At 38.9% G+C, this 72089-nt stretch overlaps 1 protein-coding gene across 2 annotated transcripts; it reads left to right on the forward strand.

Moving 5' to 3' along the window:
- The first annotated feature begins 15209 nt into the window (after positions 1–15209).
- On the forward strand, positions 15210–56782 carry PCSK1 (proprotein convertase subtilisin/kexin type 1). 2 transcript variants are annotated; one of them, XM_081826531.1, is made up of 14 exons: positions 15210–15636; positions 18456–18560; positions 21825–21935; positions 24331–24477; positions 25795–25871; positions 31129–31217; positions 34126–34298; positions 35375–35587; positions 38067–38167; positions 45401–45634; positions 48084–48241; positions 49933–50066; positions 51836–51997; positions 53664–56782. In XM_081826531.1, the coding sequence occupies exons 1-14, from the start codon at positions 15457–15459 to the stop codon at positions 54039–54041; spliced, it is 2262 nt and encodes a 753-aa protein (XP_081682657.1). In that variant the 5' UTR covers positions 15210–15456; the 3' UTR covers positions 54042–56782. The 2 variants fall into 2 exon arrangements, with proteins under 2 accessions (XP_081682657.1, XP_081682658.1); XM_081826532.1 differs by lacking the exon at positions 45401–45634.
- Positions 56783–72089: the final 15307 nt, after the last annotated feature.

Below are 72089 nucleotides of genomic sequence, written 5' to 3' on the forward strand. Positions count from 1 at the left end.
GTGATCTACCCTGAAAACTGTTCCATGTGCACTTGAGAAGAATGTGTTTTCTGTTGCTTTTGGATGTAATGTTCTGTATATATCTATTACGTCCATCTGGTCTAATGTGTCATTTAAGGATGATGTTTCCTTGTTGATTTTCTGTCTGGATAATCTATCTATTAATGTAAGTGGGATATTAAAATCCTCTACTATTATTGTATTTCTGTTGATTTCTCCTTCTGAATCTGTTAATATTGTTTTATATATTTAGGTGTTCCTATGGTAAATGCATAAATATTTACAAATTTTACAGCCTCTTGTTGGACTGACCACTTTATCATTATGTAACACCTGTCTTGGTCTCTTATTCCTGTCTTTGTTTTAAAGTCTATCTTGTCTAAGTACAGCTACTCCAGCTTTCTTTTGGTTTCCATTTGCATGGAATATCTTTTTCCATCCCTTTGCTGTCAGTCTGTGTGTGTCCTTATACCTGAAGCAAGTCTCTTAGAGACCACATATAGATGGATCTTTTTTAAATCCATTGAACCACTCTATGCGTTTTGATTGGATAATTTAGTCCTATTTACATTTAAAGTAATTAATGTAGATATGTACTTACTGCCATTTTGTTAATTGTTTGCTGGTTGTTTTTTGTAGTTCCTCAATGTTCCTTTCCTTTTCTCTAGCTCTCTTCTTTTGTGCTTGATGACTTTTTTTAGTGGTATATTTATATTCCTTTCTCCTTATCTTTTGTGTATTTACTATAGGTTTTTGCTTTGTGATTGCATAGATTATACATAACAACTTATATTTATAACAGTCTAATTTACATTGGAAGCTGGAACAAAAAGAGATGCTAAAATAAAAAGGATTAGGGGCGCCTGGGTGGCTCAGTTGGTTAAGCTACTGCCTTCGGCTCAGGTCATGATCCTGGAGTCCCGGGATCGAGTCCCGCATCGGGCTCCCTGCTCGGCAGGGAGTCTGCTTCTCCCTCTGATCCTCCCCCTCTCATGCTCTCTGTCTCCCATTCTCTCTCTCAGATAAATAAATAAAAAAAAAATCTTTAAAAAAAATAAAAATAAAAAATAAAATAAAATAAAAAGGATTACTTGAAAGTCTGTTTTAGAAGCACCCAGACCCCTGACTCCCCTCATCACTCTCCATGCCAGGAAACCAATCACTTGCGACCCTAGCCACAGAGAGAAGGTTTCTTCCCGAGAGAGTAAAACAGGGATTCACAGACACAGTTAAAGGTGGAGGTTTCATATGGAACTAAGTGAGGTCTAACGAATCCTGAGTTCTCCAGGCTTCTTTTCCCTCTGGCAGCCAACCCCTCTGCCTCCATACTGAAGGTTAGCAAGTCTTCTCTGTAGGACCTGACTGACCCAAGAGGAACAATTTAAAGACCCTGAGTTCCAAATTTTCTCAACTCAATTATTTGGCTAGCCCATTCAATAGCAAAGCTTGCCATTGTCAGTCCTCATTGAAATGATCACGACTTCTAATTGGCCTTTCCTTACCTAATTCTTTGTTTTTTTAAGATTTTATTTATTTATTTGTCAGAGAAAGAGAGACACAGAGAGAGAGCACAAGCAGGGGGAGAGGCAGGCAGAGGGAGAAGCAGGGTCCCCGCTGAGCAGGGAGCCAGACGCAGGACTCAATCTCAGGGTCTTGGGATCATGACCTGAGCCAAAGAAAGGCGCCCAATCAACCGAGCCACCTAAGGATCCCCCTTACCTAATACTTAAACAAGGCCCAGCAACCGAGGATCACCAGAGATCAGAGGAATGACTTTGTTAAGACAGAGGGAGCTGAAATCAAACAGGAAAAAATAACTTGGTGGGCTGCACAGGGGAAGGAAAACTTCAAACAAACAAACAAACAAAAAACCCAAAAAAACCTGGTATGAATATTCTCAAAGACATTGAAAAAAATATTGCAACCATGAGAAAAACAGGGACAAATAAAAAGGAATATTCCTAAGACAAACAAACAAAAAAGATTCCTTGGAAATAAACAATATGGTGTCAAAAATGAAAATGAAAAAGTCATTTTATTTCTGGAAAGAATGGAATATAAATTAAGAAAAATTTCCCAGAAATAACATCAAAAGAAAAAGGATTGTAAATGAGAGAGAAAAGAAAATTTTTATGTATTAGAGACAATGATTTGATGAAAATATTAGAAGGAGAAAGATTTTTAAATATATAAACCAGCAGATTTTGTAGCATGAGATAAAATCAGAAAATAATTTAATTTCTAAAAGGTATTTAAAAATACAGAAAAGCAGGTACTAGAACTCTATTAGCAATCTTTCTAAATTAAACAAATTTTATGCCTGGCAACAACAAAATTAAAAAAAAATCTGTTACATAAGGCTTATTGGCTAATCATGACCTCAATGCACCTATTTTTGATGAGAACTGAAAAGGCCTAAACCAGAAATGCAGACAAGTAAAAGAATACCCTCTTTATGTAAATCTCCCCAGCTAGTCTTTACAAGCTCCAAAAAGGGGGTGTTTGTGTGTGTGTGTGTGTGTGTGTGTGTGTGTGTGAGAATAAACTCTCAACTCCCCTGGCTTCTCCTATGACTACTGCGATTCAGCCAAGAGAAATTATTAACCAACAGACTTAACTTTTTTACCTTCATTCTATATATTGTCAAGATTCATTTGGAATTCTGTGAGGTTCTATATGTTATTAGTTGCTGAGAGTATTTTGACAAGATCAAGTATATTCTAGCAAAATAAAATGAAGAACTGAGACAATTAGGAAGAAATCCTAGACCTAATATTTCACTTTACCTAAAATATGCAGGAATGGAGACTAAAATGTTCTTAAAATTCTCTGCTTTATTTTCCTTTAGTCTTAATCAATGTCTATACCTTGCAGAGGGGTGGAGAGCAGGTAATTGCCAAGTAAATCTGATTCATGTATATTCACAGTTTTGCACTGATGCTCAGTGGAATCACCTAGAATGCTCTATGCCATACCAATTCAATCTTAATCTCTGGGTGTGCCGGCGGTGCTGCTTAAAAGCTCTTCAAATTATTCTAATGTGCAGTAAGAATTGACAACCACTGATAATCAGATCTATAATTGAGGCTAAAAAAACACTTGGAAGCCTGTGCTTGGCACTGGCTATTTTTATTTCTTCAAAAGCCAGTTATTGCCAAATACCTACTTTTTTTGGAAGTTGTAGATATAATGCCCAAATAGGTGACCACATTTTGTTAGTTTAAGTGGTTTCATATTTGGCACTGGGCCCTCTAGTTTCCCAGCACTTAGGTACAAGCAGGTGGGGGTTGGGGTGGGAAGTAGGGACTGATAACATCTTTCTTGGAGTGCCTGGCTGACTTGAAGCAAAAGATACGTAAGATTTCTGTTGGACTGCCAATAAAGTGACAATGAATAATGATTCTCTGTCTAGTTATGCACCATTATAGGAAAGAGTTTAAAACTTAATGCCAGGGCATTACATTTGGGTCTCACATTAGTAAGCTCTGGACACAAACATGGGCTACTTTCCTCCTTTTGAGAGGGCTGGAGCCCTACAGTGAAGTGTGAGCAAATGATCACTTCAACCTAATGATTGTCTTTCTAATTGGTTCAGGGAAGTTATATATATACTTTTCCTTTGAGTAATTACTCTGTATTTTCCCCCCAGGTTCAGTGGCATTTTCCCTAAAGAGATAATAATAGAGCTAGCCTAATAGTGGAAAATAACCTCAGGCAGTCTATTTCAAATGCTTAAAAAAAAAAAGAGAGAGAGAGAGAGAAGAAAAAAGAAAGGAAGAAAAAAAGAAAGAAAGAAAGAAGAGGAGGATGAAGAGGTTTTGATGACGTGACCACAACAGAGGAGAAGGGGTAGGGGAGGAGGGAGCTGGGCCAACTCCCCTTAAGGGCCTTTCACATGTTTCTCATGATCTCTCAGGGTATTTGCTGAAGTCTGCAGATTCCTAGGCCCCACACTATCCCCAAATCATGATGGAAAGAGGGATGCTTAGGACTGTTCATTTTAAACAAGCTCCCCAGGTGAGTTTTATGCATTATAAGCTGAAAATTATTGGCTGACTATAGGCTGCGTACTAATGCCAGGGCTGCTATCCAATATAACCCATTTATTTTTTTAAGCTTCCAGCCTTCCAAAGCAACAAAGGGCAATCATATTTTGTGATAATATAAATCCAGGGACATAGTGCTTCTGGGATTAGTCTCAGACCACGGGCAGTTCTCTTTGATGTGAAGCCAGTAAAGTGACAAGAGAAGACAGACCAGTAATCACAACGGTCAGCCTTTACTGAGCGCGTGCCCCGTGCCGAACCCTGTCCTAAGTGACTGACAGGAGGTAGTCGCCCTCAGGTCTCAGAAGTGGTTCTCGGGAATATCTTCCCAGCCGCACAGAGGAGGAGGCTGAAGCTTCAGGGTAAGTAAATTATGCTAATTACCAACGTGAGTAAGGGGCAGAAGACTCACGCCCTCCATGGCTCAAACTGCCGCACTGCAAACTATTCCATGCCAATGGGCAGAGAAGCACTGCAGACCTGAGTTGTTAGCTTTAGCTCTGTCAGATGAATTAGGCAAACTCGTGGCCTCCCTGTCTGCGACTTGGGGTATTTGTCTGTGAAATGAGAATGGGAATAATGATGGAGTGAGAAGGGGGTAGCTGTGAAATCTTTGTGAAAAGTGTAAAGAACCATATAAATGCCAACTGTCATTATATTCCTGTAACCATGGCTCGTGTGAGCCAGATCTAACCCTTCCCACACAAAGTCAGGAAGTAAAAATGAGGGAACTGTGTGACTATTCAATCACACAGATAGAATCACAGGCCGGTTCTAATACCAGAAGGACAAGGTGAAGGGGTAAGTTTTTTTAAAAGGTGCCCCCTTTGTCTATTTTCTTTGTGTGCCTCGAGGTCTGACGGCCGCTCTTAATGTTGACTGTTGGACACACTGACTCATGCTTTCACACAATTCCTTTCCAGCGTACTTGACAACACTGAGTCAACATAGTGTCCTATTTTGTTTAAGGTGCCATTTTTACAGAATGTGTTTAGAAGGAGCAACTCTCTAGGTCTTCCCATTACCTTGAACTCCGTCACTGTTTCTCTTCCCCCCCGAAATCAAATGCCAAATGTTCAAAGAGGAAGGGTCTGCTACCCAAAGTTGGCTGTGTGAGCTGTGGGGAAATTACTTCCCTCTTCTGCATTTCAGTGAGCTGGAGCTCATCAAAGCTGTCCTGCTTCTCTCAGCAGGCTTATGAGAAAAACCAACCGAGAATATGCAAGACTATGACAGAAAGAAATAAAAGAGGAAGAGGAGCATGCTGGAAACTAGTGAGTAGGAAAAGAGGAGGGGGATATGAGAAGTGAGCTAGGGAGGCTTAAGCTCTGAAATCATCTCCCTCTCCACTGTGCCACCACAACCCCACAAACTCCTCTCCATTTGAAAACTGCTTTTATAACAAACAGGTGTTTTCAGGCTGCTATTTTCTCAGTAAAAATAACTGTTATTTATTTGCCCTGGAAAACGTTGTAGGTATGTTATATATAATAACTGCATCAAGAAAGTTACTATTGTAGCCCCAGTTTACAAATGAGGGAACTAAAGCAAAGAAGGGTCAAAAACACATCTAAACATCCCCAGCTGCCAAGTGGCAGAACTGGGATTCAAACCCAGGCAATCTGGCTCTGGGGTCTGCTCTCATTTCTGTGCTTACTGCTTTTTGAAATTGTGTCCATCTGGAGTTTGGGCCCCGTTTGTCAAATGATGCCAATTTTCCAGTGAACTCTCAACTAACCTTGCGAATAAAATTAAGGCCACTGCTTCTGCCGTGTCCAGCAACAGAGCATAAGGAGAAGAGAAAGTGAATAGCCAGCCACGATACCCCACAAAACATTTTCTCACGCCCATTTTGCCCCCAGCTTTCCCACCACCAAACCACCACATTCTCCCACGTGTAGGTGTGGCCCCACCCTTGATCCCTGATTAATCTGGACTGCAGATCAGAAGAATGTAAATAGCCTTAAATTGGCCTCTTTGCCTTGCTAAAATCCTTCACACACCCCCCACCCATAAGCTCATTTCTTTCCTAAATTCAGGGCCTGGGAATGAACTCTTGCCACCTGTTAGTTTCTCCCTGGGATGTAACAAGCCAGACCTGGCTAATTCATGTTTGCTTAAGATATCGGACCCGCTGATCTTTGCCTCTTTCCTGCTATGATAAGGATACAGCATGGCCAAGTCTGAACAGTATAGGAAAGAGTCTGCAGGTAGCTCTGGGGAAAGGGATGCAGGCACAAATATTCAGAGGAGATAGGCAGATACCATAACTGAATGGAGTAAGTCAGGCTTAAGAGAATCTTGTCTTCAAACACTTAGTTCCCTCTGCTGTGTTTTGTTTTCCCACTTTGATAGAGTTAAGGGTACCTGAACTCAGCCATAAGAAAAAAAAGTGGAGGGTAAACAGAACTGCAGAAATTGATACTTTGTCTCCTTGTGTGAGAGAAAGATGGGGATTCCTGTTGTTGTAAGGGAATTCAAACTTATATTTTCCAGGTTTTTACGAAACATCTCTTGAGTTTGTCAGAAACCAATTTAGAATTTTTTTTAAGATTTTTATTTATTTGCGAGAGAGAGAATGAGAGACAGAGAGCACGAGAGGGAGGAGGGTCAGAGGGAGAAGCAGACTCCCTGCCGAGCAGGGAGCCCGATGTGGGACTCGATCCCGGGACTCCAGGATCACGACCTGAGCCGAAGGCAGTCGCTTAACCAACTGAGCCACCCAGGCGCCCCCCAATTTAGAATTTTTAAAGTAATGTGCTGTGGACTGACTCTGCTTTCATGGGTTTGTTTTCTCTTTCCAGTAGGTGGCGGTCAAAGAGGCCCAGGAGAGGAGAGCAGAGATAAGCAGCTGAGAACTGAGTTGCCTGTACCAGAGTAGGAAGCAGCTGAGTTCCCTCCCCTCCCCTCGCATCAGACTGGTCTTCTTTAGGCTTTCTTTCTAGCAAGGCTGCTGAGGGACATGCAACAGTGGACTGAACTTAAATTTACCTTTGCCTCTCATCTCCCTTCCGTGAATGTGAATGTTGGAATTAATCTGCTTATCGTTTGAATAAATGGCAATCCTTGAAGGATTGCACTGAAGCTATTGTAAACCGGCAAGGAAAAGCAGGCCTCAAACAATTGTCTCTAACTGTAGTTAAAAGGGTGGGCCAATCTTGATCCCAGATACGACAAGCAAGAAATAACAATCAGCAAGACCGAGAAGCAATCTCCTGACATGCAGAATAATAACTAGTTAGGGTCATAAACACAAATATCTATGGAAGTGAAATTATTTTCATTTTATCTAAAAAATATAAATTTAGATATTATTAATATACTGTGGCTCTTCTCATCATCCCTTCAACAATTATTTTTGCACCGAAATATTCTTTCTCAAATAGTAATTTCATAGTGGAGAATAGCCTGGCCAATGCCACCTTGACCAAGCAATCAGAACTAGCCTCACGAGTAATTAGACATATGGAGAGCTATGCCTCCTGACGCAAGGCAGTGAGAATGGCATAACACTACTTCTTGCTAAAAAATGTGTTTAACTCCAATCTAGTCATGAGAAAACTTGAAGAAAGATATAGATTAATTAATAGTATTGCATCAATATTAATGTCCTGGTTTAGGGGACTGTACCACAGGTAAAATGTAAACCTTTGAGAAAACTGAATGAAGGATATGTAAGTGCTCTGTGTACTATTTTTGCAACTTTTTGTGAATCTAAAATTATTTCAAATTAAAAGTAAGAAAAAGAAACTTTTTTTCATAACCCTACCCTTAAGTCCCCTTTAAATAATTTTAAATTAGATATTATCTAAATTAATTCAACATTGATATTAATTTTAAATTTTGAATGATGCTTACATGCATGAACTATAGGAAGAATAATATTCAGGATGGAAAAATAAGGATTGTCAATGCCTATTCTTTACATACTTTCTGCCTGCTGAAGGGCATGGTGATTGTTGTTTGTATTTCTAAACACTCTTCCTTCCATTATTATAGGGACCTCCTTCCTTGGGGGAATTGCTCTTTTCTTACTGAAAACACACTATGTGCCTGTAAATCCTAGTGAAAGTAATACAGTCCTCCCACTTTCAAAAACAAGCTTGGCCACATGGCCTACATCTGGCCAATCACAATAGTAACGCTTCCTGGCTACAGTGATTGGTCCAGGGTGAACATATTGGTCAAGCCTAGCACCTTGAGTTTTTCTCTGGGACTTTTATATTGAGCATGGAAAAGAGATCCTCTTTTTCTCCTTGTATTACCAGCTGGAAAGCTCCTGATCCCAGAAGTGCCAATAGTCACGTATTTACCCTGTGGAAGAGCCTGAGAAATGAGAGCTACAAAGATGGAGAACCTGAGAAGTGAAGAAGAGAGAGAGAATGGAAGAAGGAAAGAGAGAGAGACACTCGCTAATGCTATTTAAGTCTCTGGGTACACTGTCCTTGGCCAACTCTTTTTTCATGCTTCAATTACACAAACCAATAAATTTCTTTTTTCCTGCTTAAGCTAGTTTCAGTTAAGATACACCTCTTTGTCTTTTAAAACCAAAATAATTTTGATTCCTACAAGATGACTTTTGTTTTGATAGATGAAAATGTTATATGTACCAGATGATATTGTTATACTACTACTACTTGGGGCTGATTCAAGAGGAGGAGGCAGGTAATATGGGTAAATTTCAATTCAAGAATAAATTCATTCTAACAGGGAGGCACCTGAACTCGTTGTCAGAGATCACTGACGAATATTAGAAAGCAGAACAAGGATCAGTACTGAAAGACTGGAGGTGGTCAAAAATTCTCAGTTTCAAGAATAAAAAGAAGGAAAATTCCATGAACTAGATCAGTGGACTACCATTAATTTCAGAACAAATTATTAAAATTTTGGTTTCTATTACTCACAAAATAAATATTGATTACTGGCACCTAGCATGACATAGAGCAAGTCCTACTAATGCCAGTGAGAATTAGTGCTATAGTCACTATGTACCTGGACTTCAGCATGTCATGTGACAAGGTCTTTCTGCTATCCTTTTAATAATTAGATAAATTAGTAACTGTTTCTAATGCATAATAATTATTAAGTCAGTTAACTTGTAGGGAAGCTTCTGGTGGCTCTATCTTCTGTCCTATCTTTGCAAATCTTCTTATTAATAGCCTGAATGAAGACACCAATGGAAAACTGACTATATCTGTATATAGCATAAAGCTAGGAGAGAATAACTGGATGATGAAATCAAGATTCAAAATATTGTGAGAGGCTGAAATGAGTCTTACACTTAGACCCCTGCCTCCATACACACAGATAACAAAAACACAAAAAATGTACAAGTTTGGGTGAAAAAGTGGCTTAGCAGTACATGTGACTATGAATAAAGATCCTAGTCAAGTTCAGTAAGAAAAAAATAAAGCTAACTCAATTTTAGGCTATAGTGGCAGAAGGATAGTTTCCAAAAAGAGGTGAGATTCTTGCCCTAATCGGCATGGATTTAGCCAATAGTACTACATTACATTTCACATGCCATATTTCAAAAAGTATATACAAAGAAATCCTGTCCAGAAAAGACCAACCAGGATGCAAAAATCATTAAAAAGACTGAGGATGTTTAACCTAGAGTAGGAAAATGTTAGGCAAGACATAATAATCTGTCTTCAAAGTCTGAAGAGCTGTCATACATAAAAGAGATTGAGACTTATCCATGTGGTGCTATAGAGCAAAATTAGCATGCTTGACTGGAAGTAGGTAATGAGGGAAGATTTATGCCATTATAAGGAAGGACTCTGTAACCACTTGAGCCAATTCAAACTAAAGAAAGGACTGTTTTGGGAGACCATGAATTACCTCACTCTTGACAGGAATATTCCCAAGGAATGTCATATATTGGGGTGGGTGGGGAGGCTTAACTAGATCAATGCTTCTCAGACTTTAATTGCATATGAATCACCAGGGACTTATTAAAAATGCAAATTCTGATTCAGTAGTTCTGGGATGGGGGCTGAGAGACTGAATTTCTAACAAGCTCCAAAGTAATGCCTATCATGCTGGTATGTGGACCACACTCTGAGAACCAAGGAACTAGATACTTTTAAGATCACTTCTCACTACCGAGAGTCTACAATTCTCATTGAAAAATGCACTTCAGGAACCTAGAAAGCAGTTATATCTTGGACTTTCCATATGAAAATGTCAGTGTTTGAGAGCATAAAGGAAGCAGGAGCATGCTTGGAAATGGAAACAGGAATACTCCAAAACTCAGTCAGTAAATGCATGTTTTAAAAGAACTGTTCTAGGGATGCCTGGGTGGCTCAGTTGGTTGAGTGTCTGCCTTCGGCTCAGGTCATGATCCTGGGATCAGCCCCGCATTGGGCTCCTTGCTCAGCAGGGAGCTTGCTTCTCCCTCTGCCCTCCCTCTGCTTGTGTTCCCTCTCTCGCTGTGTCTCTCTCTGTCAAATAAATAAAATCTTTAAAAAAAATAAAAAATAAAATAAAGAACTGTTCTAAAGAAAGAAAGATTGTTGATAAATACTTGTATATGACTACATTTAATTATCTACTTTCACTAGAAACAACCAATAATTTTTAATATTTGGAATTAATAGCACATATTTCTTCAATTTTAATAATTCAATTCTATATTGAAGTCAAAACTCTGTCTAGTTTATTCAACAAAAGTCCTTCTTAATTATTCATCCACCTCAAAGTCTTTCAGTGTACACACTTTGATTTTTCTCTTACCTCCTTTTCTGTAGATCAGAGCTTTCCAAATGGAATTATAGATGTCCCTCAAGATATTTGTCTTCTCAACCACTGGGAAGGCCATGCAAATAGCTTTATCCTGGGGTCCTGAGAGAAAGACCCAACTAGATTGGCATTTAGGCAATCATGATTATCACTCATTGGTCTGGCCTCAGGGCAGTGAGCTCAACCTAGCTGAGTGTCTAGCACCTTGATACCTACTTCAGCAGCTTGCTGCAAGCATGTCCCTTTTCATCATGAGAAAGGGATCTATGGATGTGCTGAAGGAATTCATGTTCTATGTGCTTAATTAGCATAGCATGCCTACCAAAATTTGGCCATAGAAGAACAGATAATGAGAAAGAAAGCCAGGAGCTCCTGGTAGGTGTATCTTCCCCTACATTAAATACTTTTACCCATTTGTGGCAATGTAGATGCATGATAACATCTCTAAAGGACATGTATTTTCTAATTTAGAATTTCAGTATTATTTTATAATACTTGACATATAAAATTTAGGTAAATTTTAAATATATAGCATCCCCATGAAATTCCAATGGTAAATTTGGAAAGGAAATAAACAAAAGAATTGCTATATTTAAAATCAAATGTTGAAAAATTTTTAATGGTTGTAAAAGTTGTTTCAAAATTTTTATTCTCTACTTGTGCAAATATAATTTTTTGTTGACAGCAGCTATAAATAAATTTGAAAAGATCATTGTTAAAATGTTTTGATTAGAATGATATATAAGCTTTCAAACACAAAAACTGAGACAAAAAGTTATATTGATGGAAGTATATTCATATTTCTAAATTTAAGGTTATCTACATTTAATTTTATATCTTTCTTTAAACAATCTATTTTATTTTCTTATCAAAATTGTATCATAGGGAAGATAATGTAATGAATCTCTCTACAGAATCCCGTACATATGGCCCCAAATTTCCTCTAGTTTACTCCAGTTTGCCATACAAATATTGCTATTTTCTATGTCAGGAAACACTGCAATAGGTAGATTTGCTTCTATAATATGTTCTTTTACCAAGTATCTTCTACTTAAATCACAGACTAATTAATTACAGACTAGTGTTAATATATAGTTACTGTTACTCAAAGGAAACAAGTACATATACATAACAACTAAAATTGTTAAGCCTAAATTATTTCCTTACTCCTCTTATGCGGCTTAAAAACATTGGGATATTGTTCTGAAGGGTTAGCAATGTTCTTTTTCTTGACCTGAATGGTTACACAGTGTTCACTTTGTGATAAATCATGGCACACATTGTTTTGTGCCCTTTAGTGTACATATTTTATTTCATAGTAACAAAAGTTTTTAAAATTTTTGTTTTCTAATACTAAAAAGATATGGTGATTATAGATCTCTGAGTATATTCTTACTTCCTGCTTTTACTAGCCTTGGTTTTATTTCTCTCCAAGAAAACATAATAAATGATTAACTTTATCACTCGGCAGTTGGGAGAGGTCATGAAAGGCATAATACTCACTGGATAATTCATAATAGAAACACAGTTTTCTTCAGTTTCTGAATTATCCTGTTTTTATGTAAATTAATCAGACGAATCTAATGCTATTCAAACCAACTTAAAGGTGATAAATGGCTCTTTTAATTCATGGTATAAAATACAACACTGATGGGCCTGGAGGTTATAACTATGATGCACATAGCAGAATAGGGCTAGCCCTTGATATGGCAAAGATGAATTCTATACCTATTTGCATCTTTAGCTTTGGCAAACATTCACTTCTTCTGCATCCCAGAAATTGTGGCAAATAAGGTCCATAAGATAAATTGAAACAATTTAAAAATAAATTACTGAGAGTATTTATATAGTTTGGATGGGAATATTCTGCTTTTGCTGTGAGAATTTAGTTTGCCCTATTAGGCATATCAATCAAATGTTTACTCCAGGTTTGTACAGTGCTCCGTTTAACACAAATGCCCCATTAATGAGACACTCATTGCCAACGCTCTGCCAAAGTGATTTACTTGAACAATAATAAGAAAGGGGCAAATATATTCCTGCTCTAGCCATACCTACCTTTTTAAATATGTACCATGAGTTTCTTTTGCCTTGCAGCACACAGTTAGCATCTGTCTGCTGTAAGAATGAAATACCCTAGAGAGCTTAAGGCCACAACTCCGGTTGAGATATGAAAGGGAAAAAAAGAAAGCTCACCCAGCCATCAACACTCACACATGTGAATTTACAGAGCAGACAGAAGAGCTATTAATCTCAGCCCATTCCACAACATCTCATGTGAGAGTTACACAGTATTATTATACACTCAACTGGATCACATGGCTTATTAACATTGACATTTGTTTTTGTTAAGAAGCTCTATTTTTATTTATTTATTTATTTATTTATTAAGATTTTATTTATTTATTTGACAGAGAGAGACATAGCGAGAGCAGGAACACAAGCAAGGGGAGTGGGAGAGGGAGAAGCAGGCTTCCCGCAGAGCAGGGAGCCCGATGTGGGACTCGATCCCAGTACCCTGGGATCATGACCTGACCCGAAGGCAGATGCTTAACGACTGAGCCACCCAGGCGCCCAAGAAGCTCTATTTTTAAAGAAATTATCAATCTTGTCTACATTTCTGCAAACATGAAAGCAAAGGAAGAATTAGCACTACTCAGTCTCATCCTCCACCGAGTCTTATTTGCTTCCTGTAGAGAATATCTCTCGCTTCCTTTCTCTTCAATCTCATATGCCTTCTTTCCAATCTTACCCTTTTTCTTCTTTCTCTATAATAGGCTGCGCCCCCCCGTGGTTGGAAGCTTTAAAAAAAAAGAAGGAAGGAAGGAAGGAAGGAAGGAAGGAAGGAAGGAAAAGGGAAAAAGAAGAAAGAGAAGAGAAGAAAAACCTTTCACAGACAAGACTTTTAAGCCTCCACAATTTCACTTTTGGTATGAGTCCAACATGCTCGATGCAAGTAGTCACGATCAGGAACCTAACCACAGTTCCCCCTGCAGTCAATTTCCTATTTTTTCTATTTAAAAGAGGGGAAAGACACAGATCAAATGAGAAACAGCTTGGTTCTGGCTAGTTGCAAAACGACAGCCGTTTCTGAGGCTCAAACCGAAAGGCCACTCTGGCCACAACCGCGTGTGGCGCTGTCCATTCATTAGTGCTGAATACTACACACTGGGGCTTTTCCAGCCTGGTTCAACCCCTGAGGATTGAGATAGGCTCAGTCAGCCAAGGTAGACTGAATCCATTTTCGGGGTCTGTGTGGGGGTGGGTGGAAGGTGCGGGGGGCCATTTAGACTTTTGCTAATTCTCTTTCCACGAAAAAAACATTCTTCCACAGAGTGACACTGTGCATTTTATGGAAAAGTAATGGCACAGCTTCAGCTCAAAACCAAAGTGAGGAGCTCTACTGAAGAAAAAATGGAAAGTTCAGAGTTAATAAAACCCGCTTTTTCTCTCCATGAGTTAACACAACAGAGTTTGTGTCCCTAGACCCCCTTGTTGATGGTTAAAGAAAATAATTTTCTTTTAAAAATCATGTGATTAATCATTTTCAGATAAGCACAGTAAAGGGGGGTGATACTAGGCTTTGCAATATCTAGAATAGAATTTTAGATATCATTTTACTAAGTTGAGAAAGTGAGGAGAAGAGGAACTAAACTGAGTTTTTTTTAGGTGGTTTCAATGTTAGTTAAAAATACATTTTTAAAAGTATTGCTTTAACAATGTCTTCCAGATGTGCTTATTTTCTTAGGCAATTTAGATCAGAATCTGGGCAATAGAAGCTTCCCTCCTCTCTGCTCTACCAGTCTCTGTCCAATTTCAGACTTAAGACCCCTGTTCTTGGGACGCCTGGGTGGCTCAGTCGGTTAAGCGTCTGCCTTCAGCTCAGGTCATGATCCCAGGGTCCTGGGATCGAGTCCCGCATCGGGCTCCCTGCTCCGCGGGGAGCCTGCTTCTCCCTCTGCCTCTCTCTCTCTCTCTCTCTCTATCTCTCATGAATAAATAAATAAAATCTTAAAAAAAAAAAAAGACCCCTGTTCTTCACAGCAGGTGCTGATATCCACAGGGCTATTATAAGAATTCACCCCCCTCCCCGCCCCCCAACCCATGAGATAATTAAGTAAATGTAAAGAAAACCGACAGGAGGAAGGCAAAGTGTACTTTAACTCCCAGGCTTTGGTTCTTGGTAGTAATATTCAAATAGGGGCACTTCTCTTTGAAAAGTGAAGGTGTTTCTCATGGCTACAGAATTTACAGTCAGTCAGGGAGCCGACTTAACTGATCCCAGCAAACGATTCCTTCCTTTCCTTAATCTTTCCCTGCTTATTTTAGCCGCTTCTCCACCCCGCCGGGAATACCATCCAGATCTTAGTCCAGGTAGATCTGACGTCAAGAGATGGCTTTCGTCGATTTGACGTGTAAACACTCATTTCCATTCCGGCTTGGAAGGGCTGGGGCTCCACTCAGCCGGGAGACCAAAGAGCGCTCGCCACCGCCCAGCCTCTCCTCGCGCGCCTCCTATCTCTTAACAGAGCCACCGGGAGCGAGAAGTGGTCCAGAGTCTGAGGGTGAAAAGGGCTAGTGTTTCTGGCTTTTCTCCTTTCTTGCTTCTTTTCTTGCTTCTTTCCCCCATCTCCTTCCGACTTGTGTGCAAGCGAGTGTGTGAGCCATGGAGCGAAGAGCCTGGACTCTGCAGTGTACTGCTTTCGCTCTCTTTTGCGCTTGGTGTGCACTGAACAGTGTAAAAGCGAAGAGGCAGTTTGTAAATGAATGGGCGGCGGAGATCCCCGGGGGACCGGAGGCAGCTTCGGCCATAGCAAAGGAGCTGGGCTATGACCTTTTGGGTCAGGTAAGAGTTTGCACTTTCCTGAAACTTTCTGGGGCCCACGGGGACTGGCGGGACTGACGCGCGGTCTCCCAAGTGAAGCCCCAGGTCGCACTCTCCTGAGCCCAGTGGCAAAGAGCAGAAGCTTCTGCAGCTCTCGCCCCTGGCGCGCTTGGAGAAAGAAGGCTTGCATTATTTATTGTTTGGGCTGGAAGCAGCCAGGCAGAACGAAGCCGCTGCAGCTGGGTAAAGCTTATTCTTGCTGTCGTCCGCTTTGGCATTTAAATCCATTCCCGCGTGGTTTGGGAGAAAAATCCCTCCACGCTTGTTCACCGAACTTGAGATGCACGCAGGCTCTTTCCAACCAAGCGCCCCCGGGAGAGGCATTGCGCTCTCTCCCCTGGGACTCAGCTGGTCTCTGCGTCAGGAGCCGGCTGTTTCCTTTTTTTTTTTTTTTCAATATGGCAGCATCAGATCTAAATCCTGATGCAAGGGGTCAAATAGGCTTGGCGATGTCCGCCCGCGGCCTTTCGGGCACGCCCAGGACATTGGAAGAGCGCCAGAGGCCGGGACTCACGACCCAGAGGCTGGGGGTCCGCGGAGTGGCCTGGGGAGGGGGCTAGAGAAGAGGTGGGTGAAAGACACGGGACCAACTCCCCTCGCCTCTACTGGGAGGTTCGGGTCTTCACCGGGAACTTGCAAAGTCTGAGCTTCACAACTTTGCTGGGTCAGTCCCCCTGAAGGGTCAAGCTGCCGAAATGACTGTGGGGAAAGGTTTTCTTTCCTTCTTGTTATTCAGCCAAATGCCTAATAGCTTCCCCGAGGGTTTCAGCTTGTGATAAAAACTTGCCTGTCCAAGGGAGAGCTGGTTTAATAGATAGCTGGGGGGAGGGTAAGGGCGTTAAGGCAATACTAGAGTGACAGCTTAGGTGTGCGATTCCCGGGGGGAACCCCAGGGGGTGTGATTTCTAATCTAAGCTTTCCTTTTCCTTGGCTCAGAATCAAGCCCTCGCCCCTTGCCTTGGAACTGTGCCTCAAAGCGGGGGAGGAGGGAGTTGTAAAACATTTTGGCGCGTTTTTTCTGGAGGTGGTTGTAGAGATGCAGCTGAAGTCACGGATGAGTAATCGGCGTGGGCGTTGGCGATTCCATAGATCGAATCCGCTGGGGAATACTCCTCTCCTTGCCAGAGGCTTCATTCCCCAACTTTACGAGCCAAATTGTCTTTAAAATGCCCAGCAGAAAAGTCAATACGCAGGTTGACTTCTCCGTGTCCCAGGAGCCAAACAAGACTTTTTGCTTTTGCCCAGATTTTGTTCTGTGCCAGGCTCCATGTTAGGGTCTGAGGAATAATAGGAAGAAAAGCAACTTTCAAGGAATGAAGAATCTAGAGGAGATTGGTTTAGTAACAAACAATTGGAATTGCATGTAATTGCTGTAATAGAAGTTGCTCCTGGATTCTCAATATTTGTTGATTGAGGGATTGAAGAGGGACATGAATTGAGGAGTGAAAAAAAGCCCAGTGGAGGAAACATTTGCCGAAGGTTTAGGAAGAAGAGTCAAGATTGCCAGGAGAACATGGTGAGATTGTAGAAGGCACTCAAGGCATAGAAAACAGATTGTAGGAAACAAGGAAGATACAAAGAAAGCAGCTTAGAAAAAACTGCAAGGAATTGTTGGGATCTGAGGAGAGTGTGAGCAGTAGGTGGAATTGCAATGGTAGCTACTGTGGGCAACATAGAAATCCTGTGTGTCCTAAGGAGGGAATAACTGGGTACTTAATCCTATATCCTTTGGGCAGCGAAATAGCACTGGTAACTGTGTGGAAAGAGATTGGATAAGAGAGCAAAAATATCCCTTTTTTCTTTTCTCACCTGTTAGCCCCAGACATATTTCCAAACCTGGACCATTCATTATGGGAATTGCTTTCAAAATCATAAATCCCAAACCAAAAAATAATAAATCAGTATTCTTGGTAGGATCTTCAAAGAAAGGAAGGAATGGTCACAAGAAACTTTAAGAAATAGTGGGGGGAAAATCTGTATTTACATATGATTTGCATGTGCTATATTTTCTCTAGCCATTTCCAGCTAAAATGGCATTACTAACAAACATTTTTAAAATAATAATTCTTTGTAAAAGATTGATAGTGCTTTCTTGATTCTCTTTATTTTTCCCTTTGTTTGCAGTAATTTAGCATCACTACCCTGAGCTCCTGAAGGCCTCAGGATAAAGATAGAATTAGACAGGTGACCAGAAGCAAAACCAGTTGATAGCAGAGGAAGAGCTAAACATTGATGATCTTTTCTTAGGGCTACTTTTCCCCTATCCCCAGCTCCATGTATGGAGCGCCTTGAATTAGTGGAAAGTCAAATGTTCTCTACTAGTAGCTTATAACAATTATCACTATAGCTTCAATGGCTATATTTTATAACAATGACAAATCATTTTAGCTGAATGTAACCCTGATCATACAGAGTACCCAAAGGGTTTGCTAGCTTTCCACAAATTATTCTTCTCTGACAGGATAGAGTGGGTATTTTTTTTTTTAAAGAAATGTCTACCTACACAATATTGTCACACAGAAACAAATTTAGTTCCCCTGAAATCTGTGAAAAAGAGATATCACTAGCCCCCAAGTATACAGTGAGCCCAAATGATAATATTGTAAGCTCAACTTACTTAACACAGTGACAAGAGAGCAAAGGCTTCTATCAGTGTCTTCCTCATAAAGAATGGGCTTAATAAAAATTGCCTGTCTGTAAGTTGCATGGGTTTCAATCTAACCCATATGTACTTATTTTGGATAAAGTGGATTTTTATTTTAATATTTTTTCCTTTATAGATTGGATCACTTGAAAATCACTACTTATTCAAATATAAAAACCATCCCCGAAGGTCTCGAAGGAGTGCCCTTTATATTACTAAGAGATTATCTGATGATGACCGTGTAAGTGTTGTACATTTGTCTTCAAACAAATAACCTGACTCATCTGCTTTATGATTTCCAACAAGAGCAAAAAACACTTTGCAAATGTGATTATCTTTTATTGTGGTCACAATTATCTGTCTGTAGTGTTTCTTGTTATTTCTATAGGGTTTTAATTCTATAGGAATATAACCACAAGGCACATAATAATAACTGGATTGGACTGGATAGACTAAGTTAAATAAATTTTATATATTATATAAAAATATATGTTTAAAATATTAGCTCACAAATCCAGCCAAAGAACATGAAAATGAATATTAAAAATTAAATTGCAGCTCTAATAAAAATATTTGCCAGTACAATCAATTAACGACCTTTTATTATATGCCTATTATTTATGAGCACTTTAATGTGAGGATGCCAAAGAAATTTAACATATGAACATTGATTTTAATAAATTTCAGCATAACTAAAAACACATTTTACCATTTCTGTTTGGTTTGGTTATATGGGGAACTAGTGCTAATGAGTGAGTTTTAATTCCATGTCTTTATGAGCCAAATGTTTCCGTAAGTATTGTATTGTTTTACTGAAAGCATTAGATCTCTTTTTATCCTGGTTTGTATACATATTCAATGATAAGGCAAGAGCAGGAAATGTCTAGAATGAATATAGGTAAATAGTGTGAGGACAATTTGAATGTATATCTAGTGTACCTATTGATTTTTTAAGTCTGTTTTCAAGATCAGCAAATGTATCAATAGAAATGGTGACTATATTGGGAGTATTGAAATTTGCATACACAATGTTGCCTTTTCTCAAGAATGTGCCATACTGGTAGAAATTTATCCTGGCTGGCCTGTTTTCTGTTATCATGATTTCTGTTACCTAGGACACTCCAGAGAATTATGGAAGCTTTGTGAGAGATAGGATACACCCTTTCAACTCGCTAGAAAGAAAATATAAGTGACAGAAAGGTGATAAAACTATTGAAAGTACATGGAGTTTATAAACCCTGTGAAATAATTTCCTATTTATTTTGTTCTTAAACTGATAGAATTTTAAAATGAAGAATAAAAAGGCAAATTATCAGGGTAGGGAATGCCTGGGCCTGGGTTATCAGCCACCACACCTAGGCAAAGAACACTATATCAGGACCATGGCCAGCGAACCGCAGCTCCTAGGCACCCATAGCTAGCTTTTACTCAGGTTAATGGCTAGATGTGTGAGACCAAATCAGAGGCTCAAGATTACTTGAAAAGTTTCTTGTCCGGTGAAATCTTCCTTTTGCCATCCCAAAGCAGATGACTCATTGTATGGGCTGTGAAAAGTAGGACAACTTCCAAGACTCTGGCTAAGCTTAGTCCTTGAGCAAAGCAAGGAAGAGATTTCCTTGTCTGCCTAAATGCATGCCTGACACTAATGCACAAGGAAGTCAAACTGACCTCCCTTCTCATCTTCACAGAAGAAAATTGGACAGAGTGGAGAAATACCTGTTATTATTACTACAAGTATCTCACTAAAGTGAACTAATGACCCAGTTCTTTTCTTTAGATATTTCTTTAATAGTTGATTTTGGAGCAAAAATCTCAAGTGATAATGAAGAAAGGCTAAGAATTTAATCTCCATCATAACTTCATTAAAAAAAAGAATCCATATAATCTTATGAAAAGTTATCCCCAGATAACTATTTTAGAAAAAATCCTAGAACCCATAGAAGCTAGCAGTGGAAAGTTGGACTAGATGATCTTTAATGCTCTTCCCAAATCAAAAGGATTATTTACATTTAAGTACATGATACCTATTACATACATAAAAGAAAGATACCACTAATTTCCTCTATTCCATTTGGTCTGGTCTTGTAGAGCTTAATATGGGATTTGGAGTTAATGACATTAATCATAACACTGTTTCCAACAATGGAATGTTTATCTGATCAGATGGCGAGTGCCTCTTCTTATATTCCCTTTTTAAAAAATTGCTTTTGATTTTCATTTTATTGCTTTTTTTTTGATGGGGGATAATATTCTTTCAAAATAGCATTCTGAAATGCAGCAATAGGCTATCTTTACAAGTCTGTTAATGAAATCTCCAACTGTAAGTGACTCTCTCTATCAAAGATTAGTACTTGTTCCCTAGCAGCCAGCTTCCAAAGACCAACTCAGATGACAGGCTGTATATTACAAGCATTGAGGTATTTTAAGCCAAAACAATTAAGCTTGAACATACAGGCTCTTTAAAAATAAATTATAGCAACTAATGTCTAGCTTTCAAGTCCCTCCCAATATTTATAATAGGTTTGCCATAGATTTTCTAATTGAAAATTCAGGACAGTCTTAGTGGATGGTTTTATCCTTTAGCAACAAATTATTTTTTAGTTTTTATTTTTGGATCTGACTCATGAGTATTCTCACATTAACAACATCCCACCAGACACTGGACTGTCATCATGTGTACAACAGAGAGAATATGTTTTGGGTAAGAAACAGTCATGTTGCTCAGTGAAATAAGAGCATGGTATTATTTCATAATGAATATAACCACAAGGCAGTCCCTCACCCTCTCAGGGTCTCAAGTATAATAGGATTATGCCATAAATGTGGGAAAGGTAATTTTTGTATTGTCAGATCTCTTTGCATAATACATGAGACTAAATTAATGGTAAGTGTGCATGGTCAGTAATACTCATTCATCACCCTGGATCTGTTTCTCATATTAAATACTCTTAAGCAGGAGCTTGAAGCACAGGGGAGCCAGAGTTTCAGATTTGCAAAGACACAGCACCTTTCTTGTCTGGCATAACATTTGCAATTTCTACCTTTTGCACGTAAAGAAAGAGAAATTAAGCTGTAAGAGCACCATAACAGCAGTCTCTGGAATCTCTTAGCTTGTTGACTCATTACATGAAAATGGACAAATTTTCAGCTACAAAACCCTAAGACCGCAATAAAAAATCAGTATTATGGTCCATTTGCTGATGGAAGCAGGCTGAACTTTTACCTCCACTGGAATCATAGTGTAAATAATTTGAGGGAATCATCACTTCACTGATTCCTTCCCTTCCCCCTAAAGGTACAGTTTACTGTAATAGAGGAAATGTTCATCTCCCCAGTGGCAATGCCTTCTTCTCACTGAGCTGCCAGTTTGATCTGCAGTCAAACGAAAATATTTTTGAACTGCCTCAACTCTGATGGGGAGGGTACTGGAGCTAGTTTGTGGGAAGATGGTTACACAGAGGTGACTATCTGACTGCTGATTTTCTTGCTATAAAACTCCTTGTAGGTAATATGGGCTGAACAACAGTATGAAAAAGAGAGAAGTAAACGTTCAGTTTTAAGAGACTCAGCACTAAATCTCTTCAATGATCCAATGTGGAATCAGCAGTGGTACTTGGTAAGTATTTACAGAAGGACTGTATAGGACCTGGGCTATTTACTTTGTTACATCTGCAAAATAGATTTTTTTTTTTTTAATGATAGACAATTCAGTAGAGGACTATGTTACCTGGAGATTAGGGCTGATGGGATCTTCCATGATCTGGATCTCCTGTTTTACTAGGTGAAAGTGTCTGAAACACAGATGTTTAGCCTCTATGAGAAGAAGGATTGTTACTTTCTTCTCTTAAGCTTATCTGGAGCAAATGCAGAAGAATCATGTCTTGCAAGTTAAGAGTTCCAAAACAGTAATCATGGCAAAAATCACATTTGGTCAGTTACTCTTGAGAACCTTTAAATCATCCAAAGGGTACAGTGAACATGATTCAGTATATACAGCCCTGAGTGGCAATTCTTACATGCTAAAAGTGAGAATTTCTGAGCCAAGCTAAAGGAAGGAACACAAGGAGAGACAAAAGACATCTACAAGCAGATGTCTAGACTTGCAAACTGTTCTACTTTTAAGATACCAAATCCTCATTGGTATGTGTGTGTTGAGTAGAGAAATCTTTTTAAAAGATTATTTATTTATTTATTTGAGAGAGAGAGAGCACAAGAGGGGAGGAGGGTCAGAGGGAGAGGAAGAAGCAGACTTCCTGCTGAGCAGGGAGCCTGAGACGGCGCTCGATCCCAGGACCCTGAGATCATGACTTGAACTTGAGCTGAAGGCAGATGCTTAACCGACTGAGCCATCCAGGGCCCCCTGAGTAGAGAAATTTTAAGTGTCCCTTCTTGCCTGCAGAGTGTTCTCCCTTCCATTTTAATATTAAGCCTCTATGGCAGTATACATGTTGATAGAAGTGTTTTTTGTTGTTGTTGAGAATACTATGGAAGATAAGTTTTCATGACAAGCATAAGTTAAGGCTTAGACATCTTTGTTGCATAAAGGACGGGAAAAGGGATCGATTCCTCTTGACATTCTCTTAACCTAGGCAATACTTGTTCATTGCAGTAGAAGAGACTCATTAACATTTGTGTATTGACTGTATGTCAAATACTATTCTAACTGTTTGACATGAATAAACTCATTTAGTTTTCACATCATATTGTAGATACAATGATTATACCCATTTAGCAGATGAAGAGACAGAGACGTGGGCAAGTTTAGTAACTTGCCAAAGTCATCTGGTTACCAGTGGTAGGGCCATAATTCATGGTTCCAGAGGTCATACTCTTAACCACCACACTGTGTGATTGTTCTTGCAACTGACACAGAGATCTTCTCTGGCTTTGGCCAAAAATCTATGTGTAGTTAGAGCCTCCTGTGATTTAGCTTCATGTTGGCCTTGTAAGTTCTTTTAAGAGTTTTCCCCTACTGGGGCGCCTTGGTGGTTCAGTTGGTTGAGTGTCCAACTTTTGGTTTCAGCTCAGGTCAAGATCTTACAGGTTGTGGGATCAACTCTATGTAGGGCTCTGTGCCCAGCAGAGAGTCTGCTTGGAGATTCTCTCCCTCTGCACCTCCCCTCACTTGCATGGGCTCACTCTAAAGTGAATGAAGACATCCTTAAAAAAAAAAAGTTTTCCCCTACTTCTTTCCAAGGAGAATCAGCCAGGGGAAATTCATTCATTGACACTTTTGGCTGTTATTATTTATAAATTTCTTACTGTCCCTTTCACCAGAAACCTGGTACTTTTCTAAAGCATCTCCCTCAAATGCTTGGGAATGTGCTCATCTCTCTATTCCCTTGCTGTCCAGCTCTTCTCACTTGTAGTCCCACACACTGTAACTATCAGAAAATCTATCTGAAAAGCAAAACTCCAAATCTCCTCTCATAGATACTTCCTCTCTAAATCACTGATACTTGAAAAAAAAAATACATCACTCATACCTGGAAATAGGCAATTAAATTGCAAGTCTTGGTGAGATGGCAGCCTCCGAGACATTCCAGGTCCTGCTTTTTGAAAAGTTATTAAAACATCCATGAATGACTATGAACCAGACAATATAAAGTAGGTTCAGTGTGGCAAGGACAGCTTAGGATTTGGGAGAGATGGGAACATGGGACACCAAATAAAACTCTGGTAGATAAAAAGCTTGAGTGTGTCATTATAAATGAATGAAACTTGGGGATAAACTTCTTAGAAGCTATGAAGCTCAGTGAGAAGGGGCATAGAGCGATTCATCGTTTCAGGGGATTTTGCATTGGAACAACTGGGAAAAGAACAGTACTCTGATGATTCACTTGGCTCTACCATCAACTTTGTTTTTTATTTCACCTTCTTCTAAAAAGTAGAGTGACCCTGGGTGGGGGCGGGGGGGGGCGGGGGAAGATGGGTCTCCAGACTTGAGATTCACTTCTCATTTTGCAGCAAGTAAATCATGATTTTACCAATTCTTTGTTTTTCTTTACCAGCAAGATACTAGGATGACTGCAGCCCTGCCCAAGCTGGATCTCCATGTGATACCTGTTTGGCAAAAAGGCATCACAGGCAAAGGAGTTGTTATCACAGTACTGGACGATGGCTTGGAGTGGAATCACACAGACATCTATGAAAATTATGTGAGTCTGGGCCCTCCCATGACTACAACTTAGGGAGATGTCTAAAAAGACACATTGTTAAGGCTTTCCTTTTCTCAAGTGGAGGACTGCTCTGATGTTGGCCCCGGGAACCATGGGCCACGGTTTTGCTCTTTCTCTTACCCTCCTGCCAGCACATAAGAACTTTTTTTGTATCAGTGGGCACTGAAAGAATTCAGTGGAGCCAAGGATTTTACAAAAGCGTGTGTGTTGAGGAAGGGGGGAGGCATCTATACCAGCTAAATTATTAAAAGCCATTCAGACTCTACATCACTCAGTATTTGGGGGCATTAAAGCAATCAAATCAAGAATAATGCCTGAGCTCATTTTCATAGTCTTCTTCCTCACATCCTTTATAGGTGAATATCTCTGACATTGTGAAATTATGTGAATGAGAATCCTTCCATGCAAATTCAAAATGTATACACATAGTGTAAAAATGGCAAGCTGAGAAAAGAAATGTTTATTATGAATGGAAAATAAGTAAATGAAAACTACTTAATTGTCTGTTAAGTACTACATGATATCTTAGGCCTTAAGATCAGTGTTTCATCTTTAAGATCATCCCTTGTTTTGTCATCCTTTCCATTCCTTCAAAATTCTCCAGCTAGAGAGCAAAAGATAGGGGAAGAAAAAGGAGAGATAGAAAGATTAGTAGAAAGTAGGAGTTATTGAAAGATACGGAAAATGTAGAGAAGAGACCATACTGGTAACAAAACTCCTACGTGGGAGATGTGTAAGTATAACAATCTGTTTGGAAAAGGAGGTGGGACCTAGGAGCTTGTGTTCAATTTCAAGCACACTGTCTTTAATTAAATTACATGTTTATTTCATGTAACTGGGAAGGCTGAAGGAGATCACTGTGGACCTGAGCCCCACCCCACAGTCACCTATTTGCACCCATAATCGTAAGAGAGATGAGTGTCCAAGTGTAGCTAACTAGCTCTAGAGCTTAGGTAAGTCATTCAACCTCTCTGGGTCTCAGTTTTCTCATTTAAAAAATGAGGTGGTCGAACTAAGTAAACTCTGATTCCTTCTGGTTCCAGTATCCTATGAGCTTCAGAGAGTTATACAGGTTTGGTAACATTTACTGAGAATTGGATGCTTGCTCACTTTCCTACGTACATCATTTATGCCTGGTTTATGGGTATAATAAATGATCAGCCACTGGGCCAGAAACTCTGAAATGCAGACTTCTGAGCTATCAGCCAGGATGGAGGGGGTAGGGGCAGAAGGCTTGGGAAGTGCTACTTTTTTTTTTTTAATGATGCTACAGGGTTATTTCTATTGTCTCTTTAGGATCCAGAGGCTAGTTATGATTTTAACGATAATGACCATGATCCATTTCCCCGTTATGATCCCACAAATGAGAACAAGTGAGTAAATGTGGATGGGGGGGGGGGAATATGTACTTTAAAATGCTTTTATCTTATTTGAGAAAATTACACTATAAATATGATCCACATTTCAGCTCTCAGAAAAGTTTTCATGCACACCATCCACACCACAATATTTTGTTGCTTTTAAAGCAGAAACCAATGCTTCTATTTTTGTATTTCTTTTGGCTTATGGGGTCATATTTTAATTAAGCTTTCTTTCTATGTTATGAAATGCTCCCTTCAAATGGTACTGAATAGTTATAGCTTTAGAAAGAATGTTTGGGTCATAAAGAGTAAAATCCTCCAGACCATCTTCTCCAACCCTAATTCGTCTATGAATCCTTTCCTATTAGCAACATATTTGATGTTAGTTGTGGAAATAAAAAGAGAGGACAAAGATAACAAATCCCCATGACTTCTTTTGGTGGCCACAACCTTGCTCACCAGTTCCCTCAGCAAAGTATGGCCAGATACCAGGCAACAGAGATGTACTCTGAGGCCTGGCCCTCAAATCCATCACATTTTTCTGGGGGCATTGGATGAGTCTGTAGTCTCTCCCAGAGTTTCTGCTGGGTATTGTAAAGCTAAAGGGAAGAGAAAAAGAGTATCTTCTGACTCCTAAAATAATTCTCCCTAGCAACCACAATGTGATGAGGGAGGCCAAGAGCCAGAACTGACAAAGCAAGAGGCCAAATAAAGAGCCAGAGCCAAGAGACTTCTTAACCTTTTTTCCTAGCTGCAAAGAAACTTCACCCTCTAGCCACATGGCCTCAAGTGTCCATACCCATGTCAGAAGTCTTCTTTTGCAACATCTCTCATAACTTCAAGAAGACTTCCATACTTTCTTCTTCATTTGCTCCACCCAGAAGAGATTTGTGCCAAAATAGAGCAAAGCCAAGGCAAAATTAGGGTTTGTTGCTACGATTGGAATGGCAGGATTCTACATAAAGGGGTTAATTTTCTCTCTGTGTGGCTTTTTCTCTCTTGGACTATTACCCAACTTGGGTCATTTGAATTCTCCCTCTCTTGCTCTCTTTCTCCCTCTTTCCCTCTTCCTTTCTCTCTTATTCTCACTCAGAATTCCCATGTGGCTGGTGCAGTAATGTTGACCTAAAGTTGTTTCTTTGGACAGGTCCCCTCTCCAGAAGGCCAACAAACACCAGGAAGAGAGCTGAGGCTCATGCACTTAGCCTCAACCTCTGGGTGTATATTTCCTCCTTGGGGAGAAGGGGAGGCTTGGGGATGGTTCCAAGATACTGCTTCTTTCAGTACCATTTACTTCTAGGGTTTATTTCTTAAAGGGGTTAACTACAAACAATGCCTAGAAGTTAGAATTTTCCAGTAACAGTACAACAAGAACCACCAGGGGGTGCCCTTGGAGGAGAGTTAGATATCTCAGGAACTTAGGATAGGAGCCCCAGACAAATTTTCAGCCATATTTCTAAGTCAAGGCAGTGCAGGGCCAGGAGGAATATGTGCTCTTTTGGACCATGACCTTGTAATGTTAGCCTGGCTGGTAGTCATGGTTTTGCCAATTATCAGTAGAGAAGGTGACCTTGAGGAAATCACTTACCTCTCTCTGCCTCTATTTTTCATTTTGTCTCTTAAAATGGGTGATAATGCACTTGCTTTCTACCCTCCTAAACGGAACTTCCTAAGGAAATGGGCAATAAGTTCTTGGACAAAAGGGGCACTTTATTCTAAGAAGTTAGAATAAAGTAAAAATGACAACTGTCATTCCACCTCCTTGGTCAAGACCAAAAGAGAAATCTGCTCTCAGCCATATGGGTGCAGCTGAGGAGACTGTTAGCTGGAGGTGCTAGCCTTCTTCCTAGGCAGTGTCCTCTAGGTCTGGCCTCAGGATCCAATGTGGATGATAAATTGTGTGGTGGCTGCTTGATAGCCAAATACTTGGTAAAATGATATTCTCTAGAGTTTCTCTACTCAAGAGAAGGGGGAACTCAGATTTCCCTTTTTGTTCCCCCCAAAAGGAGGAGTCTTATATCCAGTATTCAAAAGACTGGATAGCCAATTCAACATTTTCCCCAATTCACAGAGCTCCAAAGCCTTCAAAGAAGTACCCTATATAATGGTACTTATTTTGTGCCTGAAAACTCTGAGTTTCCAGAGCATAGCCTGCCATGGATCTCCCACATAGTGTAGAGTTAACGTGACACAGCCAAACAGCTAAGAGTATAGGCTTTGCAGCTAGATTTAGATTAAATATTAGCTCTGCCACTTAATAGCTGGGTGACCTTGATCAAATTATTTAACTGCTTTTGTGCCTCAGTTTTATCATCTATTAAAAAGGAATAATAATAGTAGCTACTTCGTTGGGTTATTACGGGGATTAAATGAGTTTATATGTAATATATGTAATTGGCTTGTATAGTGTCTGCAATGTATTTGCTATGATGATGACCATCATCATCATCAAGCCTTCACATTTAGCAACTAAGATAGATCTACTTTCAGTAAAAAATCAACATGACAAGAACAATACTATCTGAGAGGAGCAGAGACAGAGACAAGTCAATTTTCTGAGCCAATTCAGAATCTGCTGTTTGAAAATTACACAATAAGTAACTACCTCTCAGGGTCCTCTTGACTATCAACCAAAAAGGTAGCATCCCTACCATTTATCAAAAGGTATAATAAAAAATAGAGTTGCCCTTCTAGCATGTTGTCAGAAATAAATCCCTTAGGTTTAGAAAATGAATGGCTCCATTTCGTCTTGGACTTTATAGCAGTTAGAGACCTATTATCTCCCAATTCCAAGGGCATTATCTCCCCAAACTATCTGTGTTGCTTCTGTTCATTATTACTATGTAAATGAGATTAATAGAAGCTTCATTTGAATTCTCCTCTGCAAATCAAAAGAGGAATCACTAAATAATAAAATCTCAAAAGAGCAGGTAACTCTTACTATTAAGCTGGCATGAATCTATATTCAGAATTTCAATACCGATTACAGATTATTTTTCTAGTTAAATAACATGTGTGACAAGGGTATTTTAACTAGGATAATAGTAGTCTTTAAACTATCTTGTGGAATAATTTTTTAAAAATCAATTTGTTTAAACGCCAGTTACTACCATTGTTCTAAGATAATAAAGGGTTCTTTTATCTCAGAGACTAATTTAAAGAAAGAAAAAAAGCTGCAGGTCTACAAAGAATGACATAGTACCACTTTGATAAAGCCTTCCGTTTTTCTCAAGGTGTGGAGGTGGGAAGTGAGGGTAAGAGAAGGGAAAAATATCAATCTTTTTTGTACCGTGATTCTACTGCACCCTTAAAGAAAATAATTTTCAGTATGTAAAGAGAGAGAAATCATAGGCAGTGTCACATTGCATCATTCTTAGGACAGAGGTGCTGTGCTGGGAATGTCTGCCAACAGTTTGATTCTATTGGCTCAAGCTGGAGATTCTGCTATCCTGGCCCTATCTCCTGTCCTGTGTACATGGAAATACAGGTGGTGGTGACTTCTAGGAACACACTTTCCAGAGCGGGACAACTCAGTTTCTCCTTCTACAAAAGCAAAGAGAGTTAATCCATCAAGGAAGCATAAGTTTCTTTTTATGTGTTCGATGTGCACACAATTCTCAGAGAATGGATGTGTTGGTCAGGGCAGCTTCGGTTGCCAGTGAGAGAATCCTAATTCAAAGATGAAGTAAAATGGGGATAAAAAAAAAAAAATCACCCAAGGGATGGTCTAGCTTCAGGCATTCCAAGATCCAGGAGCTCAAATAATATGCTCTTAGGACCCCAATCACTGTCTCCATCTCTTAGCTACTTGCCTCCAGTTAGCTTCATTCTCAAAGAAAAAAAAATCTTGCCTGGCAGCAAGATCCACATGGCTCATGGAACTTAAAGCTGTAGATTCTAGAGAGAGAATAGGATTCTCTTCCCCAGAATATGCCACAATCCTTGAAAGCTGTCTGGGAAGAAGAGGCTCATGATAGACTCACAAGGAGTGAGAGAAAGCTACCTCCCTTATGGAGAAAATGCTAGGAGAAAAAAAAAGAAGCAGCAGATGTCTGCTGCATTAGGAAAGACTTTGAATTAAAGATAATTATATTGTTCTGACTTAGGATTCCTCTCCAGTATTAACATGAAAAAACAGAAACATCCTTTAGTAAAAAGAGACCAAGAAATCATCTTTGGTACTTTAGGGAAAAAAAAGAGAGAGAGAGAAGTGAAAAAGAATTATTTTGGATAGTCAATTTAGCATTTGTATATTCCCTGCTGGGCTAAATTAATAGATGTCCAGTGTAGTGATGTCTAAAACTAGGTGGCTGACAGTGTTGCTCAGAACTAACTCTTCCCCTCTTTCCTATGTCAGCTCCTCCAAAACACCAACAAGCCTCTCCACGGCTCTCAGGGGCTTCCACAGTAGAATGAAGTCATGAAATAAATTCACATTAAAGTTCTCTTGGCTTATTGACCCTCCTAAGGTCGGGGGTGGGGGTGGGGATAGGAAAAGATTATTATCCTCAGATTTTCAGAATTGATGCTTGAATGGTGGACTCTGCTCTGTTTTAGAGATGGACTTTTCCCTCCAGATACTCTGAAATCATCAATTACCCTCTTTGCCTGATGGCAAAACCAGTCTTGTTCAGGCTTCTGGCCCCAGTCAGAGTTGCAGGACGACCCTGGTTTCCCAGTTAACCAGCTAAAATCTCAAACTCTCCTTGGTACCAGAAAACCCTCAGTTGCTTTAGTTTGGTGGAGGATGGTTAGAGGAGGGGAAGACAGCTTGAGAGGAGAATTCTGCTCTACTTATCCTACTAGGATTGGTCCAGGATAACCTAATCCAAGGAAGTCACTAGACAGGGAGTGAGGAGCAACTTCACCAAAACGTATGGAGCAGATGTCATTTCTTTGAGACGGCTTCGGAAAGTGTCAGAGCTGCTCATGACAGTATCCATAGCTAACACTTCCCGAGTTCTATCATTATACCAGCCGCCATTCTAAGTGCCCTACATGCAATATCTCATATGTTGCCACAAAACCCTCGAGGACAGATAACTTACCCAGCGTCACACCACTAGTCAGTGGCAGAAGCTGGAAAGTGAATCACATACTTTGGCTCGAATACCTGTATCATCTGACATCTACACTTCATCTAATACTGATGGGCAGGGAACCGGCAGCAAGGCTGACAAAAAGCTGGTGTGGCCACGTACCAAGGATTCATGTGCAAACGACAGCTTGCCCTCATTTATGTTTTATAATTCCTATTTTTAATCTTCAGACATGGGACCAGATGTGCAGGAGAAATTGCCATGCAAGCAAATAATCACAAGTGTGGGGTCGGAGTTGCATACAATTCCAAAGTTGGAGGTAAAGCAGAGGGTTGCTCCTAGAGTTGTGAACTTTAATTTGAGTCTTGCATCACCTGGTGTAAATAAGGGGGGAAGGGGGCTTTCAACAACCAGAGGAAGAAATGAATTCCATGTAAAATATGCTTCAGGATTTAAGTGTGATTTGCAAACAAATCAATAGGTCTGGATTCCTAAAAAATGATAGCTGAATATAGCCTACACATCTTTGTGGGGAGAAAAATGGAAATGTTGAAAAGCTTTTGAACCAAAGCTAATTTTCTCTGTGTGCTAATTTACAAGGGTTTGTTATTGAGTGCTTGCTAAGGGAACAGAAGGAGGAGGTAAATTTAGGCAAAGACTTTCCCTGCCTCTCAATTCTGTCATTCTTCATTTCATAGCAAATAACTGTCTTAAGAAAATAAAAGAATACATACTGGTTACATGAAGAAGCCAAAGGTTATCTTTGACAGCACAGATTTAGAATCTGTGTCCTTGTGGGGAAACATACTAAGTTCCATTGGGGCAATGTAAAAGAGGAATTATTTACAAGACTTAAGGGACATTATCACTATATTGTACACCTGAAACTAATATAACACTGTATGTTAACTAACTGGAATTAAAATAAAAACTTTAAAAAAAAAAAAGAGTAAAGGGAAACCAATAAGGGGTAACAAATGAAGACAGATGTTATCACCTTTAGGCCTAAAGGAGCAAGGGGAAGGAGAGGTCAGTGGCAACTGGAGAAAGTTGGGGCCATAGGAGAGAACCACTGGACAGGAGCTGTGGCCCTGAGTGCAACAACAGGGCTTCTTCTAGGCAAGGAGGATCCCAGGGAATGAGTACCTCACTCTCCCCTCATCCCCCAGCCTCCTGCTGCTGTCTTCCCGCTGACTGATGCCAGTGGGAAGGCAAGAGAACCCAATGATGCAGTCCACGTTCCTGTGAGGATGGGTGGACGGTGGACTGGCAGGGGCTCACAGAGAATATAATCATTGTCTCTCCTCTTTTCACTATCCCTACCTTGGGCTTTCACAGTTAGGCTAGCAACTTTGAGTTTAGTTTGTTTTCCAAGCTACAATAGAAAAGATCATCTGTAGAATATGCCAATGACAGTAAAGCTCCTTTAAACTCTGCATAAGTATACCTTGAATTTGATTATGACTTCCTTTTAAGAAATCAAATGAACACGCATTGTGGCACATATAATGAATCTCTCCCTAATTCAGCACACTATTACATTTTGTGTCATTCCTGATCCCTCTGATACCAGCATTGTCAAAATGCTGTGTGATCCCCCCTTTTTTTAAGTGCTGTGTTAATTTTTAAAAAATGAAGCCAGAGCACAAATCAGGTAATCACCTAGAGAAATACTTCCCTTTTTAAGGCATGATGAACTATCTAGCTATAGTTTGTGAGAGAATCTTCTGATCCCTTCATTTTATAGAGGAGTAATCAGAAGGAAGATTCTCAAGGTAATAGCTAGTTTGTGGCAGTGCAAAACTAAAACACAAGACTTCTGATTCCAAGTCTACTGAGATTTTTTTCATTATTCCACCCTTTGATGATCTAGCCCCAGATGCATTTTTAAATAATACTTTTCACTTAGTAGGCACCACTGACTCTACAACACATTATAGGTGGTGTACTCTGTAAGTTAACAGGTTGGATTTGGGTGCTACATTTCTGGGATTCAAGTCCCACCTCCCCAGTTTCAAGTTGTGTGACCCTGAGCAAGTCTTTGTCCCTCTCTGGACTTATAGTCCACCTGTAAAATGGGGAAAATTATGGCACGCATCTCAAATGGTTGTCCTAAAGATAGAGGAATGCATATGTTTAAGGCCTCAGCATGGTAGCTGCATATAGTATATCCTCAAGGCACATCAGCTGCTATTATCCCCATTTTAAAAATTGAAGAAACTGAGGCACAAGAGGTTAAGTGGCTTGCCCAAGATCACACAGCTAGTAAGTGGAGCTGGGATTTTTTCTTTTTTCCAAAATAAATTTTTAACCAGTTTTGTTTTAATCAATATGACTTCTGCTAATTATGTTAATTGCATGTTCTTTTACCTATGCTCCATAGTAAATAATAGCATGCAAATATAAGGCTGTGCACTCTACTACATGATCAGCCTGAAGCCAGGAATAACCCAGTAGTTGCCTGTATCAGTCTAAATTGCTTTTGCCTTCCTGGCTCTTGAATACATGAGTCTGATGACAGGTGACAGCCTGTTAGAAAGTACAAAGAGCTACCACGTCTGCCTTCTCCTAATGAAAAATGATTCCCCCTCAGGAGCAAAATCCATGGCAATGATTTCATCCTTGAGATTATTTAGAAGAAAAGGAAGCATGTTCCTTGAAAATGTTTCTCAGCAAACACATAAAAGAATGGCCTCTGGGTTATTTTTAATCAGTGCTCAGAAACAAGAGTTCTTTCCCTATTTGTTAGTTTCCTTTTGTGGGTAGATCTTTTCAAGCTACACAGTGTCCCATACAGAATCCTTCGTAGGGCACAGGCTGGGCAACAGTCGTTCGTGGTATAGTCATGAACAGACAGGTCAAGGGAGGGCTGTTTGATGCCTCTTTCCAAAAGCTGTCCTGTCATTTTCAGGTTATTGGGGTGGCGAAGGGAGGGGAGACATTTTGTAATTAGTGAAGATCATGGTCCCTGCTTAGTGCATATAGTTATCTCTAGAGGGCAGATACCAAAGCTTATGGAGGCAGTGACTTGTATCTTCCTTCTGTGCTCATAGCAGCCTGATCACAGGCACTTGAGACCTCCAGTGGTTATCCTGTTTTTAACTCTTTTGAGAGTCTTCTATGAGTATTAAAAAAATGAAAATAAAATGAATATTAAGAGCATTATACCATTCGACATGTACACACTGACATCCACTGACTTGTTTCTTGTGTGATTTACTGCTCAGGCATAAGAATGCTGGATGGCATTGTGACTGACGCTATTGAAGCCAGTTCAATTGGATTCAATCCCGGACATGTGGATATTTACAGTGCCAGCTGGGGCCCTAATGATGACGGGAAAACTGTGGAGGGGCCTGGCCGACTGGCCCAGAAGGCTTTTGAATATGGTGTCAAGCAGGTAAGATGCTTAACACAGACCCGCCTGAAATGAAACCTGACCATTTGGATATGAAGGAAAGGGAAGAACACTCAGCTTATATGGAAAGAAATGGCTTTGAATTTCTTGTCGTTGCCTACAATTTGAAATGCACTTAGCCAAATCATTCTTCGGAGGGACAGAAGTTAAGGGTTAAGAGAGTTTTCCCCATTTGGGTCTAACATTCAACAGAGATTCTTTATACTCTTAGAATATTTACTTTAAAAAAATACTCTGGAAATAAAATTTTTAAAAATTAAAAAATAAACACAAGTAAGTAAATCAGAAAATAAACAAATAAAATTAAGAAATACTCTGGATATGTCCTTTCTCATTTTCCTGCTGCTTTTGGATGTTTACACTAGGGACACTACTACCCAGACTTCTTTCAACTCTCTGAAAATGCATCCTAAAATATAGCTATGTGCTACTTCCCATTTTGTACGTGCCTGGTGCGGACTTGTGCCTTGCTGGTGTTGCTCTGTTTACTGCATTCTTAGCAGGATTCTAAGGCCTCGTTCTGCACAGGATCAAACAAAAGTAGAAACTCTGGAGAGCACATATTGAGAAGTCATAGAAAGAGTAGCCTTGACGAGTTGCATTCAATTGAAGAGTCCCTTTTAATGCAGCTGCAAAACAGATCTGAATAATGCCTGATTTTGTCAATCAGTCAGCCAGAAGATGCAAGCAGGAAGAAAGAGAGGAAGTTCAAAGATTCAAACACGGTGACATAAGCCAAGGGAAGAGTGCAAAAATATGAGTGAGTGCTAAAGGCCAGAGTATGAACCTGCACAGTAAGGAAAAGAAAGAAAAGCACTCACTCAGACCCATGCCAGGGAGGGCCCAGGGGAGGGAAGACCGGCAGAGTCGCAGCCCAGGGATTTCTCCTACGCAGTCTCTTGAGGCTTCCCACAGGGAGGCTGGAGGACCTAGAGTGGAAACGGACTCCAAATAACTCTCTCTGAGAACCTCATGCATGTATTTGTGGGGGATTTCACTGGGGTGTTCCAGTGATCCCAACAGATGACAGATGTGATGTAGTCTGGCTTTTCCTTTAGGGGAGACAAGGAAAGGGCTCCATCTTCGTGTGGGCTTCTGGGAACGGGGGGCGTCAGGGCGATAACTGTGACTGCGACGGCTACACGGACAGCATCTACACCATCTCCATCAGCAGCGCCTCGCAGCAAGGCCTGTCCCCCTGGTACGCCGAGAAGTGCTCCTCCACCCTGGCCACCTCGTACAGCAGCGGCGATTACACCGACCAGCGAATCGTACGTTGTCTTGTCTGGCTCCTCTGCTTAGGTAGGAGAGCGCAGCTTGCGTTCAGCAAGATCCTTTGGTCGGTACCTCTGGTCAAATTGATTTGCTTAAGCTTTAAGCTTGAGGACTCAATTGGAGAGACTCCCGCTGTATTCACCCGAAAGGCTGGCATCTAGTGGGAAGTCTTCTCTCTCAAGGATAATGACGCCTCCGCCAAGACGATGTTGCCTCTCTGTCATTTTTAAACTCAGCCCTGAGAAGCCACTAAGTTGTCATTACATACAGCCAAGAATCCAAATGTCTATTCTGCTAGTGTGATGCCTCCCTGAAAATAGCCTTAAAGGAGATTTCAGGGTTGCAGGGGCTTTCCCACCCTTGTACTTGGTGATCCTTTAATAGCAGGGATATTGTCTGACTTGCCCTTTAGCAGATGATAAAAATACAGAGCATACACTAGCTACATCTCCTAAGAATGGATGACCTGCAGGAAAATAACAGTCTAAATTTCCCCCAAGATGAACTTCTCAGCGTCTGAATAAACAGCTCGGGAAGGTTATATACTCAGAGAGCATCTCTAGCCCACACTTGGCTGTGCCTTCACTTCTATGAGTCAGACTGCCAAGGGCAATTATTGGATTTCCCTTCAAGGGCACAGTGATGAAGGGCCATCCGGGGGCTCTGAGAGCAAAGAGAGGGACTTCTAATTCTAAAATGTATGGCCCCAAACTTAACTCCTGATGTAGAAAGAACCAGCTGGCTAAAGCCTGTACATTGTAATCTCAGTGGAATAATAGGTCATGATTCAATGAGAGTGTGGGTGAACCCCATAATAATTAGACATTGGAATGTGTGTAAAATTCCTAGGAATGGCATCTCAAAGAAAATTGTCAGTACTCTTTTTTCATACAAGATCACTATTCTGGAACTCTGCCCATTTCTGCAACTCACTCTAGTTTAGATGGTAAAACCCTAGGCTCAACTTAAAAGCACTGGCCCCCTTCTCATGCCCAATTCAATTACTCAAATAATAGATGGTGATGTTCTCTCCAGGAATTGTTTACGACAGGAGTAGTTGTTAGCCTTTGAAAGAGGCGTATCAGACATGTGTCCCCCTTGTGTTCAGAGCCCCTGGGGGTGTCTAAAGTTGCTTTGCAGAAAATGGCCTGGTAGGCATTTCAGTCAGCATTGCACAGACTGGCCCTCAGCTGAGCTACTGCACTCTGAAGCCCGAGGAAGTTTCCATCTTCGTAAAGATCTCTCCTTAGGTAAGTCAGCCAGAGGAGCGACAGCTGGTGGATTCTATTTGAGACACTGGCAATAACATAGCCTTTGTCTTACGCAAACCCCATCCTCAGCTCAGTCAGCTCTGGGGGCTTACGTGCGTCAGTAGGGAAAAAGAGCAGCCTTGCTTCCTCAGCCCTCTAAGGAGCAGTGCCACCATAACTTGCGAAATTCAGCGACTCCAAGTGGGAAGCCAAAGGAGGTGATAATAGAACAAATTATTTTTTTACACCTCCCTCCCACACATTGAAATCTCTAGCTAAAAATGATAATGTGGGAGCCCGGGTGGGTGTCTTGTTAGTAATCCTTTGGCCCGGTGACTTGCTCAACCAGCACCACTGTGGTCCTTAAGGCAGCCTGATTGGAAGTCTTTTTGGTTTCTTCCCTTCAGTCTTGGCAACCTCTTCATTAAGCTAACATTAGCCCGGGTAATTCCTTACATGCAGTAATATTGTGTAAGAATGCTTTCACAGACAGGATCTCATTTCGACCTCAGAATATGAGTCAGGAAATGTCAACCTCATTCTATAGATGGGGAAACCGAGTGACATGCCCATGGGACACATCTACTGAGTAGCAGTTTTACAATTTGAAACCAGATCAGAGTCTAGCACACTCTTTGGTTGAAAAACACCATTTTCACCGAAGTGCAAATATGCTAACTCAGGGCCATCAAATTATGTCAACAGTGAGCGCAAACTACACACTGAACACATTTTGTGCAAGTAGCTCAAGTGGCCCAAATCAGACGGTTTTCCATCCTTGTGCCGAAGACAGTCAAATGTCAATTCTGAAGGCAAAAGGGAATTTTGCATGAGGCAGAATTTCTAAATATGCCAGACCACACACAATGGACCTGATGATTAATGGGCCAGCATGATTCACAGTGATTTTGAAACTGTCCCTTCTTCACAGACAGCGTTTCGTTTGGGAAACTCAGAAGAGAAAATATTCATAGTGGGAGTACTTCAGACCCAGAAAAGGCAGTCTGATGCCAGAATTATAGACAAGTTGCATATAGAGGAGCATGAACTAAAATATCAGCAGATGGCAAACATCCGCCTGTGGTTTAGAGGAGGAAGTAGGGAAGCGAATCAGCTGAATTTCCTGATCATAGCAGATGCGGCCATAGGTAGGGTTAACCCCCAGGGAGAGGGGCACCCTCCTCACATGTTCTCCCGCATTTCTTTCCCTCCGGATGCTACCCAGACAAGTGCTGACCTGCACAACGACTGCACAGAGACCCACACGGGCACCTCGGCCTCGGCACCCCTGGCTGCTGGCATCTTCGCTCTAGCGCTGGAAGCAAAGTAAGGTCCAGGAAACTTGTAATCACCTTTGCTGCCTCTCCTTCTTCTTATTAACAACATATCTTGTTTTCTGAATTATGGTTACAATAGAAAACTTAGGAAACTATAAAAAATAATCATAAAAATAAGCTCTCTTCCTGTTAACATCCCAATGTAGATTTAACACATACATATCTTACAAAATTGGGACCTCCGCATACACATAATTGCAATTTTTTAAAATCTACCCTATAATCTTTTAAGAGCACATTCTCATGGCTAAATCAATGTTCCTTGACCTTTACAAATTCATGCTTTCCTCCCAATTTCCCTCCCACTCAGCTGCAAGGTCTTTTCACTTCTGTTTCTTCCCACCAGGAGAGACTTGGTGCAGATAACTTCCTGTGGGTAGTATTGGGAACAACAAGCTTATAGAACTTCCTTTTTTTTTTTTCCAGATTATATAAGCCCAGTCCTAGAGCTGATCTAACATCTCAGAGGACATGAGAATTAAAAACAGAATTTTTATCTTTTTGTAGTATCTCATTATATAAATGCAAATTATATTAAAGTCATTGAGTTATGTTTAGATACCCTCTTTCATCCATAAATATTGGTAATATCCTCAGGACAAACACCCCTGATTAGAATTTCTGGGTCAAAGGGTGTGCATGTTTTAATGATTTTGGTACACATTGACAAGTTACTGTTCAGGAAGATTTTATCATTTTATTTTCCCACCAACTCTGTATGTGTAAAAGCGCCAGTTTCCTTACCAAAGTTACTTTTATCATCTTTTAAATGTTTGCTATTTTGATAGGAGAAAATGGTATCTCAACTTTATATGCTTTCATTTCACTAGCAATGAAGCTCAGTATCTTATATTCTTTGGCCATTTGTCATCTGTGATTGCTCGTTTATGACCTTGATTTTGTTTTATGGCCTTAGTTTCAAGAAGTTATTAATGCTTGGTTAGTTTGACATTTACCTTTTAATTTTATTTATAAGTAATTTTTATTGCAATGAAGTTAGTATGTGTACAGTTATATTTGTCTGTCCTTTTAAGGCATTTTCCTTTGCTTTCATGCTCAGAAAAACATTTACAACCCCAAATTCGATAAACATTTATTGATATGCCTTTTATTATGGTTCCTTTACCATATATAAGTTTAAATTCCCCTCGAATTTTAGTGTGTGATGTTAAAAAGGGATTTAACAGTATATTTAACAGTATTTTGTTCCTCATATTGGTTACCCAATAGTCCACCTCTTAATACAGAGGGAAAACAAATCTAACTGATGCACACTGTGTACCCACAGCTTTTTATTTGTCCTTGTTTCTGCTTTCTGGTGGTGAGAACACTTTAAACATATAGTCAGATGCTATGGTTGCATGATAGAGGAAGTGGTGAAATTTCTAAGTTACTATTATCCTTCCTAATAAGAAGGTTATCCTAGAAGAATATCTATATTCTCTAGAGAGAGAACAAAGCATTCTCATGTCATATTCAGTAGACAAGGGTCATAATAGCAGAAAAATAGAATACCTTAGCCTCTGCCATAGCTGGAAAACCCCCGAAGTTGCTAAGTCTTTGTTCTGGAGAGTCCAACATAGATCCAAGAGCCCTGGGGCCACCTGTGGAGTTATAGTTTTGTCCTGGTATCTCAGCTATGAGATGGCCACAGTGGCTAAGAAAGACAGGCCTAGCAAGGTTTGTACCAAGAATTCACCCACTTGGAGGGGCTGGGAAGATGTCTGGTAAGGGAAGAGCAAATCCAGGGGCTCAGTCAGAAACAGGGACACTGGAAGCTCTGGCGCCCAGCAGAAGAGCTAAGTTCAGAATGTGAGTTTATTTGTAACAGGAAGGGAATGGAGAGGGGGCAGAGTCTATGAACACAAGGGAAAATGGCATCAGCAGATCCTTGAATTTGGATTCAGCGAAAAATAATCTAAGCACTCAAAAGTGCAGGGAACACATGGCTTCAAGTTCTAGGCATATCACTAGCTATGTGACCTTAGGCAAGTTAATCTCCAATTGAGGGCTTAATTTACCATCTAGAAAATGGAGGGGTCGAATCATACCATTTTTTTCAAACCTCTTTCCTTTATAAGATTCTCTGATTTGAAATTGAAGGTATCAGCAAATAAAGATCATCCAACATGAATTGTTGAGTTTGGTGGTGAAAAGTCCAGAGTAGAAGAAAATAAGTTTCAACGAAGGCAAGCAGTTTCATAGAGGTGGTAAAATAGTCTTAGGATATTTATGATTTGAGGATATAAGCTGTTAGTTCCAAGGAACTATTAAAAAAAAAATCCTTAAAATTTTAAGTCTTCTCTACCCAACACCTATCAGATGCATGTAAATGTAACTAGCCAGGCCTAAGCCATCCTTGTCTAGTGACCGGTATAATAGAAACACCCATCTCACTGAACAGATATAATATTAATTTCATGTAAGAACCGAAAAATTTAAAATTGTAACCTCTGATTTCTAAAATTTCAAACTTTTTTCTGTGCAAGGAGAACATGATCTAAGAATCATCTAGCCTCATTAACTTCAGTTAATTTTTAATAGGTTAGTTTTAAAGCAGGAGCTTCATGGATTGCTCTGAAATAACATGGATGAGTTTCCAGCAGTTCATGAACTTCTTTGAAACTAGATGCAGAATTGCTTGTGTGTATATGACATTTTTCTGAAGGAATGGCTTGTAGGGTCTATCAGATTCTCACACTGTTCATGATTTAAGAGAGATTAAGAATCCATTATCTCCCTGGTGCATATAATAAGAATTTAATTCCTTTCTTTTGGATTCAATCATCAGTAAGATAGACATAACCTAGCTTACATTTTATATACTTCATGCCAAAGTACAGGGAAATTCTTGAAGTGTCCGTTCTCAAATAGATGGTTTTCTGAACTCTATTCAATTGTCTATACGGAGATGATTATTTCAGAAACTCTGAATGCCAGTATTTCTAGAAGTGCCCCTAGATAATCAAGATCGGGAGAAATAATTTAACCAAGTGCTGCTAAAGGAACAACTATGGATACTGAAGAACAATGGTGGGCTAAATTTATCAAGAATAATAACATTAGGATTTGTCAGGTTCTTCCTATGGGCTGGACACTGTGCTAACCTCTTTGTGTGCAATACTAATTCAAACCCTTACAACAGCCTTGTGAAAAAGAAATTATTAGTCGCATTTTATAAAAGAAGAAACTGAGGCTTAGAGAGGTTGAGGAATGTAACCAAGAGCCCGCAAAGAGATGCAAGATCAGGCCATCTCAAACCCGAGCCATGAACTACTGTCCCACACTGCCTCCCACAGCCCTGCAAGGGAGAGGAGATGCTCAATGGCAGTCTGCCATCCCCTCAAAGAAAGGGGCGTTAAGAAGACTGATACTGATCAAGGACCACCATAACTCATGTGTTCCTGAGTTTCTCATAAATGGTTCCTTGTCACAAGCAGATTACTTATTATGCTACATTAAAGAAGACATAGCTGGGGCGCCTGGGTGGCTCAGTTGGTTAAGCGACTGCCTTCGGCTCAGGTCATGATCCTGGAGTCCCTGGATCGAGTCCCGCATCGGGCTCCCTGCTTGGCAGGGAGTCTGCTTCTCCCTCTGACCCTACCCCCCTCTCATATGCTTGCTCTCTCTCATTCTCTCTCTCTCAAATAAATAAATAAATAAATAAATCTTTAAAAAAAAAAAGAAGACATAGCTGGAATGCTGGGGAATGGGAAGAGGAGAAGGAAGGAGAAAGAATGGTTCCTGGCTCAAATATGTGTAGAGGAGTACTTTCCCTTCCTGGAGGAGTGTTTCTTGAACACCAGCATAATCAATCACCTTAGGAGTTTAATTAGTAGACAGACTCCTAAATCCTAATGCCAGCCATTCAGATTCCTAAGTATCATATGTGGCCTAGGAATCCCTGTTTTTAACAAGTATCCCAGCCAGTTTTAATGCTGGTAGTACCTTCACTAAATTTCGAGAAACAGCTGTAAGAAGTTTTCCTATAATCTCATCCAGCTGTGGTTGTAAAGATGCTCGATAAGGTACTGAATAGGTGTATTATATATATATTTATAGATATATACAATGAGAGACAGGAATTCCTTGGACTAATGCCTCTGGCACCATTATTGTTAAGCAGTCAGTATACCTAAGAAAGATAGCAGGCAATAACCCCAGTCTTCTGAAGAGAGCAAAGGAATCAGAATAATTTTTAATAGAGAACAAAAATTCTGAAGTAAAACATTGAATCCCTTTACACTTGTGGAGGTATTAAACATACAGATGAACCAATCTTCTGTTTTCATGAAAGGCTAGAGGAAGGGAAATAGGATTTCAATGCTGCATAAAACCTTTGGATAAAGCACATCAAAGAAATCCTTGACTCAGAATTGTGCAATGTTGGAAAGTCTCCAGGTTAGAAAATCTTTAATATCTAGGCGTACTTACATGTGTTTAGAGGCTGAACCAGGTAGCAAGATTTTTCACATTAGAATTTTGTCTCCAGATTACTTTACCTACACTAATTAGAAGCAATGCTTAATTTCAATGTTTAATTCCATAACCCTTATTTTCTATAAACCTATCCCTGATTAGCAACCTAATGCAGTTTTTAAAAATTTAATTATTGTGGATGCTGTTGAGCACTAATTAACAAAGGAAGGCTGTCAGGAATCAGATGCACTATTGTTAGCAACTCCTTTTCATTTCTGAAAAGCAATCACACAAATGAAGAATAACTCTGTTAGGAAAACAAGCCATTAATTGCATGACAGTGAAGCTCCCTTGAATATTTTACAAAGAATAGGTAAAAGAAAATAAAAATAATAAAACCTGCAACTAAATATAAAGTAAATGTTCTGCTATAGAAAGTCTATGCTTTGTGTTTGATTATTATAACCCTGCCTTCCTTATACCTCCCTAGTACACTTCCTCTTCCCAACTTCCATATACACACCTGCTTGCACTGATGGTCCAAATGGGAAATTGATGTGTTTCCCATTGACGACATTGATAAGAGGCTTTTAGATAAAACTTCCTTTAAAAAAACTGGAAGGAAGCAAGAATTTTAATAAGATGCTTCATAGAACAGAATTAGTTTCTGCATTGAGAAAATAGCCACTTCTGCTAAGCTAGTTAATTATTCCTTAATGTGGGTTGGCCAACATGGAAACACAATCTAAATGAAGTATTTATGATATTGGACAGATAGGAGGTCTGAATTGTAAAGAATTATGAAGATGATCATACTCAACCCTCTCGTCTTACAGAGGAGTCACCTCAGGCCCAGGGAAATGAAGTGACTTGCTGAAGATCACATAGGTCTTTGGTAGGAAATTGTTTGATGTGCTTTCTGTTACTCCCTATTCTGACCTCATGATTTGAAATAACTTCTAATTGTCTGAATTGGTTATATGCCTGTGGGATTTTAACCAAGAACCAGACTCCTCAATGTTTAAGAATGTATGCTGCCTCTTTCTTGTCACTAGGGGATTGCTTAACCAGTACATTTTGGGCTCTGGGGAAAGATAGCATATTGAGCCAGATTCCCCTGATGGTTGTTACACGACTTAGTTCTAAGATGGAAAACCTAAAGACTACACACTTGGGTATTTATTTGTTAAATAACACTTGATTGGCTTGATAGAAACAACACAGGTCTCAAAGCTAAGGAAAAACTTGTGATCTTGGAAGAATCTAATGACTAATAGCAGTAAGTTTTTAAAATTATTGGGGCCACCTAACACTTAGGCACATTCAATCATTCAACCAACCAATGTTTAATTCAGCATATACCCTAGACCTGGCATTCTTCTGAATGGTACACATTAGAGAACTAGATAGATAAAAATCCCAGCCCTTCTTACAGCTATTTCTAACAAGGGAGACAGACATTAATAATATACAGAACAAATGAGTTGCACAGTATGTTAGAAGGTGGTAAGTCCTATAAAAGAAAAAAAGAACCAGGATAAGGGAGCTCAGGAGTTTGTGAGGAGAATTGAAATTTTAAATAGAGTGATCTGTGAAGGCTGCATCTTCATTTTAATGGACCCAACATTCCCAAGTATGTCTGATGTATCTTACAATGCTGATAAATTAATCTTACCAAGACTTCTGATTATACCATTTCCTTGCTCAAAAATCCTTGATTCCCCATTGCCCAGGGAATAAAGTATAAGCTCCTTTTCCTGGCGTGCAAGGTCTTCACTATCTGGCTCAGTACTCTGTCAAACTCTTCCCTGCTCCCACCAACCAGACTACTCACTGTACTCTGGCCACAGCCTGCACTTTCTGCCTTGTAGGTTTTGTTTTCTTGCCCCATCCCTTTTCCATCTCTCTACTCCCTGACATTCTACCCAGTCTTCAAAATTCAGACAGAACACTTCCTTCCAGCAAAGCTTTCCCAGATCTTCCATCCCCAGAGTTCTTCCTCCTCTAATTCCTGTAATACGTGACTCCATGAATACTGCATTCAGTGGATACATTAGAGTTATACAAAGACTTAGTCCTTTGCTGGATTGTAATCTTCCTAAACACAGGAACCACCTCCTTTGATATCCTTAAAGTATTCAGCATAGTACCTTGCAAGAGTGATCTCAAGTAGCTAAGAGTTTCTTGACAATTTGTTTGTTTTAAATTTTAATTCCAGTATAGTTAACATACAGTGTTATATGAGTTTCAGGTGTGAAATACAGTGATTTGACAGTTCTATGTATTACTCAGTGCTCATCAAGATAAGTATACTCTTAATTTTGATATATAAGGAAAAGAGGCAAAAGTATTTAAGGATAGGTAACCAGACTGTGTCTTTAAAATCTGACTCTTCCTAAGAAAAATTCAAGGCCTCATCAGGGTACATAATGTTGAAAGTGCCAAGGCTGTTAATAGACAGCAGAAGACTGAAGACATAAAGGAAGTGTTGTCATTTAAAATTTTTGTTCCACTTAAATTTAAGTAATTAAAAATCAGGGACCAAATCCCACATTTCTACTATATTGAAGACCAAATTTTACTCATAGTAGGAGCTTAACTTAGATGGGAGAAGTTTTCAGTACTGTATTTTAAATTCTGAATGAAAAGACATTCCAAAAGAAATACATACCAGAATTATGTAAGTATACTTGCAAAAGGCACTTCATAATCTGCAAATAGAAGATGCTTGTTTTTAACACTTACTTTTATAAGGAAACATAATTTTATTCCTGAAAAATATTCTGGGTCACTTCTCCTCCAGTCCAAATCTTACCTGGCGAGACATGCAACACTTGGTTGTCTGGACCTCTGAGTATGACCCACTGGCCAATAACCCTGGGTGGAAAAAGAATGGAGCAGGCTTGATGGTGAATAGTCGATTTGGATTTGGGTTGCTAAATGCCAAAGCTCTGGTGGATTTAGCTGATCCCAGGACCTGGACCAGTGTGCCTGAGAAGAAAGAGTGTATGGTAAAGGACAATGACTTTGAGCCCAGGTATGTGTCTTTAGGAATTTTAAAGAAATGTGTGCCCATGGCAATATTTGATTATAACGTTTGTCACTCTGCCTAATTTTTTTCTCACCTACCCTTCTGAAGTAGATGGAGATAGCATTTGCCATAGTTCCCTGTGGGTCCATGGGAATCACTGAGAGATGGGAAATCTGCAAATCATATTAGCATATTTCCATTTTCCATTTCCTGGCCTATCTACTTTCAGTTCAAGATGTATCATTGTTTTATATATTACTAAGAAAAATCACTGCCAATTAAACTATTACCAATGATCAGTTTTAAGATTAATCCCCAATTCAAAGATGTTATGGTAATTTTTCAAAAAATGCATCTTAGAATTGATTAAATGTAGTACTTGTCAACCAGTATTATCCAAAACCTATTTCCAGAAGAGCCTCACTTCGTGCCACAGTACTGTGTGATTCATGATTTCTCTTTTGTGAAGGATCCTCTATCATACTGCTTTTACAGAGACTATATCCAGCTAAAGAAGCAGAATCTGGAATAACTGTTTTATTGATTCTATCAAGGCAACCATGATTTTACTAAAGACCCACTCACACAAAATATCTGAGGGTGGGAGCCCTGGGGAACATTCATTATGGAGATAGTATCATTTCTTAAGAGAGTCAATTGGAGTAATAATGGACCACTTTTTGATGGGTCCAAGGCAAACCTGCCTGAATTCAATTCCACAGCAAAAAGCATTGTATTCTTGTATCTGTGCTCCTTACCATTTTCTTTTCTATTTTATCTTCTTGTGGTAAGAACACTTAACATGAGATCTACCCTCTTTAATTTTTAAGTGTACAACACATTATTGTTGATTCTAAGTACGGTTGTTGTATAGCTGATCTCTAGAACGTATTCATCTTGCTTAACTGAAATTTTATGCCCGTTGATTAGTAACTCTCCATTTTCCCCTTCGCCTACACCCATGCAACCACAATTCCACTTTTTGAATCTATGAATTTGACTATATTAGATACCTCATGTAAGTGGAATTATGCAGTATTTCTCTCTCTGTGGCCTGTTTATTTCACCTAGCATAATGTCTTCAAGTTTTATCCATATTGTTGTACATTGAAGAATATCCTTTTTGTAAAGCTAACATTCCATTGTGTGTATATACCACATTTTCTTTATCCTTTCATCTGCTGATAGACATTTAGGTTACTTCCACATCTTAGCATTGTGAATAGTACTGCAATGAACACGAGATGTCTTCAAGATCCTGTTTGCAATTATTTTGGATAAATATCCAGAGGTGGTATTGCTGAATCATATGGTAGTTCTCTTTTTAATTTTTTGAGAAGCCTCTATACTGTTTTCAATAGTGGCTGTACCACTTTGCATTCCCACCAATTGTGCAAGGGTTCCAATTTCTCCACATCTCTTCCAACACTTGTTGTCTTTTGCTTTTCTTGGTGACAGCCATCCTGACAGGTGTTTGGATTTGCATTTTCCTGATGATTAGTGAAGTTGAAAATTTTTTCATATACCTGTCGGCCATTGGTATGTCTTTTTTAGAGAAATGTCTCTTAAAGTACTTGGCTCATTTTTAGTCAGGTTATTAATTTTCTTTTCTGTATTGAGCTGAGGCGTTCCTTATATACTTTATAAGTTAACCCTTTATCAGATACATCCTTTGCAATATTTTCTCCCATTTTGTAGGTTGTCTTTTCATTCGGTTGATGGTTTCCTTTGCTATGCAGAAGATTTTTAGCTTGACGTATTCCCACTTGTTTTCATTGCCTGTGCTTTTGGCATCTTAACCGTGAAATCACTGCCAAGACCAATGTCATGAAGCTTCTTCCCTATGTTTTCTTCTAGACTTACAATTTCAGGTCTTATGTTTAAGTCTTTACTCCATTTTGCGTTGATTTTTGTGTATGGCATTAGATATGCATCCAATTTCATTATTTTGCATGTGGATATCCAGTTTTCCCAACACCCTTTGCTGAAGAGACTCCTCTTTCCCCATTGAGTATTCTTGGCATCCTTGAAGATTAGTTGACCATATATGCATGGGTATAATTCTAAGTTTTTAGAGATTCTGTTACATTGGTTTGTATGTCTATCTTTATGCCAGTACCATACTGTTTTGATTACTGTAGTTTTGAAATATATTTTCAAATGAGGAAGTGTAATGCCTCCAGCTTTGTTCTTCTTTTTCAGGGTTGTTTTGGCTATTAGTAGTCTTCTGTGATCCATAAAAATTGTAGAATTTTTTTTGTATTTCTGTGAGAACCTTACATTTTTTATACTTTAAAATTTATTTATAGCTACTTCTGAATTGGGTTCTACTCATTAACAGGGAGAGACAACAAGCTTAGTTGAGTATCTAGTCAAGACTAATGTGTACATATTTGCCTAAAATGCAAAGAAGAAAAGATGTACTTTATTCAGTGATTTTTAAAAATGTATTTAGAGCCCTGAAAGGTAATGGAGAAGTTATCATTGAAATTCCAACAAGAGCTTGTGAAGGACAAGACAACGCCATCAAGTCCCTGGAACATGTGCAATTTGAAGCAACGATTGAATATTCCCGAAGAGGAGACCTTCATGTTACCCTTACTTCTGCTGCTGGTAAGCTTTTCAAAAACTTCTCAAGTTTAAATCATTTGTTTAAATTTTTAAGAGTATATTGATTTTTATTTTTTTAAATTTAATTTAATTTTATTATGTTACGTTAGTCACCATACAGTACATCATTAGTTTTTGATGTAGTGTTCCATGATTCATTGTTTTCGTATAACACCCAGTGCTCCATGCAACATGTGCCCTCCTTAATACCCATCACCGGGCTAACCCATCCTCCTACCCCCTTCTGCTCTATAACCCTTAATTTGTTTCTCAGAGTCCATAGTCTCTCATGGTTCATCTCCCCCTCCGATTCCCCCCTCCCTTCATTTTTCCCTTCCTTCTCCTAATGTCCTCCATGCTATTCCTTATGTTCCCCAAATAAGTGAAACCATATGATAATTGACTTTCTCTGCTTGACTTATATTGAATGATTTTTAAATCAATCATTTTCTTTTTATTTATACTACTGAGTTTCCCAGTAGATGTTTTTCAGGACTTAAAAAAATATGCTTATTTTTCATTTTTCTTGGCATCAGAACTCTGCCTGCTCATTCCCACTGGTCCTTTGATAAGCAGAGAATGAGGTCTATTCAAATAATATCAATTAATAAACCTTTCTGGAGTTACACATTTTTAAAATGTTTCCATTTTCCCAGACCACTGATCTATCATTCATTTCTCTTAGGTAACACATTAGTGAAAGTTTCTCTGATAGTTAATTAATAACGCTGACAGATATATCAGACACATCCTAGGAATCAACTGAAAAATTAGGAATTCTGATCCATGAAAGAGGACTGAGAAAACTAACAAATATTCCATGATGATATCCTAAAGGCCATATGATATTATATACAGGCAATTGCCCTTTCCTGAGAAAGTACTAACTCAAATTAGATCATGGATGGGGAAGAGCTTATGAACCATAAACTATAATCCAACCAGGAAATGCTTCCTAATCCTCTTTCATGTTTTAGTAGGATTCACCTGACTAAATTTGATTGCTATAGGCTATGTATGAGGAAAGATGAGCTCTCTTTATCATCTCCTTCGAGGATATAAACTTCCTAGAGATTTGGACTGGGCTCTTAATTTTGGAGTTATCCTTTCTAGATATATTGGAGTTGGCCTGAAGTGTGGGTGGAATGTTTTCTCATTGGTGGCCCTAGAGTTAACTTGACCGTTTCACTTAGATATACAGAGAGCTTGAATTTGAAAATTTAGAGTTAACAACTACTACTAGTTTCTATATGACAAGAGATTACTAAATTGATATAGCTTTATTTTTTTAGGTCTACACTAAATTATAGGCTCAGGCACCAGTTAAATTTGCAAGACTTCTCTTAAATTTAAAAATGGTAGTTCCACTAAAATGTACTTTAGGTCTTTGACTCTATAGTTTATAAATGTAGTTCTATGAGCTCTCCTTATTCAAATAAACCTTAATCAATAAATTCATTCAATATTTTGCCAAAATATTTATTGAGAATTTGCTATATGCCAGGCAATATGCTAATTATTATGGATAAAAACATTTTTTTAATGAATGTCTCTATCTTGGTCTTATACAAAAAGGGAAAATTAGGAGGGCTAATCTCTCCCATTTTTCATTTTCAATTAGCAAATGCTAGAGTATATCCTATTCTCAGAGTCGTTAGGACATTCATTAACTGATGTTTGTTGCATGAAAATAGGGACCAGCACTGTACTGTTGGCTGAAAGAGAACGGGATACATCTCCTAATGGCTTTAAGAATTGGGACTTCATGTCTGTTCACACGTGGGGAGAGAATCCCATAGGCACCTGGACTTTGCGAATTACAGACATGGTAAGTATAAATGAAAAGATAGACGACCGCAGGCTCACTTTTAAACAGTTTGAAGTACTTTAAGGTTGGTATCATCATTAATCAAGGCCCTAAGGAACTCTGGTCACCCCCTAGTAAAGTAAGGAAAAGGTGTAGTGTTTCAATCTCTGCCCACTTGGCTTTATAGATTGGTTGAATTGATTGATTAAATAAATAAATAAATAAATAAGCCATACTATAAGAAAGAAAAGAAGATACATTGGTTAATAATGTTACAGTGTAACAAATACAAGTGTTCCAATGTCAGAATGCAGCAAGCCACAGGACCTGCTCAGCCACCAGAATCACCTGTACTCACAAAGATAGTTAAATGTTACAGCAGCTTTGCTATGACATTCTGCTGGGGTCACATGAAGAAACTCTTATGGATATTTACTGCAGTGGCTATTTACTTGTTAGAGAAGATGTGTTATTTAATATGACTTCTTTGTTTTGTTTTGTTGCAGTTATGAAACAAACGAAAAGAATTTCTCATTTCTCTTTCACTCTGTTTACTAATACTCTTCGGTATCTTTCTGAAATTGTAACTCACAGTGACAAAAATAGAGTAAGGAGTGTCTGAACAAAAAGCCAAAAACATCTGAATTATCTACTTTTGATCATTTCTCCAGCATTTTCTACAGGCTAAGCACATAAATGAATAGGGCTCTGGGTCTGCCCTTTCCCAAGATAGAAGTGTTACAAGTTCAGCACCAGATTTCAAAGTCTAGATGACTATTTAAAAAGAATTTGTTTTAAATTCCTGAAGATTTCCATTAAATTAATACAAGTTCTATAGTCATTGTTCCCTTTTTAATTTGAGAATAGCTTTCTCCTAAAGACTGCTAACATTGTGATTTAGAACCAGAATCTGTAAAATTCCTGCGTCCCTAAGGAGAGCAAGAAAATGTTCTTAGGAAGTGGTCCTATTCTTGAACTTGACCTCTGTTCTTTAACTCAATTTTTTTTAAGGTTTATTTATTTATTTATTTATTTTAGACAGAATGAGCGGGCAGGAGTGGGGGGGCGGTGGGCAGAGGGAGAGGAGGACAGAATCTCAAGCAGACTCCTCACTGAGCACGGAGCCCATTGCGGGGCTCCATCTCACCATCCTGAGATCATGACCTGAGTTAAAACCAAGAGTCAGATGCTTAACTGACTGCACCACCCAGGCACCCCTAACTCAATTTTTAAGAAAACTAAGAAAATCTGTTTATCAAGATGAGACTACTTTATATCAGGTCTGTAAAATCTGACTCTGCACTTCTGGATTTTTTTTTTTTTAGATATTTTACATTTCAGCATATTATTTTTAGCATAATTGTTGAGGGTCTGAAAATTATTACTCTTCCCATAAATATACAGCTTTCAAGGGCTGGTTAATACTAAAGGCTATCAAATAAATAGAGGCTTTTTTCCCCCCATTGGAATGTTTCTACAAATTGATAATTATTAAATATCATTCTATTTATAGAAGGTACAGTCAACTTTCCAAGAACAGAATAGAAAAGAACATTCATATAAAGAGTTTTGCTTTTTTAATCAAATGAAGCAAATAATCAGGCTTTAAATCCTTAAACCTGTAAACTGCCATTTTCATGGCAACAGTGAATCCAGTGACTTGCTTCTTTGTACATAGTGCTCTACCCATGCAATGTGCTGAATTTTTAAATTAGATTTTATAGTTATTCCTACGGAGTTTGATGTTTCTTAGAACACACCCTAAAATTATGTGTATGCTTATTCATTAGTCTGGAAGAATGCAAAATGAAGGAAGAATTGTCAACTGGAAGCTGATTTTGCACGGGACCTCTTCTCAGCCGGAACACATGAAACAATCTCGTGTGTACACATCCTACAACACCGTCCAGAACGACAGAAGAGGGGTGGAGAAAATGGTGGATCCAGGGCAGGTCTGTGTGGCTCCGTTCTTGAGTGTTCTTGGCACACTCTTTCTTTGAACCATAGTCAAAATGTAGTGAGGGGAGCTAGATCTAACTTTCAAGCATGGAGTGAGTCAAGCATGGGTGGAGAGGAAAGGGAAGGGAGTGCTAAACTATTTTCCATAAAAGTCTAATGTTTTTTTAAGTTTATTCTTTTGTCCAGCATTTAGAAATCAAAATTACTGAATTCAAAATTATGAAATTCTCTAACATGACTTTTCTCCATTTATGACATAACAAATTATAAAGCCAGCTCTCTTTATGCACAATCACACATGCCCAATGTCTGTATTACACTTAGTTTTTAAGGATTTTTTTTTACATTGTCTCATTTAATCAATGATCCCTGTACCTAGAGAAGACAGGCATTAGTATGTTCATTTTCCAGAAAGAAAACCAAGGCTCAAGTGACCAAGTCCTGTAAGCTTCTGTTTATTAATTCCTTAACGGACATTTCTTGGCAGCTCTGAGGGAAGCTACTGAATCACAATTTCTCTGAGAAAATTTCATAGGATAGCTAGTCAGTCATTCCCATTCCTGTGTCTCAGCCCACTGAGGTTACAGGCTTCTCCCTTATCAGACAGTGGGCAGGCACCCCATTTTCTTTATCTCTTAATCCCCCAGCATCTAGCACAGTGCCTCAGATATAGGAGGTAGGTTATCAGAATTCCCAGAATGAGCTTTCCTGACATTTGACTCAGTGACGGGTATTTTGGAAGATACAAAGACATAAAATTTATTTAAGAAACTTATAAACTAGCTGTGTGAAGTCCTCAGCTCAGATTCTGGCTCCATTTATATTCTGCAAAGTAGTTCCCCCCTCCCCCGGGGGCCCCACCCAAGGGCCTCACTTCACTATCCCAGAGGCAAGTTGACTTTATGAGTATTTCTCCCTCCAAGATTCCTTAAGGGCTATTAATAAGACCCGGTAGTTGTGAAAATGTTGAATACTTCCACGATGGTTGACAAAGAGCTGCTTCTCCACTATCTCCAGTTCTGCCCTACCCGGTTCATCACCCTCGTCTTTCCCAAGACCCCTTTTTAAAACTCAGAGGCTGAAAGGGTAGCTCCTGACAGAACATGGGGCCTCCAGGAAACTTCTTGCACATGAAGCACGGTTAGTGCCTTCTGTGTGACTTATTAAATATTTTAATATCAACTTCCTCCCAAAATATGGGCAGGGAGGAAAGGGAGTGGGAAAGGTCAGCTATTTTCTTTCCATAAGATGAAGCTGTATTATTTTTAAATTTTTTTCTTTCATCCAGAATTTATCAACTTAAATTACAGAATTCAAATTTATTAAATTCCCTAAAATGAATTCTACTAGAGCAGGCAGACAAGTGAAGGAGAGTAATACATACATCATCTCTTTCAGTCTTCAAAACCACCAGACATGAAAGTATTCTTGTCCGCATTTTATAGGTGAAGTTCAGGGAGATAAAACAGGTGTCAGGGGTACATCAGTAAGTATAAAAGTGAGGACCGAACCCCGAGTTAGGATGTTTCTTAGGCCTCACACTCTCTCTGCTTCTCCAACAGTCTCCCAAGGAGTAGGCAGTGGGCATGGGCTGCATCTGGCTTGCTTGGCTCTAAAGAGGAATCTTCTTCCTTTTGTCGGTGGCATTCTGTGTTTTAGGAGCAGCCCACGCAAGAGAACCTGAAAAAGAACCCCCTCACATCAAAAAGCCCCAATGGCGACAGTTCAGGGAGCAGAAGGGATGAGGTGGTGAAGGCAGCCCCATCCGAGGCCATGCTGAGACTCCTACAAAGTGCTTTCAGCAAAAACTCACCCCCAAAGCAATCACCAAAGAAGTCTCCAAGTGCAAAGCTCCATATCCCTTATGAAAATTTCTATGAAGCCCTGGAAAAGCTGAACAAGCCTTCCCAGCTTAAAGACTCCGAGGACAGTCTATATAACGACTATGTTGATGTTTTCTATAACACGAAACCTTACAAGCACAGAGATGACCGGCTGCTGCAGGCATTGGTGGACATTCTGAGGGAAGAAAATTGACATCAGTGTGTGGTCCTGAGTTGGAAATATTCACGCTTCCTCCTTTCCCTTAGATTTTTGTCTGTGTCTGAAGTGGTCGTTTTGGCCGTTGGTTCTTATGCTTATAATATTCTTTTGTGGTACTTTTGCTTTTGCTCCCCAAACTAGACATGTGAAAGGGATGAGCTCAGGTTAAAAATCCCACTTCCTGAATTGATCATGACTCCTTCAAAACACATCTTCCCCGCATGCACAAGTGAAATGTTTTGTTCTTTATGGAGCCACAGTTCATTTCGCTTGTGGTCCTCACGCCACACTAGAATGCTTCCTTGAGCCCTCCCATTTCATTTCTCAAAAGAAAAGGCATCCCCCAGGTCAGAGATTCATTTGAAGAAGTAATCTGCAAAGATTGAGAGCAAATAAAACTGCTCCTATAACTTGTCTCCTGTCTTTTCCACGTGGTTCTTTGAGTTGTGAAGCCCAACAGGGTTGGAAAGTTTCTAATGGAAGAGTTCACAATTAGACCCATACCCTTGGCTTTTCTACCCTCTAGCACTACTCATTCAGGGAGCGGCCATTTGGTCATTTTGGGGAGAAGCTGAGTCATTGAGATCCAGAAACAGTCCTCCAAATCTGTGTTATGTGGTATGAGCAGTTTTAGACCATTTTTCTTGGCTTGGTGTGCTGTGTAGAGGCCTCTGTGACTCTAAAGTTGACCAGGACTTGTGTGTGCTTTGGTCTTCCTCCCTTTCCCCTTATGAAGGTTTTTGTTACCTATTTCCTTTCTCAGCCACAAGCTGAATACTGAGAGAACTAATTCATATTACTTTCTTAGAATAGAACTTATACTTGGGACTTGGCAAATTCCTAGTCATATTTTTTCAACGATACTAACAGGAAACCACTCATGACACAGAAAACCAATGTAAACAGGAAAATATTTATAATGGAGAGAGCCAAGGGAAGATTTTGTTGGTTTTTTAAATTGTATTCATTTGAACAGGTTTTCTGGATCTTTAAAACTAAGTGTTCATTCCTTACCACTAACGGCTCTTTCCCAATGTTACAACTGATAGCATTCAAATATTTACTCAATAGCTTCCAGGATTCAACTCAAGAGGACACAAACTGGCAGTCCACAGGCCCCATTTGTCCCTCAGGCAGATTTTGTTTGGCATGTCAAATGATTTATAAATATGAGTGATTCCTGAAAATATGAAATTTCACATAAAACTTGATTCTCAGACCCATTTTCCCTCCTGGCAACAGTTGGCTAGCATTGAATAGCGTTGAAATCTGCCCAGCTAGATTTGAGTGCAAGGTCCCCGAGTTGTCCTGCTCCGTGTTGCTCACAGTGGCTACCTTACCGGTCAGCACCCAACAAGAATTTCATTTTTTGCCACTGCTGCACGAAACAACACAAAGTGTAAATGCATTCAGGAAAACAAACAAACAAACATCTACTTCTTTCAGGTAGGATATGTATAACCAATAACTATGAGAACTTGCCATGATCTGGTTAATTTATAGGTGGGGAAAAATGATATTTGAGACCCCGGAAAGTACCTCTGAAATCTAGCTTGATATATTTGTTTCATCTCGCCTCCCCTGGATGCCATTTATACTGAATTCATTAATTGCTAACCCCTAGCTTCCCAATTTCTAGGCGCTCACAAAGGTTCCAGTCATCTACGATGTTGGCCTTCTCCCATTGCATTTGCTGTTTGTAATTCTTCCCTAAAGTTGGAACTTCAGAAAGCCACACGTGAACTAGACCAGAAAGAGAACACTAGAGTCTGTCACTTGCTATGGCTTGAAGTGTGGTGGGTAAGACCAAGTTTCACCTCCTAGCCTACCATTTGTATTTGTGCACAAGCGAAGTATTTGCAGAGCAATCCCCAGGATGCTTCAAGGATGTTCTCCTAAAACAACTGCAGTGTCACTCTATCCTTAGAAGTTCCACATGTTGTTTGATACAAAGTGTTGGACAGAATTTTGAAAATTGCAGCACATCAAAAAAGTATTAAAGCCAAAAAGGATCAGAGAGTTATTAGGTAAGTTGTCAACTAAAAAACAAAGCTAAGGCCCAGAGAGGCCAATGAATGGTAATAAACAAAAACTCATCGTTTCCCCTTTCCTACTTTCATGCTCACTGTATGAAGCTTTCTTTTTTATCCTTCTAACAGTATCTTTTCCTGGTTGAAACCCCAACCAACTCATTGGACTGTAGCCAAAGTTTCACTCTAGAGAAGCTTTAATATTTAAATAAAGTCATGTTTGAATGTTTCCAACCTGGAGTATATTGTTCAGGCATAAAATATTTTTGTCAGTCTTTCTTAGTGCCTGTGTGGATTTTTGTGAAAATGTAAAAGAGGAAACTTATATAATATTTCCCTCAGAATTTTAAACTCTATTTTCTTTACAGGTGTTTATAATGTACCGATGCTTTTATCAGAATTTTAAAAGGCATAATAAATTATATTAAAGAACCAAAAATTTCCTGAGAATAAGAAAGTTTCATCCAATAAAATATTTTTGAAAGGCATGTTCCTCTGTCAGTGAAAAAAAAAAAGTATAATATGTATATGTGTTGTGATATTAAAAGTGACATTTGTCTAATAGCCTAATACAATGTGTAGCTGAGTTTAACATGTGTGGTCTTAGCATCTTTAAGGGAACTCCCACATTATACACTTGATGTATTAACCAGAATATGTAAAATATGCTTATACATCAGAAGAATAAATGGTTTCTCACTAAGTCAAAAAGGAAAAAGTTCATGTTTCCAACAAAAACATGTCCTCTTACTGTGTTTCCCAAATGAACTGTAAAAAAAGAAAAGTTGAAAGTTTATATTAAGATGTTAATTCCTTTTGAGAAAAATGGGCTTTCTCAAAGGCAATTTAAGAATTTACCTTAGTAAGTATGTTTCATTTTCCTTCATAGCTCAGTCTTTTCCTTTTTTCAGAACATTCAAACTTGTATGACTGAGCCTTCACTGAAGTGTTGAGGAAAAAAAGAAAAACAGAAACTAAAGGGGCTGACTATGTGTGAAAGGACTTGCAACAATTCCTCAAAAATGACTTATTTAAAGGCCAGATACAGTAGCTCAACATTCAATTCTCCCCGGAGGTCACTTCATTAGAAATTCCCAACTTCCAACTTTGATCTCCCATCCTCAGGCCCACATTCCTCTCTTGCTTCAACCTCCATCACTGGAATGTCCACCTTGCTGCTTCAGAATCTGACCTCTTCCTCCCAGGGGGGGTTGGTTTTTCCCCAGACTCCATTCCTTTCTCCCAAATCATACATACTCAGTCAAACTAAATGATTTTTCAAGAATTCCAGAAGAACGGTTCTATCTGGCTTTTGTCCTTGAAATCCAGCCATCTTCAAAGTCTACCCACTATGAGGGCTGAAGATAGCTATTTTCTTTTGAATGCCCATGAGGTAACTTTTACATTAGCCATGTGCAGGCTGCAAGTTCAAATCCAAATACATACTGAGATAAATGTTAATTCTCAAATACAATTTCAAATCCATAAGGAAGAAGAGTAAGGTTTTCCTAACTGCCTCCTAATTTTTCAAGGCTATAGTACTAATACACATGATGATGATAATGATTTACTCGACCCCTCACAGCCCCCGCAGACAGAGTGTAGTTTCCTGGGCCATCTAGGTTGAGTTTGACCCTGTGATTTGTTTTGGCCAATGGACGTGATGTAAACAAAGACCTTCGATGTGCTTGCACAGTTTGGCTTGGCTCTTGCTTTCCAGTATTCTAGTGCTATGAGAGGAGTATATGCCCCAGGGAATTACTGCCCCGACAGCCTGTTTCCAGAACAAATGTATATGGAGCAGACCCACATTATGCAACCAAATCCAGCCAATTCACAGCACACAACAGAGTGGTCCAGATGAGGGCTGCCTAAATAAGTTGAACTTGTCACTATGGCAACTTAGGAGAATGAGAATAAATACTTGTTGGAAGCAACTGAGTCTTGAGGTAGTTGGTCATGCAGCCTTATGAGCCAACAAAACTGACTAATACAATAGAAGTTCCATTTGTTCATTCTATTACCAATACCATCCCTCTCTTTCAAATTGTGCCTTCCTGAGTCTAGAGCACACATACAAAAAAAGTTAACATTAAATCATACACTTCTGAATGCTGATCCCATAGCTAAACAAAGACCTTGCCCAAATTTTGAAATTTTCATTTTTAAAAGGTATGCCTTAGCTTAGTTCATCCTGAAATCAGAGCTAAGATAATGAATAACTTTCGTACGGGTAATTTATTTAGGAGGTAATAGTAGAGAGAAGTGATCACACATACCTGAGACTTGCATGAAGTGACACTGATCAGCCCAAGACTTCCCAAAGTCTAGAACTGATGTTTCAACTGATAATGGCATTGGTAGAAGGTAATTCAGAACCAACACCTGTGCTCTCCTTACTCCCCCATTCCTACACCATCCAATGTCTTGATACTTCGATTATTCTCTCTCAGAAGTTAGATGCAACCTTAGGGCAAGGAAAAAAACTTGATTGGCTCAGATCAAGTTTACACTACTTATTAGAAAGGCAATACTTAATAGAAACAAAGATCTCTTATAAAAAAAAAAGGAAGTTATTTTTCCTCACCTGGGTTTTGGCTTGCAGTCTGTGTATTTGTATAGTCTGCATTACCTGAATATTGCTATATATAGATATTATGAAAGCATTACTCTATCATCAACGTATGACAAGGAATTGACTATAGTTATTAGTCATGGCATGTCTGAGGGAAGCAGAAATCACTTCCCTGTTTTCTTTTCTTTTTTTAAAAAAGATTTTATTTATTTATGAGACAGAGAGAGCATGAGCCGGGGGACAGAGGGAGAGGGAGGAGGAGACTCCACCCTGAGCAGGGAGCCCGACATGGGGCTCGATCCTGGGATGCTGGGATCATGACCTGAGCTGAAGGGAGACACTTGGCCAACTGAGCCACCCAGATGCCCCACATCATCACTTCTTTTCCAGACACCACCAGGGCCCAGCCCAAAACTAGTTCTTGGAGAGGGTCTAGCACTCTCCCTACTTCCTGCACAATTTTCAGTTTATAGCAGGTGTCACTTGCGTGTTCCACAGCAGTGTGCCAGTTTGTTTTGGAAGATGTAACGCTTTTTGGATAGTACAAATTTTGAACCAAAATTCTTAAGGGGCTTGAAGTGAAAGAGAGGTGTTGGACTATTTCAAGTTATCTTACCAGAGAGAACCAGAATGAAGAAAACCCACTGGTGAGATCTTATCTTTTCCAACAGAGTTCTAACAGGTGGATCAAGCCCACCTTGTTTATCTGAACATTCAGTCCGCGGCTCTGGTCATTCCTCACCAGCATCTACTAAACATGAATGAATGGTTCTGAATCTGCTGCCACTTTGTTAATGACATTCTATTTACTTACAGAAACCAAAAGGCCATCAGCCTTAAGCTTATCAATTGATTGATGTAAATGATATTGTTATAATCATTAAAGATCCCCCCAAAAGTCTGAAAATGTAACACCAATACAAAGTGGCTAGAGGTGTGGGCTCTAGAGCCAGCCACAAGTGAATCTGAATCCTGGCTCTCTCGTCTCCCAGTTGTGTGCCCTTAAACAGGTTACTTCATCTCACTGGGTCTTATTTCCTCATCTATAACAAAGAAGTCTACCACTTAGAGGTTTGCTATTAGGATTGAATAAGATAGTGCAGATAAATAATTTAGTGCAGCTCCTGGACCTAGTAAAAGTTCAATAAATGTTAGTTTTTATTATTAGTGAGACTGCTGCTCTTATTATTGTGGTGTCGTGAAAAGAAAATGGATTTTAGAGCCAAACAGATTCAAATTTGTAGCTCTTACCTACAAATTCGATACAAAAGAAAACATTGGCATCCGTGAAAAAGACAGGAATACCATCACTGGTCAAGATGGTGTTGCTTGGGCAATTGTCATTCCAATGCGAAACTTCTTCTCCTAAGGTCACACTGGAATTCATTTAACAGTAGCAATGCAGAGTGACTGCAATGCCAAGAGAGTGCTCAGAGTGACAGTTGGCACTAAAAGAGCAGTTACCCTAGGCCAGGGAAAGTCAGAGCTGACAAGTAAAGAGCAAGGAGGTATCAAGAAAAGGAAGTCATTTGTTTAATCTTGTCTTATGTCCAATCTTTTTCTTGTGGAATGAGTTGGAGTACCAGTTTTCAAATATAAACATTTTATCCAGCATTGAGAAGTATTTATATTAAAAACAATGAAAAGTAATGAGTTCTTAACTATATTCACAGCACAGTACATTTTCTAACTGAATTCTCTTAAAGATTATAAAACAAATAGGAGATAAATAATGTTATTGTCCCTGTATTGTAGAAAAGAAAGTTGAGGCAATGAGAGGTAATGTGGTTTGTTCAAGGTCACACAGATACTCAGTGGTAGAGATGAGATTTTAACTGGGCAGTTATTCCAAAATCCAGGTTGTATACCTTATGTTAGCAAGACAAAAAGGTGATGTAACATTTTAAAAGATATTTATAGTATGACAAATCAAATGAGCACTGTACATCTTATACTATCAATTCTTTTCTGCTATTTGAAATAATAGAAATAACTTTTATTTCATTATACTACAATATATTAAACACATATATTGTATATTTTCACAAGGATGAGTTAATTCATGAGAATAAGATCTACTATTTCTAATGTTTGCATTATTCTGCAAGTGAAGTGCTTTTACAGATATAGAAACTGAGATTGAGAGGTTAAGTCACCTGCCCAAAGTCATATGGATAAGCCAAGATTTTAAAACTAGTCTCTCTGACCCCATCTTTTCACTATGTTAATCTGTTTATAACTTTACATCTAGATTGTTTGAACTGATGTCTTAATAGGCAATCTCATGCTTCCAGAAACAACTAGATTTTATATTGCTTCTTTACTTCCAATTTTAGAAACCCCAATAAATATAAAAGTGATACAGAAGCTGTCCTTGTCAGTCATCACTCCTTGACCTATCTTGAAATAAACCAAAGTTCTTCTCTTAGGGGAGCAACAGGCCAGCCCAACAGCTCAGGCATCGTTTGAATCAAAAATCAACCTCATATGAATTTATGTGTAGTGCAGACCCAGAGCTGCCAAATCATATTGAGAATTAGAATATTACAGTCTAGGCACAAACTCCCAGAGTTTTCTACTATGTTAGGGCCTTCTATTTCCCTTCCCATTCCTGGGCCTTCCTACGTTGATGCTAATTTGCCCTTTGTTTCCCCAAAGTGCATTCTGCAGCATATTGATCAGTGGGGTCTGTGTGCGTGTATGTGTGAGTGTGTGTGTGAGTGTGTGTGTGTGTGTGTGTGTAGAAAAAGGATTTCCTGGTCATGTACGTTTGTAAAGTCCTGAATTAAAAATGAAGATTTTCATATTTCTTCACTGTATTTTTCAGAAATCCTTTTAATATACTAGAGTCCATTGTAACTCTCCAAGATGTGGATGCATTTCTCCAGACAGAATCACTTTTTCCTGGATCTTCTTCCAGGACCACTGTTAACTCACTTGGGTAGACATTATCTTCCAGCTTTCTCCAGTTGATAATTTCCCAGTTTGATTCCGGGTTCTATCAGAAGTAAGGCTTATGATCCCCACATGCCTGATCATTTCTGAAAGCTCACAGCTCATGCCTTCTCCTCCCCTCAGTGCAAAATGCTGCAGTGCCAGTCAGCTGACAGAAAACAGGTGCCAACTGTTGGCAAGAAATGAGTCAGAGCCCATCAACTGGTAACTGAGGGACAGCTGGAACTCATCTTCTTGAAGGAAGACTATTGAAATGTGGGGAGAAAAAAGGGGGAAACTACCAGTCACTTGTGTCCATAATATATAGAGTGGCCACTCTCCCAATTTTGAGGACAACTCAGTTTATCTCTGTCTGAGCATAAATTAGTATTTCAAAAGTGTCTTGTTGGACAATAATTATATCCTGTTAGCAGTGCATAGGTATGGATGGCCTTCTTGACTTGCAGATAATGAAATTACCTAAATTGTTTTCTCCCCCCATAATCAGAGAGTCTCCAAATTAGAAAGCAGTTATCTATTTTTCTACTTAATCTCCTACACTTGAGAGTGAGTGCTGGGAAGGATTCTGGACAAAGTATTGCCCATTTGTAAAAAGGAATGCAGATGAGGAAGCCTCTCCTTCTTCATCTAGACCTCAGTGCACCTGCATACATTGTCCTGGATCTTGCTAGCTATCTAGAAACCTCCCCTTAAATAGTAAATCTATTTCTAGAGGAGCTCCCTAATTCCACAAGCTTCAGGTCTCATAAAACCTGGATCTGCCTCCTGCTCATCTTTCAGATCTAAGTCACCAAGTCCATAGACTCTATCTTTACCCACTTGTCTCCATCTCCAGTGCCACTATCCTGGTCCACACTACCATCTTCTTTCAACAAAGTTCTCACTGGTCTCCTTTCATACTGTGATGTTTCTAAATTGTGCATCTTATCGCATCACTCATCTCTAAAACCCACTGCACTTAGGAAAAGACCAACATTGACCTGGTTTGGAAGTCCTGGAAGTTGTAGCCCTAACCTGTCTCTATAGCTTCATGTCATCTTACTGTCTAACTCACTCCTTGGGTATAGCACACTGGCCTTTTTTCTTTTACTGCAATGGCCCAAAAGAGTCTTGGAGACATGCTATTCTACAAGAAATGCTCTTTCTCCACTTCCTTTCTAATTTTTTTTCTACTTGCCCTTCGGAGCTCAATTTAAAAATCCCTTCACTGGGGAAGCCTTCCTGCCCAGTGTGCCAGATTAAGTCAGAACCTCTGACATATGCTTCTATAGAGCATTCATCACAAGGGTGATCACATATCTCATTGTTTAGCATCTGTCCCTTTGGTTGGAATGCAAATTCCACTAACATCTCTCATGTTAACTGCTCTAGCCTCAAAGTGTCTTAAGAAGGTGGATACTCAAATACTTAGGGACTGTTTTATTTAACATTTGGTTTATCTGCAGGGCAATGGTATGCTTTGAAAATTAGGAACTAAGGAACCAAATCCATACTTCTCAAGCAGCATGGATAGCTAATGTTAGCATTCGCTTCCTAGAGATGCAGGATAGGTACTGGCTCCAAGGTGAATTGCACAGAGCTGGTTTCAGTTCTGATTCTGTGACTTACTGCCTGGTGACACTGGATGATTCTCCCTTTTCAAGTCTCAGCTTATTCATCCGTAAAATGGTGAGAGTAATTACACTTACTTCATAAGGTTGGCTGTTTGCTTATTGGCACATACTTGTTAAATATCTACCATATGTCAGGCACTCTGAGAAAGACTAGAAATAGAGTAATGTGCTACATGGACATAGCCTCCACCCTCATGGACATGTTTTTATCCATCTTTATCCATCCTGAGCACTACTAGCCAATGCCTGGTATATAATAGTTTAATATGCAATTGTTGAATTATCTAATTGAGTTCTTTATTTTCCCATCCATTTAATGTACAGTTGAAATGAAATTGCCAGTGAGTAAAAGTAGAGAAGAATCATAGCTGATATTCATGGAGGACTCAATAAGTGGCAGGCAGAATACTGAGTATGGTTCATGCATTGTTTCACTTAATCTTCATACATCGAAATAGATCCACTTATTATCCTCATTTTATAGAAAGGGAAATAGAGCACAAACAGCTAAAGTCACTTGATCAAGATGAGGTAAATGGTGAAGACGCATTTAAGCACAGGTAACTTAACTATATTGATAGCACCCTTCAGTTATATTAAACTCTAGCTGAGAAGCTAGAGTCCTAGGGAGAAAGGAAATGAGAAGAGAAATTTAAAGCTGACAAAAGCAAACACTGACATCATAAAATCAGCAGGAAGATATCTTTCTTTTCTTTCTCTATTTTCATCCAGCTGCTTACTTATCAAGATCTTGTACAACTTTTTATCTCTTTTGTTTTTATGTTCTACATTAAGTAATAATAGACGTAACTATGTTAGACTACGTTTTATCTAACTTTACATGATAGGATTCAGTTCTTCAACTGATGACATAAGAATGCCACATAATTCCATGTATTTTGATAAGGAAATGCACTTAAAACCAAATTATAGTCTGCTGATCACTCTCCATACTGATTTCAAAGAATCCTGATGAAATCACATAATAAAAGGTAGACAAACAAGTCATAGGTCAGATGCATTAATCACAAGGAAATCAGACAGACGATGAGTATCTGAAATCAAAAAAGTGTGTGTGTGTGACATGGCAAAGCAAACAGCCTCCCTAGGAGACCAAGACCCATTCACTGTCACAAGTCAGTAACCAAATCCAGGAGTCATCTGTGCACATGAACGAAATATTAAACAGACTTTTAAAGCTCTGGTTTTCTTTTTGACTTCTCTTAATCAATTATTTATGTGACTGTTATTGGTCATTACACCCAATTTAACATTGAAATCAGGAGGTCATACTAATCCACAGCTGAATATATTAACTTGCTTGGTATAGCCTCATGGTATTCACATGCAAAATTCCCCAGGAATAATTTATTAGAGTAGTGGTTCTTAAGGTTTTTTTAAATCAAGTCCCCTGTACATTCATTATTAAGCATTCCAAAGAGTTTTTGTTGATATGCATTACATCTATTGGTAAAATTAAAAGTGAGAAAATCTATTAATTTTTAAGTTACAATAATAAACACATTACAAATTAATGTAAATAACATTTTTATGAAAAATAACTATTTCCAAAACAAAAAGTTATAAGAATGGCATTATTTTATATTTTTGCAAATCTCTTTAATGCCTGGCTTAATAAAAGAAAATTAGACTTTGTTATCTACTTCAGCATTCAATCTGCTACAAAATGATGTTTTGATTGAAGTATGTGAAGAAAATGTAACCTTGCATAGACATAACTGAAAAAGGAAGAAGTACAGTTGTAGATATTTCTTTTTGATACTACAGCAAGACTCAACAAATAGTTTCTTAAAGAGTAGATATAATGAAGACTCTGAAATCATATCAATAAACCTTTTACACTCTCTTATACTAAAATCTAATGGTCTATCTTGAACTTTGAATAGCATTTTTACCCATGCATAATTCAATAACACCATGCATTGTTATTTGGGAAACACTGAATCAATGAGTAATGAATGTTGACATATTTCATCACACTATGATACTTTTTTAAAAGCACACTAGTTAATATCATCACCAATCTCAGACAAGTCTTCAAGTATTAAGAATTTGTCAAGCACATAATGGTAGATACAAGTTTTCAAAAATTTTAATTTCCTCTGAAAGTTTAAATTTTATCATTAGCAACAAATTCTGCCAATTGTTTTCCTTGAAAGGACAGGCTCCCTTTAATCATTTGCAAGAAAATTTCTGCCACATATCCAAGTCAGAGTAACCACATTTTGTCTGTTGGTCATTTTTTATCTAGTAAAAATAGTATGCTATGAAAATAAAACAAATCAGGGGCGCCTGGGTGGCTCAGTTGGTTAGGCGGCTGCCTTCGGCTCAGGTCATGATCCTGGAGTCCCTGGATCGAGTCCTGCATCGGGCTCCCTGCTTGGCAGGGAGTCTGCTTCTCCCTCTGACCCTCCCCCCTCTCATGTGCTCTCTCTCATTCTCTCTCTCTCAAATAAATAAATAAAATCTTTAAAAAAAAGAAAAGAAAACAAATCAAAACAAAAAACCCAGTAGTTCAACTTGCATCTCAAACAATTGCACAAATCTTGTCTTCATGACATGATAATTTGGTATACAGCAAAGTGCTTTATATAGATTTCCCATTTTGTCAACTGAATTATTAAAAAGGTACATATTCAAGTGTCAGTATTTTAGTGCTTCACCAGAGTATTCTTGAGTCCCATTGTTTTTTTTTCTTTTTGTTTTGTCTTTAAACTATGAATGTGTGATGGTGAGCATACAATGACTATTAGTACAGTTTGGTGCCACTGCCTTGAATCTTTCTATTGTGTTGACCATCAGTGCAAATGTTAACAAAGTGAAAAAGGCAACTAATATAAGGATTATTATGAAAACAGTTGTGGCTTTGCAGACACCCTTACAGTTTGTCAAGAGTTTTCAACTGCCATGTGTCTACAGACTATACTTTGAGAGGACTCCTAGAATTTCCAGGACTATGCTGAAAAGAAGTAGTGAGAGTGGGCACCCTTGCCTTGTTCCTGATCCTAAAGGAAAAGCTTTCAACCTTTCACCATTGAGTATGCTGTTAGCTGTGGGCTTTTTACAGTTGGTCTTTCTTATGTTGAGGTACAGTCCCTCTATACTCAATTTGTTGAGTTTTTTTTTTTTTATGAAAGGATACTGAATTTTGGTAAAAGTTTTTCTGCATCTATTGAGATCATGTAATTGTTCTTTTGATCTTTCAGCCTATTAATGAGATATACCATATTTATTGATTTACATATATTTAACCATCCTTGCATCCCAGGGATAAATCTCACTTGATCATGGTGTGTGATCTTTTTAATGTACTATTGAGTTTGGTTTGTCAGTATTTCGTTGAAATATTAGCAGAAACAAAGCTAAAGGCATCACACTTCCTGGTTTGAAATTATACTACAAAGCCATAGTAATCAAAACAGTATAGTACTAGCATAAAACAGATACACAGACCAATAGAATAGAATTCAGAGCTCAGAAATAAACCCACAAATATACAGTCAACTTATACTGTTGGAGGCCAAGAATACTCAATGGGGACAACACAGTCTCTTCAATAAATGTTTTTAGGAAAACTGGGTATTCACATGCAAAAGGACGAAAGTGGACTCATACCATTCACAAAAATTAGTTTGAAATGAATTAAAGACTTAAATCTAAGCTCTGAAACCATAAAACTCCTGGAAAAAAAAAAACCTAAGTAAAACGCTTTCTGACATTGGTCTTGACAATGATTTTTAGGATAGGACACCAAAAGCACAAGCAATAAAAGTATAAATCAACAAGTGGGACTACATTAAGCTAAAAAGCTTCTGCACAGCAAAATAAATGATCAATAAAATGGAAAGACAACCTAAAGAATGGTAGAAGATATTTGCAAATCACATACCTGCTAAGGGTTTAATATCCAATATATATAAGAAACTCATACAACTCAATAGTGAAGAACCAAATATCTGAAAGAAAAATGGACAAAGAAACTGAATAGACATTTTTCCAAAGAAGACATATAAATTGCCAACAGGTATATGATAAATTGCTCAACATCACTAATCATCTGTGAAATGCAAATCAAAACTACTATGATATGTCACCTCACACCTGTTAGAATGGGTATTACCAAAAAGACAAGAAATGACAAGTGTTGGTGAAAATGTGGAGAAAAGAATCCTTGTACACTGTTAGTGAGAATGTAAATTGGTGTAGCCACTATGGAAAATAATATGGAGTTTCCATTAAAAAATTAAAAATAGAACTATCATATGATCCATCAAATCCACTTCTGAGTATATATCTGAACAAAATGAAATCACTGTCTTGAGGATATATCTGTACCCTCATGTTCCCTGCAGCATTATTTATAATGAGTGAAATGAGAAACATGTCAAGGCAAGGAATAACAAGGAAATTCTGCCATTTGAGAGGATATGGATGAACTTTGAGGCATTGTGCTAAATGAAGTAAGTCAGAGGCAGGGGGCCAGTGAGGGGGGGGACGTTAAAGTGGTCTAGGGATACAAACTTCCAGTTATAAGACAATAAGTTCTGGGGATCTAATGTACAACATGATGACTACAGTAAATAATACTGTATTTTTATACTTAAAAACCGCTAAGAGTAGATATTAGAAGTTCTCAACACATGAGCATGCACACGTGCACACACACAAAGATAACTATGTGAGGTAATGGATGTGTTAAATAACCCTATCATGGTAATTTTTTCTCAGTATGTACATCTATCAAACCATCACATTTTACACCTTAAACTTAAACAATTTTATATGTCAATTATATCTCAGTAAAACTGGGGGCGGAAGGAGCCAATAATAAGTTATCCCAGATGATGATATGGAAACAATTTTTATTTTCTTCATGGTATTTTACAAGCTCTTAAAGATACTCATGAATTTTTCCCCATTGCCTTTCTTTTTACAACTATGGAGAAAGTGAAGGGGGGAGAATTCCATATTTTATCAAAAACAAAACAAAACAAAAAATACCTTCCAAATTTGAAGAACTCTGAAATCTATCAGATTCTTTTATTCTATGGGCACTACAAATCTTCCATTTCTAATGCTCATCTATTGTAGCTGAAGTTAAACTACTTCTCTATTACCATGTTTTGTTTCCATTATTCTGGTCAGGAGTCTTTAGTTGCAAATCACAGGATCATTTCTAACTAATTTAAGCAAAAGAGGATATATCAATGTATATTAGGAACTTCATCAGAATCTCAAGGACCACCAGAGAGCTAGACTTAAAATGCTAAATACCTAGTAATAAAATACACAAGAACCATGCCCATCCACCTGTAGGGAAAATGTCCAAGTGAAAACAACAGGCACTGACCACACCTGGTACTGGGTGCTAGACATGCCACCACTTAAACCCAGAAGACCTGGAAGCCCTCTGCCCTCTAGCAGGAAACGTATCTGTGTGTGACCATATCCTAACACTGCTCCCTTCCTCATCCATATCTTGTCTGGGTAGCATCCAAATGGGGTAATCTAGGTCATATGCTTTTGTACCTTAAGGAATAGGGGATTCTGATGCAATCTTTTGCATATCATGACAAAGCAGGGCTCAAAATGTGGAAGCTATCAAGACCTAAGAGTGTTTTCAAAAGATGTTGAGCAGCCATAGGGGCCTATTGTACTCACTGACGCAGGGATTACTCAGATTGAAGTAGATAATATGATAAGTCACAAAGAAGGCTTGGGACAGTGTTCTCATGGTGTAGCATTCCCATATCTCCCCACTTAAAAAGGGCAAATCAGAAATTCTTTCAGTCCACGATGCTTCCCATTATACCTTCTCTATGTCGAAAGTTCCAGAATAGATTCAATATCCATATCCATAGGCATATAAAAGTTTTTCTGAGATACCCTTTTCTAAAGGACTGGCTTGTTTTCTGGAAATAGATCTGGTCCTAAATATTTCCCACTGTTTTCTCACTTGTAATATCAGCAAAAATCAGATAAATATAGGGGGAGAACATTCTGAATCCAAAAAACCCTGCATTTGGATTGGAAAACATATGGTTCCAGCAGACATTGCTTTGGTACCATGGAAACTCATCTTTTTTTTTTTTTTCACCAAGTATATTTGAATAGCTGGCAACCATCCAATTTTGAGCAGACCATGATGGGTTCTCTACATGAGGTGTCCCATCTTAGTGTTTTTACGAAAGTTTTACTGAAGTTTTATATCAACTTCATTTGCTAAATTGAACAGCAAATCCTACTACCCATACTCAGAATAGGCAAAATATCCATGCTTTTCAGCAAAAACAACCAGTTCAAGAAGATAGCAGTCAAGGCCAATGGTCTCTGGCATCCTGATAGATTGAAATTTCATATTCAGGCTTCTTCCCACCACTGAAATAGGAAAAGAATCTCTTGAGGTACTTCCTCCATTGAGTCAAAGAATGACAAGACTCCAACAACTCAGATTCCATCAGTATGAAATCATATGTTCCATGGCCAATACAGCCAGCCTCATAGATGACAAACCCACTCCTGTTACGCTTTTAAATATTAAAATTCCTTTCTTAAATGTGAAGTTATTCACAAGTCTGTCTTCAAAAGGAGTAGCTGTTCTTATTCCCTTTGGAAATGTCCACAGGGCTACAAATCTTCCAGTGTATTAAACAATTTTCTAAAAGCCCCCTACCTTACTAAGAGAAAAACCTGCTGTTCCTGAAAAAGACAAATAGCTATACTCTGTGGAATATTTTTGGACAAAAAGAGATTAAGTTAGAGAGTTATATTGCATTTGTCTACCTGTTTTGGCAGAGAAAATCAACTCTTTGTTACAGAACCTGAGATATTTCCTGTCCTACCCTGCGCCTTACTTAAAGAGCCTATTACCCATTATAAACAGTTCCTTGGTGTTCTCTGCCATCTCATTCCCAGCTCTCAAGTAGAAATGATCCCGAAGCCTTAATTGCTTTTCATAGGTCATCATCACTGTCATCCAGTGCTCTTTTAGGAGCAAAATTTTAAAAGGCATGTAACGTAATCAGCTGTCAGAGTGCTCAGTTTTCCTTGTAAGACAATCCTGCCTGTCAAATGCAAAGTATTACAGTGGAAAGATACACATGCCTGAATTTAAGCAGATGTTAAGGACTTTTTCAGGAGACAGAAAACATAGAAAATGGAGGATTAGCTCAAACCGGCGGGGGGGAATGGGGGTTCATGCATCAATTAGCAAATAATTTCCTTTCTAGCTAAGCCTGGACATTTCACTAAATAAATTCAAAATGAAATGCCAAAGCCAGTAAGCAAAAAACTGCTGCAGTTCAGCTTAGACTGATCAGAAAGAACAAAGAGAAGGATGGGCTGAAAGTGGGATTTCAGAGGTGTGAGGAACTGAGCCTAACTGTGAGCTGACAGGAAGCATCACCTAGTGGCTCCATTCTTGTTTCCCAAAAGCTGGGTAGAGACATAGATTGTCAGGAAATCAGGGAAGTTCTATTTCATTGGGTTGAGTATACATCTGTGAGACATCCAAGAGCTAATCTTCTAAGAGGATGATGCAGAAGGTGCTTTCTTTAGTGTGCACTGAAACTAAAATTAAAAAAGAAACTTAATCAAGGGCAATTTCTTGACAGAAAAATCAGAAAGTGAGTTAGAGGAATTTATATCAGTGATGACAAAGGCAGCCAAGTATAATGCCTTAGTATTAGAATATAAAGTACCTTTTACCTCTATCTAAATTATAAATCCTGTTGTGTTTAAGGATTTCATTTCTGCTTGTCTTCATTTTTATTGTATTTTTAACCTATATATCTAATGCGTTATTAAAAAACTAATAGAGATGAGAGGGAGGCAAACCATAAGAGATGCTGAACTCTAGGGAACAAACTGAAGGTTGCTGGAGGGGAGGTGGGTAGGGGGGATGGGGTAATTGGGTGATGGGCATTAAGGAGGGCACTTAATGTAATGAACACTGGGTGTTATATACAACTGATGAATCACTAAATTCTACCTCTGAAACTAAAAAAAAAAGGGGACTAATATAGATTGGCCATTTAGGCTTATGACCAAAATTCCTCACAATGCATATATATAATTTATTCATAATTTCAGCCAGAGGGTATTTATTGAGCACCTACTGTGTGATAGATAGATGCTATGCTAGGCAATGGAGACCCAATACTCAAAACGGTTCCTTCCTTCCTGAAAAGCATAGTTCAACAGATGAAAGAGACACAGGGCCTCCTTACCTCAAGATGAAGAGACATGCTACTTCACACCTTGAGAATCTGGTCACCTTATAAAATACTTCATCAGGATGTCACTGGCAAAAATGTTTCTGGAAGAAAAAAAGAAGGATAGAGAGGAGGCAGTGTACCATGAGCAAAATAAAATAAACGTGAATATGCTAAGCCTCTGACCCATACCTCATTGACATTTGACAGCAATCTAAGTAGACCTACCCTCTCCCACAGGATTAGTCAAGTATCTACAGCCAGTGGGGATTTTATTGACTAGCCTTGTTAATGATGACCTTCCTGGAAACTTTGCCAGAATGTCTGAGGGTTTTCCCCCCCTCTACCTTTCGAGGCAATCATGCTTTATCAGCTTTTCTACATAACGACATATGGAAATGAGCCAACCATGGAAAATGACTCCATTTACTTAGCTCTGAACTACAGATGGCCTGGTGAACACTGTGAGCTAATGGAAAACTAACACATGCTGGTCCAGGTCAACAGCTGTTTCCATTGTAACTGCGGCCTGGGAGACACAGGTGTATTTCATGGGCCCTTATGTAGACTGCCATCTGCTCAATAAATGTTTTACATTTCCTTTAAATATGAAGATAAATACCAGAAATTAGAAG

This window comes from Leptonychotes weddellii, chromosome 7, assembly GCF_054177405.1.
Source record: "Leptonychotes weddellii isolate Sample4059 chromosome 7, ASM5417740v2, whole genome shotgun sequence".
Taxonomy (NCBI): domain Eukaryota; kingdom Metazoa; phylum Chordata; class Mammalia; order Carnivora; family Phocidae; genus Leptonychotes; species Leptonychotes weddellii.

Excerpts from the sequence above, each read along its gene's own strand:
- PCSK1 (XM_081826531.1), top strand. The coding sequence starts at position 15,457 with ATGGAGCGAAGAGCCTGGACTCTGCAGTGTACTGCTTTCGCTCTCTTT. Across the intron at positions 18,561-21,824 it reads GATTATCTGATGATGACCGT|GTAATATGGGCTGAACAACA; the intron begins GTAAGTGTTGTA and ends AACTCCTTGTAG. Across the intron at positions 31,218-34,125 it reads ATACAATTCCAAAGTTGGAG|GCATAAGAATGCTGGATGGC; the intron begins GTAAAGCAGAGG and ends TTTACTGCTCAG.